This window comes from Tasmannia lanceolata, unplaced genomic scaffold (genome assembly GCF_043159265.1).
Source record: "Tasmannia lanceolata isolate RefF3 unplaced genomic scaffold, GAP_Taslan_0.1 ptg000013l, whole genome shotgun sequence".
Lineage (NCBI taxonomy): Eukaryota > Viridiplantae > Streptophyta > Magnoliopsida > Canellales > Winteraceae > Tasmannia > Tasmannia lanceolata.
Window position 1 is genome coordinate 15,035,313 of NW_027518690.1, and position 68,395 is coordinate 15,103,707.

Below are 68,395 nucleotides of genomic sequence, written 5' to 3' on the forward strand. Positions count from 1 at the left end.
TAACCCAATAACCTTGCATCTAAGCTCTTGTGAGAGAAGAAGAAGAAAACCCTTGGAGAGAAAAACACTCTATTCTTGTAGAGAAAGAGCACTAACTAAAGATAAAAGCCCTCTTTAGTAGACCATAAATATTCTCTATAAGACACTAGTTTTCCCCTCTTAAGTTATAAAAAAGTTTGAATAAATAGCTTGAATCATTTAAGAAGTAATTTCCACTTGTACTTCTGTATTCTCATCATTAAAGGGTCCATTTGGATGTACATAATTTACATGCATAATGAAAGGAAAATTGATCTCTATTCCTTTACTTTCTTTCTTTTTTTTTCTTGATTTGAGAGGAAAGCAAAAAATAGTACAAAAAGTCTTCCAATTGGAAAATTTACAGCCTACCTACACTACCATGTGAATAATAAATGACCACCTAACAATGCTATGGAAAGAAAAATATGTCGTTTTACTTTGATTTTCCTAATTCTTAGGCCAACTAAAATGGACCCTAAGGCCCTGTTTGGATTGCAAGAATTTTCTAAAAAAAATTGGAACTGAACAATGTTTTTAAAAGTACTTTTTTTTTTTTAACCACAAGCGAAAGGAAAACCGAAACACTATTCAATTTTGCTACGACAACCTTCAATTTGATAAAATCCCTCTAAATTAACCATAATCGTATCAATTCCCTCTAAAATTTAGAAAGAACCCCGCCCTCCACGCGGCGACAAATGTTTTTCTTGGAATCAAAATAGGGCCTAAAGCTGAAATTGAGCCCACCCACATGACATTAGCATGCTCGAAGCCAAACCAATTTTGTTAGAAGGAAATAGATCAACGGTCCCAATTTAACAGCCAGTGGTGGCCCCCACAACAAGAAGTATTCCAAATCAGGCTGATGATGTATGGGTAGGCCCAATCAAGAGGGTTTCAATAGTAGCTTATCTTATCCTTTTCGATTTTTTTTGTTTTCTTTAGAACAGAAAAATAAAAATATATAGTAACAAAGTAGGTGAAAAAAAAAAGAAAAAAAAAGAAGGGAAATGATATCAACACAACCATTTTTTATAAGTGCACAAACTCAGCTTGTCTTTTTTTCTTTTTTAATTTGCTTTTCAGAGGTTTTTGGAAACTGTAATGACAGCTCTCTAAATTACAAAAGACAAGATGAGTTGGTGCAAATATCAAAACATGGCTATGCAAATAGATTTTTAAGAGCGTTTTGGGAACTGTAATAACTTTTGACAGCTCTCTAAATAATAAAAGACAACATGAGTTGGTGCAAATACCAAAACATGGCTGTGCTGATATCATTTCCCAAAAAGGAAATTCGAATTTTCGGCATTTGAAGAAGGCATTGATCCCCTTCCCCCGACACGGTGAAGATTTTACTTCATTCGGGGGATTCTTCCTTACCTGACACGTGGCATCAGATAGCCATTCATCAGCTATTTAAATTCTGACACGTGTTACCCCAATCATCCTAAATTGTCCACGTGGAAAGAATTCGCTGGGGATGACGTGGCACGTCGCTTTCGAAGACAGCAGTGGCTAGTGATGGGCTAATAATATCGCCTTACGAGTTTTTGTTTGGATTCAAGTACTTTTTATGATAATGCCCTCGTATTCTACTTTATTTACAAAACTTGCCACTGGATTCTTCTTTAATGACGAAAATAACCTTCTGTTTCAACTTTATTATTTTAAATTGAAATGCTCGACTTAGCCCAGACAAAAAACGGGCATTAGCTTGATCCTGACCATTCATTTGCACTTTAATGTTTTGATAATTGAACGATTCAGATCATGCTAAGATCTTTAGGGTGGGTCAACAGCAAGCTTCAGGTAAAAATTTTCCTCAAATTTAAATGGATATATTTATGTTGGGATTTATGCGAAAATGCCTTCTGCGATGGTCCCTAGCAAATCCCATTTGTAGGTTATTCCTATTCACACTACAATGTTTTGATAATTGCAGTAACTTGTCTTGCATTTTATTATTTAAACAAGTGTCAGAGGCACTCGTTAGCAAAACCCTATCAAAATAAGGGAGTGCAGATATCAGAATATCATTCCCAATGCACCTTAACTGGCACTCGTTAGCAAAACCCTAAAAAAGAAAAGAGTTACTATAGTTCCCAAAAAGCGCTTATAAGCCGATTAAAAAAGACAAGGCTGAGTTTGTGCAATTTTTAAAATATGGTAGTGCCGATAGCAGTAGCCATTTCTTATTCTTTCATTTTTTTATTAAAAATTGATTTTGCACGAGTTTGATTTTTTTTTTCCGATTAAATTGATTAAGAACTTCCTTGTTTTGATATGACACACGTGTCTTTATTTTGTCGTTTTGTTATTTGTTGTTAGGCTTCCCAACAGATCTGCCAACAACCAACTACGAGAGTACGATATGTAAAAAAAAAAAAAAAAAAATTAAAGGAGGGGGGTGCGCATATCAATTTCCATTTATAGTTGTAAAAAACAGTACTTGATGGATAAAGGGCTAGGATCACCCTATGAAGGTGTTTTCAACGGCATTTTGTCAAACTTGTGAGTGTTGGCTAGATCAATGGTCTAAATCACATACACGTGGCACCAGCAAAGCCCGAAAAATATCTGTGACTATGGGAAAGATGACCACTAGCCGTGATTAGAGCTCAACCCCTTGTAGCCATGGGTAAGGTTTATAGTGATACGATGATAGAAGCCCTTAATTATTAGTGGTCCTATAGATAGTTTGTGCTTCCACTTTTTATTATATATTGCTTCTAAGGATAGGTCATATCTTTGATCCCATGGTCTGTATCCCTATTCTTGTGATAGGGTTAGTTTTCTATGCTGACAGTAAAATCATTCACAATTATATTAAACTGGTACCTACATACATGGTTTAAAATACCGGTTTCGGTCCCTAGGAAAACCAAAATTTCGTTCGAAATTTGGTAGGAAATTAAAAGGAGTATTTAATTAATTTCGAAATTTCGGACCTTCCGAAATTTTGGCCAAATTTGGTATTTTGCGAAAAATGGGATTTCGAGAAATTTCGGTTTTGGTCCCCACCGAAATCCAAAATTTAAAACCATGCCTATATAAAAAAAATATTCCAACTTTTGCATCACTTCCTACATTTCATTTTTTGAGCAAACCCACCTTTAATGAAAGATCCAACCTTCTTATTGACTCTTACACTAAGCTATTGAAATGTTGGAAGTAAAAGGTTTTTTCTATATTTTACAGCTTAACCCTTTTCTTGTCACGGTGGAAGAGAAAAAAAATAAAAATAAACCCGAAGTTTCAGGCTTCTTAGTCCATGTTTGACAACCATTAGGGTAAAAGAAAAACTCAAGTCAAAATATAGTATTTGTACTAAGCTAATATTCCATGAAATAAAATTTCATGGTTGCCAAGCATGGCCTATAGGTTTATCAGACCCCAAATACTTAAGCTTTTCTTCACCTTCTAAACTGAAGAAACACCAAAGACCTTCAATCACAAAATGGCCCAAAATCCCACCTTTCACCTTCCTTCCTTGCTCTATTGAAACCCAAAAAATACTGAAAATTCTTCTAAGCTGTTTATCGGTAGATGTTTCAAATTTTACTGTTCTAAGATCAAAAACCAAAAAGGGTTTTAAAGTTTTAAAGGGGTGGATTAATTAAGGATTGAAAGTGAGTATTTTCTTAGAGTCTAAACCAAGGAAGCAGGATTCTTCCCTGGGAGCCTTCGATTCCTGCTTTCAATTCCTGCTCTGACAACCTTGAGCAGGATTCTTCCCTAGGAGCCTTCGATTCCCGCTTTCGATTCCCGCTTTCGATTCCCGTTTCGATTCCCGCTCTGGCGACCTTGGTCTAAACCTTATAAAACCTAGAAATTTCTTGTCATACGACCGTGAAAAAATCCCATATTTCGACCCTCGTATAGGGAAAAAGAGTTTCCTAATAATGGGATTTATAACGATTACTTATATTTTTCCGTTTATTTTTTTACAGTTTCCTTACAACTAAATGCTCATATCACAGGTTTTCCTTTCCATTTCTTTTTCAATTTTGGCGCATCATTTTCATTTCATTTCCCACTCAAGTAACTCAACTGAACATAGCCTAAGGGTGTCAACGAATCTGCATGGGATAGGATCCACCTATGTCTTGGTCTCATCCCGGTTGGATATCAATTGGATCCTTTTCCAAGTGCTTTTCGCATCTTACTTTTTGAATTTGGGTCACAATCCATATAGAAACAGGCCCATAAATGAAGTGTCCTGGGTCTTACTTACGTTGTACGCAATTAGAACTTTCGGTTAAGGGAAGAAGAAAGAAACATTAGAGAGAGTAGGCATAATAAAAATTAAAAGCAAGAAAATGAAAGGTTCATTGTCATTTTAATAATGATTTTTTTTTTAATATTATAAAAAAATACACTCGTATATGAACAAAGCCTAGTGATACTCGTAACACAATGTTTTGATAATTGCACAAACACATCTTGTCTTTTATTTTTTTTAAACAGCTGTCAAATGTTATTACAGTTCCGAAAAAGCTCTCAGAAGCTGATTTAAAAGGAAAAGACAAGCTGAATTTATGCAATTATTAAAACATGATAGTGCCAATGTCGGTAGCCTAAACAAAAATATGAAGGGTATTTTTGGATTTAGGGTGGTTTAATGAAATTTTGTGGAACCGTCTGGGTCAGAAATCAAAATAATATTGGACCTTAGGACATGGATCGAATGGGCACGTTTCCATTAACATTCCTTTGTAGCTTTGAAATTATTATCCAGTTAATCTCTTTTAATTAGCTTGGGCAGCCCACTTTAGTATAAAAGTGTAGTGATAAATAAACTAAAGAGGTCTGTCCCAAGTAAGAAAAGGTGATGAATATATCACTTCCCATTTCATTTACAGGCTTATATTTGAAATTACAATTCTACCCTCAAACATTTTATTATGGAAATTTCATATGCTGTGTGCACGTGAAGTCCAGTACTTTTCAAAAAGTACTGTGGACCCACAACACAAAACAGGCTGTACCCCATAAATCGCATCCATAGGATGATCCTAACCATCCAATCTATGGGCTTTTGTCCCTCTACAAATGGGAGGGTTAGGAGTTAGGACCCCCCATATGTATGTAGATGATCCACATAGTACAACCTTTTATGTCAGGCCCAACAAATGAACGGTTTGGATTGGATCATCCTACAAAGTGGGCCCCACAGTAACCTTTTTAAAAGTACGAAAACAAAGAATAATTAGTTGTTCGCCACCTTTCTTGTTCCCTATGAACCCCTCTCTGAAAAAAGTTCTTGTTCTCTAAACCCTCTTTTTCTGTTAAGAACAAAGCTCTTCAAGAAGCCATGGGGCGCTTTTGATAGTTTAGACAGTAGACAAGGGTATTATCGTCAAAAGAATTCAAAGTCCCCACACAAACTAGAACGTTAGCGTGTAAGAGTTGTCCACTGGGTTTGGATGTGATGTGAAACAAAAAAAAAAAAGCAGTGGCTTCTGTTGAGTGGAGAGGATGCCTTTTTTCCCTCATAATTTATACTTTTGTTTGGTAAAAAATCACTTTTATTTTATTATTATTTATTTTGTTGGTTAGATAATGGCTTTTTCACTAGTAGACATTTCCCACACCATAGTCCCAACTCTCTTTCACAGAATCTTTCTTTCATAGAGCTCATGAATTCTTCTTCTTCTTATTGCTTCATTCATAGTTAAGAGTCAATCTCTAACACCCACATACTTGATTTTTGATTTTCTTACTGTTTGATTTTAGGAACTTAAAGCTTAGTGACTAGATTTTTTGACAGTTTTCTTCTTTTTTTTTGACCCTTTGAGTTGGATATTGATAACTTGAAACTGAAACTTGTTGGATTTGGTTCTTTCTCTTTCTTCTTTTTTGGGTTTGTTGGTGGAGTGTCATAGTATGAATTTCATAATTCTGTTAAAAAGACTAGGATTAAGCTTTTAGAAGTCTTTGAATTTTGGGTTCTTTGTTTGCCTTTTTTTGTGTGTGCTTTTTGTTTGGAAGAATTTGTGTTTGGAGGTCACTGATCCTGTTGATGGGTTCCTCTTATTTTTCTTGGGTTTTCTTTGGGGATTGATTTGAGGTTAGTTAGAGACTTTTAAAGTAGAAGTAAGAATTCACTGTTCCTATTGATGGGTTTCTCTTATTTTTTGTGGGTTTTCTTTTGGGTTTTGATTTGAGGTTAGGTAGAAACTTACAGAGTAGAAGAAATAAGAATTAGGGAGTGCTTTTTTTTTTCTCTAGATAAGTCATATTCTACATGGGTTTTCTGATTTGAGGTCAACCAGGCAGTTCTGGAGGATTTAATGGTGAGCTTATTTTGTTATTGAAAGCTGAGTTTAGAGCCACCTCTCTTTCTACTATTTCTCTTGAATTCTGTTTGAATTCCTAAGCCAACTAGGTTGATGTTTTGGATGCCTTATTTTCATTTATTTCCTTTTGATTTGAATTTGGTGTATCTGGTTTTGATGATATGTTGTTGGATTTTCTCTGAGATACCTATGAATTGGTTTATTGTTGGTGGTGAAGTCATGGAGCAGAGGACTGGTTTCCTTGGTGAAAGAGGGAAATTATGGTTTAAATGGTGGGAAAAATTCTCAGGAAGAGGTTGGAGGATCTACCATTACTATCAGTATATTGGGTCGAAGAAGGTCCGACAGGCGTGGTGTAGGAAGCTTTTGGTTACGTGGGTACTCGGTTCGATTTTGGGATCTCTTTCAATTTTTTGGTACATGAATTCTCAAACAGTTGAGAGGAGGAAAGAAATGCTTGCGAGTATGTGCGATGAACGGGCTAGGATGTTGCAGGACCAGTTTAATGTGAGCATGAATCATGTTCAAGCCTTGTCCATCTTGGTTTCAACCTTTCACCATGGCAAGAACCCTTCCGCAATTGATCAGGTGCTTTAATTATCGTCTGTTTCTTAATCTTTTGCATTTGTTCTTTAATAATTCAAAGCAGGGGAACCTAGGACATCCATACTTTGTGCCATCTATCACTCATAAGGCTCACAATTGGTACCAAGTTCGATCTTTAATTATTGCTTGTTTCTTAGTATTTTGCATTCATTCTTTAATAAATCAAACCGTGGAACCTAGGGCATCCATACTTTATTTGTCATCTATCATTCGTAAGGATGCTACGTGGTACCAAGTTCGATCTCTCTCAATTGACCCTGCTAGGCCACTACATCGCTCATACTTATCCTCTCCATAGACAACTCTTACTTTTTATGTTTAGTTTCCTCCATTTTTGTTTCTAATTTTCATACTTCTTATTGTTTAGTTTCCTCCAATTCCAATTCCAATTCCAATTGCTTGAGATTACTTACTTTATATTATCTATATAAAATAGGTTAATTGCTTTCTAAATTGCCCCCTGAAAAACCATTCTTGATACCAACTTGCCCAATGCACAGATGACTTTTGCGAGGTACACAGAAAGAACTGCGTTTGAGAGGCCGCTAACGAGTGGTGTAGCGTATGCTGTGAAGGTGTTACACTCTGAAAGAGATCAATTTGAGAAGCAACAAGGTTGGACAATTAAAAAGATGGATATCCAAGAACAATCCCCCGTTCGGGAGGATGAGTATGCTACTGAGACCCAGGAGATATCTCCTGTTCAAGAGGAATATGCTCCTGTTATCTTTGCGCAGGATACCATCGCACATGTTGTGTCTCTTGATATGTTGTCTGGAAAGGTGAAACTCCCATTTTTTCTGCATCATTCTTACTCTTTGTTAATTTTCAAACCACTTGTTGTGAGACTTAAGGAATGTTTGGCAACCATGACTTTTTTCCATGGGAGGAGGAGAGACTCGAGAGGGCATGAGTGATTAGAGGGTGAGAAAAGGCTAAAAAACAGGGGAAAAATAAATCATATTTCCAGTAGAGTTTTTTCCTCTTATTTTCAGCCTTTCCTCACCATCTTCTCATGCCCTCTTATATTTCTCTCACTCCTTCCCTCTCTCATCATTGAGTAAACTGATATTCCATGGAAAAAATTCATGATTGCCAAACATGGCCTTAATGTTTTATTCATGAACTTATTCGTGATGTAATTTACGTGGATGTATCAATAGTTTGGATATCTAATTGTGTTGTGTGTAATTTCAAGGGTTATCTTCCCATATATTCTTCAGAACCAATTCACAAGATTTACTGGCCAGCCTTACAGTTTGCATCTGAATTTAATATACCTTTTGTTTGGATGTGTATATATATATATAGAGGAAAGTGAAGCTACACCGCTGGTTTTTACACGTTCATTTTTGCCTCCACAAATCGTAGGGTTGGGATGATCCTATGGAGCTGATTTTTGGTGGACACCCTATCTATGTGAGGGCCAATCAAATGAATTCTTTGGATCACCAAAACAATGTGGGCCCATTGTATTTTAAGCCGGCGGTGTAGCTTCACTTTCCTCATATATATATATATATATATATATATATATATATACGCTAGGCAGCTTTTCTCATGCTAAGAATATCTTTTTGGCTAACCACAATTATTATTTTTCTAACAGTCTACTAACCATGGATAAACCATGAAACCATGGCACTTTGTTTATTTGGTGCTTATAGTTGGGCTTTCCAATGTACCGAGCACAATCCAATTAAATCAGCTCTATTTTCCCTTTCTAATCAGTATTACCAGTGGAACAATGGATCTTTATCCACAATTTAATGACATGCATGTTCCTCCTATTACAAGCTTTGCTGCCTTGGTCTGCCATGTTTATATTGTTTCTTTGAAGAATATTGAGCTTATGATTTTTCATGCCGCAATTTTAAGAAACCATCCTATCTACAGGAAGATCGCGAGAATGTCTTACGAGCCAGAGCTTCTGGAAAGGGAGTCCTCACTGCTCCTTTCAGACTACTGAAATCAAAGCGTCTGGGGGTTATTTTGACATTTGCCGTTTACAAGTCAGAACTTCCATCAAATGCAACACCTAAGGAGCGCATTCAAGCAACTGACGGGTGAGCATGCTGCTAACTAACTGTTAATTGGACTTTCTTTTTCATGTAGGCCACGTCTGATAACCATGATTTTCTTTTTCATGATAAACAAGACCATGTCTGCAACCATGTTTTTTCATGATAAATTAGTTTCTCCAAGTTGTGAGAAAGGACAGTGCGGGTGGGAGAAGGAGAGACTTTAGAGGGCACGAATGAGTAGAGGGTGAGAACTGGCTTAAAAGCAAGGAAAAAGTCTCGCATTTTGCGTGGAGTTGTTTGTTTCTTTGTTTTTCAGGCTTTTCTTGCCCGCTTTTCTTGCCCTCTCCTCATCCCTCTCCCACCCTTCTCACCATTGGGTAAGCGGATATTCCAGGAGGAAAAATTCATGTTACTCAAACCTGCCCTTAGCTTTAAAAATTGTTGTTGTAGGATACCACACATCTAGAATAAATAAAAAGGGCAAACCTCTACATTTGATGCTATAACTCAGTTATGTATAAATCAAGTTCAACTTATGCCGTGCAGGTATCTAGGTGGGGTTTTTGATATAGAATCACTGGTGGAGAAGCTACTTCACCAACTAGCAAGTAAACAAACAATTATTGTGAATGTGTATGATACCACTAATCTTTCAACTCCGATTAGCATGTACGGGTCGAATGTAACAGATAATGGCATATACCATGTCAGCTCTCTTAATTTTGGAGACCCATTTAGGAAGCACGAGATGCATTGCAGGTAAAAAATAAATAAACATCTCTATTATATGCTAATGTTCTCCACACTTTTGAACAAGTCTAGCTGTAATGGTTCGGCCACAAAGAGCTTAGACTGTTGCTTGAATCTTAATCAATCCTTGTACAGATTCAAGCAGAAGCCACCTTTACCGTTTCTGGAAATAACAACATCATTTGGAGTCCTTGTGATTGCATTGCTACTTGGGTATATTTTCTACGCAACAATGAATCGCATTGCAAAAGTGGAGGATGATTACCGTGAGATGATGAAACTCAAAAAACGGGCAGAAGCAGCAGATGTTGCAAAATCTCAGGTAGTTTTTTGTAAATTCACATATACTATCGATAAGTAAGATAATCGACTTTATAATTTGTTTGTAAACTTTCTTTTATATTATCCATCTTCACCTGGACTTTATTCTCATTTTGGTCTACAACAATATTTAATTGAGCTACTCCATCTTTTGTAGTTCTTGGCGACTGTTTCCCATGAGATTAGGACTCCAATGAATGGTGTTTTAGGTGAGTGAAAGATTTGTATCGAACTGCCATTATGATCACTTGACATCTAGGTTCTTAATTTTTGAGGTTATGACGGGTATATATGAACTTATGATTATTTGACTTTAAGTTGTTAATTTTAGAGATTATGACCATGTTTATTATGCAGTGGTGGTATTGATTTGATTATTTGCGACAAAAAGTGAAATTTGTTCAACTTTCAGGTATGTTGCAGATGCTCATGGATACTGATCTGGATATAACACAGCAGGATTATGTCAGAACTGCACAGGCCAGTGGAAAAGCTTTGGTATCACTTATAAATGAGGTTTTGGATCAGGCAAAGATTGAGTCTGGTAAGCTTGAGCTTGAGGCTGTCTGTTTCAATTTGCGGGCTATTTTGGATGATGTTTTGTCACTTTTTTGTGGGAAGTCCCAAGACAAAGGAATAGAGGTAAATAATACTTTTATTGTGCCCAATATTACTTGGAATTTATGAAGTTTAATGTTCTATATTCTGTTTCTGATCACTTAACTTGGTGGATCTTTAATCTATTGGTGGTAGTTGGCGGTGTACATCTCTGACCATGTTCCTGAAATTCTAATTGGCGATCCTGGAAGATTTCGGCAAATCATCACAAATCTCATGGGTAATTCTATCAAAGTAAGTATGTTTTTATTTAAATCAATCTGTATTCATTGTCCCATGTATCTGATGGATTCAGATGCCAATTTGCGTAAGCACTATTAATTTTTCATTGTGCAGTTCACAGAGAAAGGGCATATCTTTGTCACTGTTCATCTTGTTGAGGAGGTTATGAAATCAATAGAAGTCGAAAAAAAAGTATCATCGACAAATACCTTGAGTGGCTTTCCTGTGGCGGATAAACGGCGCAGCTGGGAAAATTTTAAGGCATTCAATCAAGAAGGGCCTTTGTTCCAACAGTCTTTCTCATCCACATCTTCTGATCTCATCAATCTAATTATATCGGTTGAAGATACAGGCGTGGGTATCCCTCGGGAAGCCCAATCTCGTGTTTTCACCCCTTTTATGCAAGTGGGTCCTTCCATTTCCCGTATCCACGGGGGCACCGGTATCGGATTGAGTATCAGCAAATGTTTGGTTGGTCTCATGAATGGAGAGATAGGGTTTGTCAGTGAACCTCAAATTGGTTCCACTTTCACCTTCACGGCCGTCTTTACCAGTGTCTCCACCGATTCAATTGAATACAAAAATCAGCATCAGCCTCAAATAACCAACCAGTCTGAATTGGTCTCATCGGAATTTAAAGGGATGACTGCGCTAGTGGTTGACCCAAGGCATGTTCGTGCTAAAGTAACAAAGTATCATCTCCAAAGGCTTGGAATTCAAGTGGACATAGCTCCCGATCTTAACCAAGCTTCCTGTTGCTTAACCAGTGTCAACATGGTCTTGGTTGACAAGGAAGCTTGGTTTAAGGATACTGATCTATCACTTATTTTTGTTAGCAAGTTGAGTAAGGATGGTCGATCCGACGGTCCAAAACTGTTCATTCTTGCTAATTCTATCAGCTGGACTAAAGTCATTAATGCGAAGTCTCCTGGATATGTACCGACGGTAATCATGAAGCCCCTCAGAGCAAGTATGCTAGCGGCATCTCTGCAACGAGCCATGGGTGTTGGAAACAAAGGGAATTGCCGCAATGGAGGGATCCCTCTTTTGTCTCTGGACACTCTTCTTCATGGAAAGCAGATTTTGGTAGTAGATGACAATATTGTGAATCTTAGGGTAGCTGCTGGTGCTTTGAAAAAGTATGGAGCTCAGGTAGTTTGCACTGAAAGTGGGAAAAAGGCAATCGCAATGCTTAAGCCGCCCCACAACTTTGACGCCTGCTTCATGGATATTCAGATGCCAGAGATGGATGGGTACACATATTTTTTAGAGTGGTAGATGGGTACACATTATATATAAGTTAGTATTCATTATGCAATTTTTTAATGTGCAGACTTCTGATTTTTTTTTCTTTTTCTTTTAGGTTTGAAGCTACTAGAAGGATTCGCGATACGGAACACAATGTCAATGGTCGTCTTCAGCTTGGAGAATTATCAATTGAAGCTTACCGAAATATTGCAAACTGGCACATACCCATATTGGCTATGACGGCGGATGTAATTCAGGCTACACATGTGGAATGTTCGAAATGTGGAATGGATGGATATGTGTCAAAACCATTTGAAGGAGAACAATTGTACAGAGAACTAACACGCTTTTTCAAATTGGCTGCGACAAAGTCTGAGTAGTGCACATGGGGACACTAAACGAAGTCATTATCAGTGTAGCATTCACATGATTTAACTGACTTTTGGTGAGAGTAACCTTTCCCGTTACCCGCTTAAAATTATCAATTCAGATGTTTGTCTCAGAGTTTAACACACTCAGTATTTGATTGTTTGTTGTTTGATATTCTTGCAGGGACACAATTGTTTTGATTGCTACAGTTGGATTTGTTTAGAGTGTGCAACATGCTTGACTAATTGCGTCATTCGCATTTGAAGACGTGGAATGAGCCATTTACTAAAGAACTTCGCATACATTCTGATTCAGTGGCTTTTCTAATCATAGAAGCATTGTTTAGATGGAGGGTTACTGAGGACATGTCTTGTAGATGCTCCTTCCTACATCTTCATCCCTGTAAAATAAGTTCAGGACTCGGGAGAATTCATTTTAGGATAATTGGGAGTGTATAGAGACTGTTGTCAAATTCCTTGTTTTTTTAGAGTGACTGATAAATAAGTATGTTCTGCTATAATGAAAGGGGGAGCACAAATGTAAATGATGAATTTAATAAAGATGATTGATTCCCCGATTTGCTGAGTCTACCCATCAGTCTTTCATATCCAGTTTGTGAGTGATAACAGCATTCCAATGAATGTTTCATTACAGACTTTCTTTGACTTCTTGTCGTGCTGATTTTGGACCTACCTCTGATTAAACGATCATAACTCACTCAATTCAACTCGGAATTCAGTGAAATTTGCACCCACTCGAAGCCGTCGAAGTCTACTTTCCAATGAAAGAAACAGAGGTGAAAATTTTCAAGTATTTTGAGAGTTATGGGCGAAACAATGAGACTCGCACGCTTTCGTCGAGCTGATTTCGGACCTACCTCTGGTTGAACGAGCATAACTCATTCAATTCAACTCGGAATTCAGTGAAATTTGCACCCACTCGAAGCTGTCGAAGTATGCTAATTAGATTATGACAACCGATTGTTGAGTCCTCAATCAATTATTGGAATCAAATTTAGTGCAATTTTTGGTCCAATAATCAGTTTGGGGCTTCACAATCGGTTGTCATAATCTAAAACAAACAGGGCCTAACCGGTCATGAAAATAATTGATTTTTTTAATTTTTTGAACACGCTCAGAATGCATTTAATAGATTGTCCTGATGCAGAACGTTCATGGCATGAGTAACCTGTGTTGGATCTTATGTGGGAATAATTGTTCTAATTGATCTAAGCTCGCCGGGCTAGAATGAAGAATAAGATGTAAGAGTGAAATTACTGAGTTACCTATGGATCAAAGTGATCAGTAATGGATATATCGGTAAACAATGCATCTCATCCCTAATGAGACATGGATGGTTAGTGTAACCCAATTCAACTACACCAGCTAAGTCTGGATAATGTAGTTGTTTAAACAAATTAAGCCAAATAAAGTTGTATTGTGGGTGGAACTCTATGAGGCATTTTTCTATGAATAATGGTTTGGTCTCTGCTGCCATCTAACCTGACCAAAGGATATCTTCCCCACTAGAGATCATGTAGACCAGAGGGGCAATGGAAGATCCGGCCCGATCGATCACCATCATTGTTGATCGAGGTAAGTTTTCTAATCCATCTTGTATTCTAGTAAACTCCGCCTGTGTTTTTCACAGCCTGTCCCAAGCCAGGATAAAGGAAGAGGGTAGGCGTCAGGTTGGCAGTCGGCCGTAAGCTTTGCCACTTTTCTATGAAACGAATCCTATAGAAAATTCGTTGGGGTGTAACCCTCTTAGCGACGCGCTGCATCGGTGCCTGAATGTAGTGTTAAATGAGCAAGGGTCCTTGCAACTTCATGGGCGGGTGCGGGGGTGAGGAGGTTAGTCTTGGGCCGCACTCCCTTAGTGACGCACCACATTGGCCCCCGGGTGTGGTGAAAAATGAGCAAGGGTCCTTGCACTTTACTGGACAAGTGCAAGGGGCGAGAAGCTAGTTCAAGAGAGTAGGATTCGTTTAGCCAGTTGGAATATAGGTCCACTTGTATTCTAGTGATCTTACAGGGTTAGATTGGAAGTCTTTTAAGATCTGAAGGTTTTAACAACCTGCAGTCCAGATCTTTGGTGATTGTGAAATCAACTGCTATTAGAGATAACTAGTGAGTTTTTTATATTGATAGGATGGTGATCAGTGGCCCCACTCCATTCAATTTTCACTAGGTGGTAGAGATTCAACTGGGTTCATCTTGTTATCTATCACCATTGGATGGTAATAAAATCAATTACTTCTCTGATCTAAGGTTTTAACCTTACAATTTACCATGAAGAGTCTTTTTCAAGTCTTCATTTTCTCTTAGTTCCTGATTTTTATGCAGTGTACTTTGCAAAATGAAGTAAATGGTAATCTTTCAAAAAAAAAATGAAGTAAATAGGTCTCTGTCCATGATTTCCTTGTTGATTTAAGCATGTCATGCTTAGCATTTATAGTCCCTGGCAAGAACTGAGGCAGCTCTTTATTACAACAGCGATAGATCAATAGAACAGAGTAGCTGTTTTTTTTTCTTTTGTTATTCTTGGATATTTCTTATCTGTCTTACTCTCTTTTTACTTGCCACCATTTTGCTGGAGAGATGGTAACAGGGACCAAAAAAGACAGATTTCCAATTCAGTCACTGAGAGAATACAACAACAACAACCCATTTTTTTCTCTTGAATTAAGTTTCCTTCTGAATCTCGTGTCTGGATTGATGATGGGCTTGTAATAAATGACTTGATATTTGCCTTTTATTGAAAACTAACAACTCTGTCAGGGAAAATAAATACCAATTTTAAGCCATCTTTCATTACAGGCTAATGATTTGGTTCTACCATGTTTTCATAATTGCACCTACTCAACCTGTCTTTTCTCCTTTAATTGGCTCTTGGGAGCTTTATGGGAACTGTAATAACTACTAACCATTGACAACTATTTAAATAATAAAAGACGATGAGTTAATCACTTAATCCAATTGTCAAAACATGGTACATGCCTGAAATCAATATAAGATTCATTTCATAGAACAGTGGCAAATTTTACAGCGGGCTGCCAACCTTCCTTTATCCTGGCTTGGGACAGGCTGTGAAAAACATAGGCGGAGTTAGTCCGGGAGTCAATATCTTGCCCAAAAATCCAGAGACATTAAATTTATTAGTATCGACACACATAGCCAAGTAATTGAGCATAAAAATTCATGGTGGGTCCCACGTTAGTTGATCTTGACCGTTCAATTGTGGTGGGCCAAAGCCCAAGAAAAACTGAATGGGCAATTGTTTGAGCACGTATATGAATGAGGCCATTTGCAGCCACGCTTAGAGGAACTGGGCCGTCCATCTGGTGGGCCCCACGTTGCAAGGGCCAAAATATGCCGTTCGAACGATATGAGCGTCTCCCTTCTAGTTTCTGATAACGGCAAAAGAAAATTTCAACCATATGCTAATTTTACTTCTTTTTCCCAAAAACTTCACATAGTTTGACTTTTTTTATACAAAAAACGAAATATAGTGCAATCAGATGCAAAAGAAGATGCCATATTTTCTTATATCTATACTATCTATATAAAGCTGGATGTGGTACACTGAGGATGTGCCACATGGCACCCCATTTGCAAACCGCATTCAGCCCCCCCCCCCCCCCCCCCCCCCCCCTTTTTTTTTTTACCCATTCAACCAAGTTTCTAATAATCATTTTATTCGGTTACCGATTTCAAACGTCACAAACATATCACAAATCCAAAACATTTTATTCCAACGGTTAGAATGTAAATAAGGAGTCTTTATATAGATAGAAAGAAATCCAAAACGTATCACAAATATTCCTAAAATCTCTCTTTCACTCATTAGTGTTTCTACTTCGTTGCCCTAAATCTCTCTCCCCGCAACAAATTATCTCCAGGTAATTTATTTATTTTTTCATTTCCCTTTTGTTATTTCATTTGGGCCAAACGTACCAACTAAAAAAACTAAACCAAAATTTTCATTTTCCTCGCCTAATTAATCTCTATTCTACGCCTATTTCCTCCAATCCTTTAACGCCTATTTCCTCCAACCCTTTAACGCCTATTTTTCCTCTATAATAAAAAATAACATCAATAAGGAAATTAATCTACGCCGTGGTGGTGCCACCTATCAGCCCCTCTCCATCCCGTATATTACAAAGCTTTCTAAAATCCTAATTAACGCGCAATGAGGGCCGTCTATGTAATAGATAGATTCCAAAAGCCACTTCCTAAAAATCTGCACGCATCTATGTATACCCTTTTTTTTGTTTTTCCTTTCTCCTCCCCATTTTCCTTTTCGTTAATCACATAAGCCCCATAATTTATAGTAAGTATTTCAGGAGAATAGGAAAGGTCACCATTGACTGCCTTATTTTTAGCAATACAATAAAGCAACGCTTCACGTAGGGAAAATCCAATAGTTTTCTTCTGAAACATCTCTTAGCTTTTTAAAGTTTCCATGTTTCATTATGGTATTCATTAAGCAATTTGTTCATTTTCTTCTTGCACTCCTATATACTTTTAATAAATTTTATTATTAATTTAATTTTTTTGGCTAGCCTATGCATCGCACGGGACTGCAACTAGTTTTTCAAATAACAGATATACAGCTGACGTCAGATGAGATTGGTACAAAAGGACAAAATGCCCTTCTTGTATGAAAATACCAAAATAACCTTGCATTTAAACTTTAGGGATTTTTGCTGATTAGTCCCTAAGAAAAACATATTATCTTAGTAGTCCTACTTTTAGAAAATATTTGCTAAAAGGTCCCTAAAACTTAGGGGTGCAACTCGGGTTGGGCGGGTCGGGTTTTCCAAAACCCTACCCTGCCCGAGAATTATCTCAGGTCGGGTCGGGTCGGGTCTAATTTTTTTACAGGAAAACCCGAGATTCCTAAACCCGACCTTACCCAAGATAGTTTCTCGGTTTGGGTCGGGTCGGGTTGGGTCGGGTCTTCATTTTTTAGTGTAGGATAGCGACTAATTTTAAAGATTGTAGGAAAAAAAAACAAACCTTCACACCAAAATTTTGAAGTTTATGTCAACAAGGGTATAACTTTAAGAAGGACACTATATTTTCACATAACAGACATGATCACCTCAATCAAAACAATTGTATCAATATATTGGAAAATAATTTTCTTTGTTATTCAAGAGATATTTAAGAAAGTCACAATACACCAATATGAGTCGGGTCGGGTTTCGGGTTTTTTTTTTCTTTAAACCCGGCCCTACCCAAGATTGAATCGGGTTTCCAATTTAAAACCTGACCCATGTTATTTTCGGGTCCGGTCGATGCGGGTCGGGTTTTACCCGACCCAACTTGCAACCCTACTAAAACTCATCTACGTCAATTTTCTCCCTTAAAAATTCTAATATGGCAAATTTACCCCCAACTCATCTGATCGGCAAATTTATCCCCCAACCCATTTAATCGGTTTTAGTGTTTTTTTTTTTTTAAATTTCCCTTCCATTATTTTAGGAAAAAACAAAATATTATCTCTTCCATTATTCTCTTCGAAAATCCTTAAACAAAAAATCACTTTAAGAATTAAATAAATTGAAAATCTCTCTAAAATAAATTAAGGGAAATGTTATCAGCACTACTGTATTTTGATGAGGGTACTCCTCACTTTATTCAAAGTGCGGGTATGGTCCGCACCATAGGATGATCCAAACCGTCCATTAGATGGGCCACAGTCTAGATAGGTTGTGCCCAAAAATTATTTCCATAGGTTGATCCTAACCCTCCGATCTATAGAGGGTTAGGATCAACCCTCTAATATTCAGATTGGAGGGTTAGGGTCAACCTATGGAAATGATTTTTGGGGCACAACCTATTTAGGTTGTGGCCCATCTAACGGACGGTTTGGATCATCCTATGGTGTGGGTCATACCGTAGTTTTAATAAAGTGAGGAGTGCCCTCATCAAAATACAGTGGTGCTGATAACATCTCCCTTCAAATAGGGTAGGAATAAAGTAAGAAATCTTAGGAATATTTTTTGTTTCTAACTTTTCCAAGAAACTTTTGTCTTGGTTAGATTGCAAGAAAATAAATCTGATGGAAAATTATTTCTATGGAATTTTTTTTTTCATTCAATGATTTAAGATGGGAATTATGTCTGATTAATTTAGAGTCCCTAACTGAAAATTTGAATAGGGTTGGTTTACCTTATTTGTTTAATGTATAAGAAATAAGAAATTTTAGATTTTTTTCCTTTCCGAACTTTTCCACTAAAATTCCTACAATCCAATGGGGCCTAAGTGGAAGGCATTTTGTAAGAGTAGCACTAATCCATCTTGTATTTAAAGAGCTGCTACAGTTCCCAAAAATCTCTTGCAAACCAATCGATCACGGCCACCTGTTGCAATGGAGTAGGGTCTTAGTTTTGTTTTCGGAATACGAATTAGGGTTTGCCTTCTATTCTTATGAGAAGAAGAAGGGAGAATGTCAAAGGAAAGTCAAAATGGGCTAAAACCTTAACAACTTTGAAAGATTTTACAAGATTTTCGAAGAGAATATTTTGCTTATTTCCTAGTTTTTTCATGAAAATAATGGAAGGAAATAAAAAAAACGCTAAAACCAATTAAATGGGTTGGGGGTAAATCTGCCATATTAGAATTTTTTACAGAGAAAATTGACATAGGTGAGTTTTGGAGACCTTTTAGCAAATATTTTCTAAAAGTAGGACTACTAAGATAATATGCTTTTCTTAGGGACTAATAAGCAATTATTTTGCCATGTAGGGACTAATTGGCAAAAATCCCTAAACTTTAATAACATCTATTAGTTATTAGATCTCGTTCAATTTTTTTATAGATTCCGTTGTTGAACTTCGTCCATGAAGAAAATCCACATACATTTTCTCTTTGCTCTCTTCTCTAATTTACAACCCAACTCAACTAAGCCTTTGTCCCAAACTAGTAGGGGTCAGCTAATGAATCCTTAGAAAATTTTCATGAAGAAGGTGAAAGAATCTATCTGGATCAAATTAATTAAGTCTAATCCTAACACTAGTTGGGTTCATCTACATGGATCATTTTCTTTCATTTTCTCTTATCCAAGGTCATGTCATTGTTATGTTCCCAACCATCAAGTCTTTCCTCACTATTTTTACCCAAGTTGTTTTCGGTCTGCCCGTACCTCTTTTTACTCAATCAACTTGGAACGAGTCACTTCTTCTCACTGGAGCATCCAAAGGTCTACGTTGGATATGCTCAAACCATCTTAAGTGGTGCTCTCTCATCTTCTCAATTGGGGTCACCCCACCTTTTTACGGATGTCTCCATTTTTAATTCTTTCTAACCTAATGTGGCCACACATCCATGTAAACATTCGAATGTCCGCCACACTCATCGTATGCTTCCAAAATTAGGGCTTGAGAGAGGGATGTCTCTATTTTTAATTCTATCTAACCTCGTGTGGCTACACATCCATGTCCGCCGCACTCATCTTATGCTTCCAAAATTAGGGGTTGAAGAATCTCTTTCTCTCTCTCTCTCTCTCTCTCAAAAGAAACATTTTCTCGAATCAATGGAAGGATTTCAGGATTTGATCGAAGGAAACAAGTCCTTGACAATTCGTCCAGCACGCCACTGACCGAGATTAGAGTTTCAAGGCAGTGAATAAATCTTCAATGGTTGGAAATTAGGGTTTCGATGACTCTTCATTAAGGTTTTGTCATTTCTGCCAGGCAATGGAAGAGAAAATCACACATGAATTAGCAGCTGACGGACAGAAACATTTAGAGTAGAACGATGAGCTTTGTAACCCCGCCCTTTGATCTGGGCCCGGGGCTGATCATTCATCCAACGGTGGTGATGATTCTGATTCCTTGCATCGCTTCGAGATGGGCGGAGGCGTTCTAGAAGACGCCCGGTTAAGATACAAGTCTGCATTGGCCTCACTGCGGGCTGTTCTCATTGCCATTCCAAATTCTCTCAAGGTAAAAAAGAAGAACCCATATTTTATTTTTTTCGAATTTTTGGTTTTTTTTTTCTTGTCTTTAGGAGATTTAGAAATGTGGGTTGTTGTTTCTTTTGATGTTATTATTTCTTGGTAGATTGGATTGATCAAAACACCCTTTGTGAATGATCATGAGAGGAGGCCCGGTTTAGTAGCACTGGGTCTACCAATGTTTGTTGAAGTATAAATGATTAAATAACACCAACTCTTACATCTTAATCTTTTGGAGTAATTGGTTGTTTCACAATGTTGGTAGTGGATTACTACTCCCAGCTTATACCTGGAATGTGGATGATTGGAATTGATCTTAGTCACCTGATCGATAGCCTTCAACCTCTGTTATAACAAGAATTGGGCAAAGGTTCAGACCAAGGAAGCAGGATTCTTCCCTGGGAGCCTTCGATTCCCGTTTTGATTCCCGGTTTCGATTCCCGGTCTGGAAACCTTGAGCAGGATTCTTCCCTGAGAGCCTTGGATTCCCACTCAATGAGTAAGAGTCTGTTGATCTGACAGTTAGGATCCTCCAGAAGTTAAGTTCAGGGTCGATCTCACCCTGATGACTCTTTTTCAGTCATGATATATTAACAAATGTACGACAGAAACTTGTATGGAGTACCTGCATTTTAGTCCACATGACTGCATTCCAATAGTCATTTTGGTTTTCCTATAATAGGCAATTATTGTCATTTAAAAGCACCAGTCTATATTTAATTGCCTCTGAATGGTGAATGCTTCTAAATGCATTTACTGTGAGTTCTGATGAATTTTTCATGGATTAATTCTGCTTCGGAAATCATCCTCTATCAATCAGAATACTGTCATTTTTTCTAGGAAGTGCTTCATTATCTTCCCCATTTTTACTATTTTCCCAAAGTTAGTTGAATTGTGTAAATTGGACAAGATACAAAATGCTACTAGGTTCATTGTGTTTTTCATACATTATATTAAAGCCATAATCCAAATGGCTACAGGGAAAACTGCATGAGATGGCTTCTACAGTCGGTGCATTGGAATCAAGAGCAGATCAAGCCGAAGCCTTGAGACTGGAAGAGCATGTTGCCAATTTAAGAAATTGACTGCGTAGACAGTATTCAACTATGTTTAGATGCTGTGCTATTATGATGAATATGCCTCCCTGTTTTATCTTTCACTTTATTTTTTTATGAAAGTTTTTAGAGTCTTGATTTGATCCATAGGAGATATACACATTTGAAGCAGTTACACCTCCAATTGAATCGGGTGGAGAGACCGATTCCATTGATTCGATAGTTTTGTGTACCCTTACACAGTGGGGTGATTGGCCAAGGCATAGATAAATGTTCATCTTTCGAACGATCCATTTGTATCCAACTAAGCTATTTCATAACCAACATATATGTCTGTCTGTATTCATTCTCGTAAGCTCAGTCCCAAGCTCACGCTAGCTTTTGATCAGATAATGTAAGGGATGGCAACCCCATCTTGATTCTAATTCTTCTTATGCTTCTCTCACGATGAATGACCCTGCCGATTCTTTCAAGGATCTTGTTCTGCCTTTAGAGCTTATCCACCTAGAGTAATGATTGATCTGTTTGATGACCCATTCAATGTTGCTTTGCCCACCCCGGAACAAAGTCATTCAAGATGATTATGTTTCGCTTCTTCCTCGGAGAAAGACGATCAAAGTTTTTTTTTCAATCCCGGTCCTTGCGGATCAGATCATCCATGTAGGATACAAAAAGAAACTTCAGATATTTTATATCTTTCTCTTTGAATGAGATCTCAATTTGAGCGGGATGTTTCCGCATCAATCTATGGTACATCGCCCATTATCCATGGCCCATTACACAATCCACACAAGCCATCACTTAACCCTTTTAAATTCTCTTATATCCTATTGTCTACTACCATGGCCCACCATTTAAAGCCTCCTAAATCCACTTCACTTAAATCCTTAAATCTCATTGGTTGCTCCCATGTTCCACCACTTCTCTCACTTAAATCCTTTTAAGTGCCTTTTCTTTTATCCTATAAGCTAGCTCCTTTGGCCCACCGCTTATTCAATACCCCCTCGAATACAAATCTTTCAACCCCTCCAAAAGCCTAGCTTTCAGCTTTTGGAGATCGAAAAGGATACCCCCTTGCATGGAGCAAGCTCCCCCTCCTCTTTTCTATTCCCTTCTCCCTCTCCTCTTCTCTTTCCTCCTCGTGGCTAGGTTAGCCGCCCCCTTTCTCCCTCCATCTCCTCTGCTCCTCTTTATCTTCTTTCCCTCCCTCGCTTCTCCTCTTTCTTTTTCCTAACTACTTCTCCTTTCCTTTATCTCACCTTCATGGTTGGGTTTATAAGTCGTCTCCCACTTTACCACTTTCTCTTCATTCTCTTGATCTTGTTTCTTCACTCTTCTCCCTCTCTATTAACTTGGTTGTGATCAGCCCCTCATTCTCCCACTCTAGCTTTTTCTCTTTGTCCTCTCGGATGTTAACTGCTCTCTATTTTCTTCAATATTTTCCATAATATTTCCCCTTGAAATCGTTTCCATCAACCTTTACCGTTACATGAATCATGCCTGACCGTTGCCACTTTGTTACCCTGCTAGACTCAGAGATTCCCACGATGAAAGTTCTCCACGTTTTTTCTTTTCATGTCGATTTGTGTAGCTATGTTCTTTGATGTGTCTCACTTATGGAGAATTTTATGATGCAAAATAGGGTTTATGCTTCAGTTTGATAGTACATGATACTCCCGAATAGATGGACAGACAAAAGTGATCAATCACAACTTGGGAACATCATTAATGGAACTTAATTTTGCCCATAACATATTTTACACACTATAGTTCCATTCTTCGTTCCTTCAAAATCATTCGTGGCCCTTCCCTTTCGCACCTCTTATCACCCATGTGTTTTGCCTTGGGATGTACAGCGCCAACGCTGACACTTTTGTCCACTACATTGTGAGATGTTAGAGAGCTTGCGACCGAGTATTGAGAGTAAGGAGTGACCATTGATTAGCATCCAAGAGATCACTTTTACAACATGAGGGTTCTAGTGATCACATTCTGTTAGGCTCTCACCTTTTTTTAATCTTGTAAAGTCATATAGTCGTGGTTTTTTTGTTGAAATATTAGATAAGGAGAATGTGAAGGTATGCACACTTTAATTTCTGCTAAACCAGCGTCCTTGCCTTCTGTCCATGTACCAAAGGAAAATCTTAGCATTAGATATGTGCACTCCATTCATATTTATAATCAAAATCTGATCTTTGATGTGGTGTCATTGAGTTAGACCTTCTATTGTGTGGGTCTCTCTCTCTTTGCGCTGCCTTTATCTCCAGCCTCATATCAAGGTGATATTGATGAATGACCGCCATTTAGGGAAAAGCAACCAGAATTCTCTTCTGGATGATGGACTTTATCTATTAGGTCAGAGCTTTTGCAACTTGGCCATTCCAACCTGCCTTGTGAACAAAAACCTTGATGAACTAGGCTTGGGAATCTTTAAAGTGCACCAACCTTTTCTAGGCCTTCAAGTCACTCTCTATTGCACTCTCCATCGGTATCTCTAAGAGAAGGCTCAGACAAGCAGAGCTTTTGCAACTTGGCCATCCAACTTTTGGCTTGTGCACAAAAACCTTGATGAACTAGGCTGGGGAATCTTTAAAGTGCCCCCACCTTTTCTAGGCCTGCAAATCACTCTATTGGTGTCTACATTGGTATCTCAGAAAAAAAAAGGTTCACACAATTGGAGCTTTTGCACCTTAGCCACAAACACCTCACTGAAGTAGGCTTCATAATCTTTTTTAAGTGCACCAACTTGTTCAAGATCTGAAAGTCTATATTGCACACTCCATTGGCTTCTCAAAGAAAATGCTCAGTCAAGTGGTGCACTCGTGTGTTCTGATACACTTTTCTCGCCCCTCTTGTTTTCACTTTAATAAACTGTCCACCCTGTATGTGCTTTGCACGGCCATAATTTCATGTGAAGCTGTATGTCTATCCTTAAGACCACATAGAAGTATTACTATTGCATAAATTAAGAACATTCAGGCTTAAGCTATTATAATTTTATGCTGGATTTTGTCACCAACTCATGGAATATGCCATCATCACAAATCTAGAATGCATACATCAAAACTAATTTTCTAACTATTTACTTCCCTTTTTTTTTTTTTTTTTTTTCAAATCTCAATTCTCTCCATGTCTTACCCATTTGGTAATCTTTGAATGTAGGAACTTGCAAATAAGAACAAATATCTCGAGCGTTTTATAGATCAAATTCGAGAACTTATTAATGACATATCCACATGGAAGAGTCCTTGTTCAGCATGAAAGAGTGCAGGTTGAGATGTCTAACATGAAGCCTACGAAATCAAATATCTTTGAGAAAAATGGGATTGTTCTAAAGCTAGTTGAATTTTAATTCTTGTATTATTTATCAAAGAAATCACAGGTGAGTGCTCATGTGAATAGTTGATATCTCTTTTCCTTTGCTAAAGTTAGTTAAAATTGGCTAACCTAGAATAAAACGTTACAAAAAAAGATCGCCGAGGAGGCCCCACAACTCTAACCATTGGCATCTGTGAAAGATTTCCTTTTTTTTTTTTTGAACGAACATATAAGTTAGTAGCCTAAGACCGGATGAAATAGTCCGAACAAGTACAATTGAATCATACAAGAACCCAGTTTAGCATGATCCTTCCTCTCTCTTGATCTCTGTCCTGTTTCAATAGCTTACAATAAAAAAAAAAGGTCAAGTGTCGATAAGCAGAGCGTCATGGCCTGGTTACTGAGGCAGAAAGTAGGGTTTTACCTAGGAGTGCAGCTTTGGTCGGGCTCAACCCGATCCTGACGGTTTAACCCAGTTTCGGATCGGGTTGGGTTGGCATTTCCTTGGGTTGGGAAAAGCCAGCCTGATTTAATTTCGGGTTGGGTTAGGGTTTAGATTGGGCAACCCAAATCGACCGTCCTCTAATTTTTTAGCCATTTTAAGGTTATTATTATTATTAGAGGAAAGTATTTTAGAGCTCGAGCTCAGATAAGCTTATCTGAGCTTGAGCTCAAAAACTCATGTGGGCCCACATATTTGGGGTGATCCAAAGCATTCATTTGAAAGGCCCTTACGTGGATAGGGTGCCTACAAAAAATCAGGTCCATAGGATTATCCTAACCCTTCCATTTGTGGAGGGAAAAAATGGGTAGATTTGTGGAGAAACTATGTATGTCCATTTTCCCTCTACTTTTGAATGGGTTATGGACTTGATTTTCGGTACACACCCTATCCATGTAAGGGCCTTTCAAATGAATGCTTTGGATCACCCAAAAAATGTGGGCCCATAGGAGTTTTTGATGCTCGAGCTCAGATAAGCTATCCGAGCTCTTTTTTTCTTGGTAGGACTATTTCCCTACGGATGCGTGCAATCACCGGAAACCACGCACATCGGGTAAGCAAGGGGGGATTCGAACGCTCGTCACTGGGGAGCAAACCCATGACTTTACGCCAAAGAGCCACACCTTCGAGCTTGAGCTCAGAAACACTTTACTCTTATTATTATTATTATTAGTATTATTTTGCCAACCGAACCTAGCCCGACTCAACCCGGTCTGATTTGGAAAAATTGGGGTTAGACGGGTTGGGTTTGCATTGTGATATTTAGAGGGGGGTTGCTTTAAGGGTTGACCCTCTTGACCCAAGGCTCAGTTGGGCTAGGGTTGGCCCCAACCCTATCCAAACTGGCCGGAGCACTGGCCGGAGCCCCTGGTTTACCCATTGAATGGGGACTATCCTCACTGTGGTTTTTAATTTTGCCCGAAACCGAAATATTTTGATTTCCATTGTGGCTGAAACTTAAACCGAAACTGAAATTTAAAACCTTGTTCTTCACTTCAGACATGTGGTTCTTGGCTGATGATCCATCTCTCTTAGGCCCCTTTGATGGTGGTTTCATATTAATGTAAGGTGTTGGGCACTCAAAACCACTAGATTCCAGTGATCTCAAGGCCACAATCATTGACTTTTTCCCCCACAGTATGGTTATTTTCGCACTACTGTTGTAGGAATTCTGTCCTGGTGCTATTAAAGTTACACCCATTGTCCTCTTAGTTTCAATAATACACTCCACTCCTTAGGCCCAGTTCGGTTCATATTGTGACAACCGATTGTGGGCCCCAAACCGATTATTGGACTCATTCTGAGTCCAATAATCGTTAATCGGTTTGGGGCCGTTGTCCCAATCTAAAACGAACAGGGTCTTCATTTATAATTTTCTAATCGGGATTTGCTAGGGACCATTGCAGAAGGCATCTCTCGGACTGGCTGTTGCATGAGAGAGCAGCTGCCTCAGATGAATTAAATGAATAAGCCAAAATCTGAGCCTATGAGGGTGCTCTCTCATGCAACAGCCGGGCTGAGAAATGCCTTCTGCGGTGGTCCTGGCAAATCACTTTCTAATCAGCTCAGTAATATTACAATTTTCAAGATGCTCTCAACAACTAATAAGAGCTGTGGTTAATAAAGCATGGAATGTTGCTGTCTAAAGTATAAAGAAGGAAGTGCAGATATCATTTCCCCCAAAAATGTTTGATTTTACTAGCAAATTTAAATAATTTGAAATTTTTGTTTCCAAGTATTTAAAAAAATATATATTTTCAATATATCCCTAACTCTAGTTATGGTAACAATTTTTTTTGGCAAAATTACATTTACACCCCCTCTAGTTTCTGACACATCCACTTCAACCCCTACTGTTTAAAACGTGAGAAAGACGTCCCCTGTAGTTTCGTTGGGTTTTTTTAACTGGACGGTGCAAACGACGCGCGTGAAATGACCCATTTGCCCTCTATTTTAACTCGACTGAAAAGGAAAAAAACAACTGGTTGGGTTTTTTATCTTTGGGTTTTTACTCGACTGAGCTAGGGTTTTCATCGTGTGGAAGACGAACGACGATTTTCCGTCATCTTCAACCTTGGAACCATCGATTCGAGGGTTTCTAAAACATTTGTCTTCTCCAAACGTTTCAGGTTTGGAAGATTTTTGTCTTTTAATGTCATGTTGTTAGTATATTGTAGAAAATGATTGGTAGGTGTTAAAATAGTTTACAAACCCTTTTGTCTCTAAATATTTTATGAAGTTTTAAAGGCTTGATTCCAAAGTTCCCACTGAAAACAAAGTTTCTGTGATTCTTTAATGGAAAATTGTCGGGTTAGGTGTTCTTTCGATGTAAACTGTAATATTAGTTAGGGTTTATGAGTATTTTATTGGTTTTTGTGGAATGTTGATTTTTTTTGTGGAGAAACCCTATGTTGTGGTCCCAATTTGTGAGAAAAAAGATGTCATTTTGCCCCTTTTTTAGGGCTTTTTGTGTTATCTGTCTTGCATATGGTGTTACAGTGGTCCCACTTAGATTGTTGTGGTATCTGTGTTGCATATGTGTTCACATTAAGCATGTTGGGTTCCCCCATTGGAGATTCAGTCTTTTTTGGTTTGAAAGTAGCGTGCATATGTTGTGGTCCCCCCGGAGAATCAATGTATTTTGGATTGAAAATAGGGGTCTACCACTGCAGAGGTGCAAATGTTGTGGTCCCCCCACTGGAAATTCTATGATTTATGCTTTGAAAGTAGGGTCTCCCTCTGCGCAATGAGTGAATGTTGTCGCCCCCCCTTTGCAAAGTCAATGTTTTTTGCTTTCTAATTAGGGGTCTAGCAGTGCAATTGGGTATATATTGTGCTCTCCCACTGTAAGGGAGTGTATGTTGTGCTCCCCATTTGCAAAGTCAATGCTTTTGCTTTAAAATTAGTGTTGTCCCCATGCAAATTAGTATATGTAGTGGTCCCCTACTGGAAATGATTATATGTTGATTTGAAATGATTATATGATGCTTTGAAATGGTCCCCTTCTATCACTGTTGAGTCAAATGTAATGCGTATATGTTGTCCCTTTCAGTGTATTTTAACTTTGTTCTTTACCTTTATATGGCAGTGATGGCCCCTGGGTTTCTCACTTTTGAGGTGCATCATGGTGGGAAATTTGACAGTAAAAAGAGGGGTATAAAGGGGGAACTGTGAAGCACATCGATGACATCGACCCAGATTTGTTATCATTGTTTGAAATGCAAGACATGGTGGGAGAGATAGTTGGTGTTCCTATCCATTTGTTTATGTACCATAGGGTCCTAGGGAGAGGTAAGTATTGTGGCTTCGAAGGATTGATTCCGATAGAGATGTCCTAGAAATGATAGACCTTCATAAAAGGAAGTCTACAATTCAGATATATCTTGATACTCCCCCATCGCCAGCAGGTGAAGTTGATGTCTTGGGAGGGACATCACAAGGACATGTCCTGGGAGGTGATGGAGGTTTGCAACTTTGCATGGGCAAGTTGTGGCCCCCATGCTAACAAGTGGTAGCACCCCCATTCCAACAGGTGGTAGTGAGAGGCATGGTGAAGCTGTCAATGATGAAGAGCACACCCCCATTCCATCAGATAGTAGTGATGAATATGGTGAGGATTTTGAAGACTCTGATTCAGAGGATGAAAATTTTGTTGCCTCTAGGAGGTCAAATTACAGTGAGAGTAGTTGTGGACTAGGTAGTGAGTCTGATTATGTCAATGAATCTGCTGATTTTTTTGGAGAAGGTGAATTTGTGGGAGATGATGTACATGAAAAGGAAGATGGATGGGGCATGTGCAGAGGAGGTTATACTTGATGATCCTCTGAGGTCAAATGCACGTGAAGATGAGGAAGATGAGTATTACCTTAGAAGTTCAATATCTTCTTCAGATGAAGGAGAACCATGATAGAGTTCAATGAGCATGTGGACATGGGGAAGCCATTGTTGGCTGTGGGGATGATTTTCAGCTCCCACAAAGTGTTTAGAGCTGCATTGAAAGAGTATACAATTCAGCATGGGTTTGACTACATGTATGTCAAGAATGAGCCTTCCAGAGTTACTGCAGAATGCAAGAGCAAGTGGTTGGAGAATACATGCATCTCATATGCAATAGGGAGAAGGATTTCAAATAAAAACTTTCAATTCCATTTATAAGTGCCCTAGATCATATAACAATCACCATGTTTCTTCTACTTGGTTGTCGTCAAAATATCTTGAGAATATCAGGGATGATCCCAAATGGAATGTTCATGCAATACAGAAGAGTATTAAGAGAGATTTCAAGGTTGATGTACCTAAGTCAAAGATTTATAGGGCCAAGAGGAAGGCTTTAGAATGCATTGAGGGAGGGTATGTTGAGCAATATGCTAGAATTTGGGACTACTGTGATCTTGTGAGGGTTAAAAACCCAGGTAGTTGTTTGAAGTTGAAGGTCGAGAGGCCTACTTTGGATGTGTTGCCAACTTTTCAGAGGCTATATATCAGTCTCCATGCTAAGAGGTCACGATTCTTGGCCGGTTGTAGGCCTTTTATAGGCTTGGATGGCTGCCATTTAAAAGGTCCATGGGGAGGCAAAATTCTAAGTGCAGTTGGGAAGGATGCAAATAATCAGATGTTCCCAATAGCCTATGCAATAGTGGAGGCTGAATTGAAAGACTCATGGACTTGGTTTCTGACAACACTCCTCAATGACATTGGTCTAATTAAGACTCATGGTTGGACCTTCATTTCTGACAGACAGAAGGTATACATCATTTACTTACAATTTCAAGTGTTTATATGGTAATGTAGTTGTCTTTTAATTCTAGAATTCTATAATTGTACCTATCACCTTGTCATTGCAGGGATTGGCTGAAACTTTTGAAGATATCTTGCCAAATGCAGACCACAGGTTTTGTATCAGGCACATGTATAACAACTTTAAGGCGGAGTTCAAGGGTAAGATTTTGAAGGATACTATGTGGGCAGCAGCATATGTTAGCACTCCGATTGAATTTCAGAGGCACATGACAGAGATGGAGAAGCTTGATAAGCAAGCTCATGCATATCTTAAGAAAATTAATCCTACACTGTGGTCAAGATCAGCATTTAACCCTAGGCAAAAATGCAATCTTCTAGTGAACAACCTGTCGGAGACATTCAATGCCTTTATTCTACCTGCTAGGGACAAGCCCATTCTAACGATGTTGGAAACTATAAGAAGGCTTCTTATGGGGAGATTCCAGAAGCAGAGATAGGATATGGAGAGTTATGGGGGGTCTATCTGCCCCAAAATACAAGAGAAGTTGGAGAAGGCAAAGGTTGCAGCTTGTGATTGCCATGTCGAATGGTTTGGTGGGGATGAGTATGAGGTCCAAAGGTATGGGAAGCAATATGTTGTTAACTTAGGGCAAAAGACTTGTGGATTTACGAGTTGGGACTTGAGTGGTATCCCATGCATGCATGCTGTTGCAGCCATCTTCTACCAGCATGAGACTGTAGAGAAATATGTCTACCCCTGCTACCATAAAGATGCCTTCCAGAGGAGTTACAAAGAACTGATTCACCCCATGCCTAGTATGGAGCAGTGGCCATCTTTAGACATGGACCCGGTCCTCCCACCTCCAATAAGAAGGCCCCCAGGAAGGCCAAAGAAGCTGAGGAGGAGGGATGCAGATGAACCCAGAAGACCTACAAATCCATTCAAGTTAGTAAGAAAGCATGGGTTGAGATGGTATATGCTATGGTAATTGAACATGGTAATTCAACCTGGTAATTCAAAATGGTAGTTCAACATGGTAATTCAACCAGCTCATTCAACCTGATAATTGAACATGGTAATTCACAGTGGTTATTGAAGATGCTGGCAATTGATGTTGATTGCATTCAATCATTATTAATGTTGATTGAATGCCTTTCATGGTTGGTAAGTCAACATGGTAAATGGACCTAGTAATTCAGACCAACCATTAAGAAGTATTCAGACCTCCCAATTAAGAAGTAAAAACTGAAATAAGACCAAGCATCATGATAAGAAATAGATTGAAATCCACTTTCATTTCTTCAACACATTTCCTACATAAATAGAGTTAGATTAGAAGTATTTCAAAACATCATTTCAATACAGACAAATCCATGGGTACTACATTTTCTTTTCACTCACAATCCCATTCCAATAAACTACACCCAAGCACTTTAAAACTCGATGACGAGTTTTTTTGAACAAGGGGAGTATGATGCAGACGGAAATCACCAAGAGTAGTTTGGTTTGCTGGCGTGAAAAAGTTTCTTACTTTTTAAATTGTATTTTCGTCATTTTATTTGAGGTATTTTTTTAGGGCATCAAATCTTATTCTTTTGGCATGATTTGGTGTTTTTAGAAAGGTTTTTTGATTACCTATCTAAAGAGCCCAAGATTACGCGATTTGGCCTTGATTTGGCTAAGTTACAGGCAGTTTTAGGATATGGTAAGTATCTATTACGGGATTACTATTTTCGGTAAGTTTTAGTCAAGTTTTATGTTTTATTTATGTTATTTTAGATGGACAGCTACGATTAGTGGCTTAAGCCTTAAGTTAGATTTTATGGTTTCTTTTATTATAAATAGATGTTATGGATGTAATGTAAGGGATTTTGATTATTGAATGAAATTTGCCTTTAGGCTTTTGAGTTCTTTTGAGAACTTTTGGTTGCTTGGATTAGCACTTGCAGGAGTATTTTCTAGTTTCACTTTGAGAAACTCGACTTCGACGGGATCAAAGTAAATCACATCCCCTTCAACGGTGATCGAAGTATCCTACTCCCTACGACGGTGTTCGAAGTGCCCCTTTTTCATTTATTTTATCAATCTAGCATCCGCTGCTACTCCACAAAGAGCGTCTAGATTTTTGGACTGCATCACAATGGGTGATGGTATTCTGCCTTTTCACCTTTCTAAGCTCTTTTACTATATCTTCTGCTCCCATTCCTGAGCTTTCATGGCCTTGAGTCTCATCTTTCACGCTAACTTCTACATTGTCTGAAGATGTTGGCTCCTTTGTTACAGTTGAATTTTCAGTTTGCTCGGTAGTATCTTCTTTCAGTGACTCCAACTGTTATAAAGTAGATCAGTTTTGGGAGAGAACTATTTAGTTTTCTTTCATAGAAAAGCTAATGGTTGAGATGCTTGTTTTTTGTATAATAGAACATGACATCTAGCTATAACTGAAGATTCTAAAATGGGATGTGTGTAAAAAATACCTATTTATATGCTTTTTCGGTTTCAAGAGCAGTGGAATGTCTCAAATGAAAGATGCAAGGATGGTACTAGACCAGAACACTGGCCAAAATTAACAGCCAATGTCATAAATAGAGACCCATGATTGGGTATTTCAAGACAAGAGAACTGAAAGCCGCTAGCAATGGACACGGGAACTATTGTTTTGTACCTACCTACCTTATGATAATAATCACTACAGAAATGCACCTGAGGTTATCAACAAAAAGGAACCTGAAGCAAGACTGTTATAACAATTTTAGAGCTCCGACAAAATCAAGATAAAATCACCCCTGGAAGAGAATGAGAGTTCACAATTGTTTAAAAAGTTACGCTTCTCACCTGTGATACTTGGATCATTAAAGAGCCTGGAGTATCTAATTATCAGATAAACCATTCAAAAAAAAAAAATCTAAGTAACAGATAAGGGTACTTCTAATTTGTATCCTATTTAACCTTTTTTTCTTGTGATGATTTAGATAAAGTTGATAGAACTCTTATTAGATCCTTCCGTTTTTTAATAGGATGCCACACACCCAATCCTTCTGCCCTTTTAAAAAAGAAAAAAAATCGAGTTGTGTATTTAGTCTCGTATATACTTCGTTCCTACTCAAACAATGCTTTCATTAGCGATGAACAGATAACTAAGCCAACCTTACCAGTTAGGCTGCACCTGAGTTGACTTTAAGGTTGACACCAATATCTTTATTAAAAAACAAAATTTAAAACTACTCATGGAATGTATAATATAGTACCTATTTTTCTTCTTGGTAGGTAATATTATAGCACTATTACTTATGCTTGATTAATTTAATTCAATATTGCTCGTTGGCTTTGTTAAAGTTTTTTCATCATTTTCTATTATTTGACAGATTAAATTTTGAAATTGGCAGTGACAAAGATTTTGGCTTTGTTTAAGTTTTTCATCATTTTCTTTTATTTGACAGATTAAATTTTGAAATTGACGTTGACAAAGATTTTGCTAACTTGATATTATATACGTATCCTTGTATCCTAGTTTTAAAGACTCTTCTCTGTAGGAAACCAAAGCATATTGGATCAATACCATATCCATATCCTAAGATTTTGTGGTATAGAGATCGGCAAATCGTGAGACAGATAGATTGGTTCACCTTGTAGTGGGTAACAAGGGCTGGAGTTTTTTGACGCTATATCCTTATAATTTTGTTCTTCTTCTGTTTCTCTTGTAGGGGACCACCTCGGTCCTTCTATTTTTTCTGATAAATTATTGCCATTTAGAAAAAAGGGGTTTGGAGGATCACTGTACTCGATGTATCCGCATGCTTGTACATCATGGCATATAAGTGATATGTCTTCCTAGACATAGCTAGACTATATAGTTAACAACCATCATTTGGTCTTGGTGCTATAGGACAACTCCCCAATTATCAGGTAAGGGAAATATCATACAAAATAGAGGTGGTGCAGATTTTTTTAACTTCAATTATTGACGGTGAAGATCTTCCAAGAAAATGAAATGCCCCATTATTTAGCTTGATTTGAAATAGAGGATCAAAGTAGTTTTCAGGATGTAAAGTCCTGCATACCACAAACTTAAATAAAGATGCGCAACTTGAAAGAAATCTAACTACTATATATAAAGGCAAAATGATGGGTTAAGTTCTTCCACCCTTTGCCGTTATTTCCGCTTGTGTCCCACTGCCATTGTCCAATTGTATCCCACATGTAAGGGCATTTGTGTCATTTGCCGTTATTTGGGCTTGTATCCCACCTTTTGATCCACACGTCCGCATTACTCTTTTACCAATAATCCCTTTGCTGATATCTAACATATGTCTCTATAAGAAATTATTTGAGGGTAAAATTGTAATCTACAAACGAAAAGTACCGACACGGGTACCTGTCTATGACAATTACGATAAAAAACTACCAAGAAGAAGTAAAGACATATGACAATGACGAAAGAACTACTTTATATTACTCATGCAGGACACTTGCAAAATATTGATGGATTCCGGGCACCTGAAGAGGAACAACAATTATGGAAACCCCTATCGATTGGAGGGCTAGGATCAGCCTATATCGATTGGAGGGCTAGGATCAACCTATGGAAATGGTTTTACGGGCACAACCGATTGATGTTGTGTTCCATCCATGGACGGTTTAGATCAACCTATAACCCTCTATAGATTGGAGGGTTCGGATCAACCTGTGAAAATTACTTTTGGGGCTCAACTTATGTAGGAAGTGGCCCATCCAAAAGAAATTTATTTCTTTTTGTCTTGGATTTACACGTCAGCATTACTCTTTTACCATGAACCCCTTTGCTGATATCTAACATCTATCTCTATGAGAAATTATTTCAGGGAAAAATCGTAATCTACGTACGCAAAGTACCGACACAGGGTACGGGCCATACCGTACATTTTAATAGAGTGAGGAGTGCGATCATCAAACTACGGTGAGTAGTGCCATTATAAAATATGGTAGTGGGAACATTAGCACTATACATAATTTCAAACAGTCGTTGTTACTTGGATGGTCCCACATAGGTCAGGTTCAACCCAAATTTGAGTTGGGTCGGGGTAAGCTTTTTTGCAAATCGGGTTGGGTTGGGTTGGGTTGGGAAAAATCAACCCCAATTGGAAATCGGGTTGGGTCGGGTTGGGCTGTCGGGCGACCCGACCCGACCCGAAACCCGAATTTGGGCTCCATCTGAAGAAGTTCTGTATATGTGTGTTTTTCTTTTTCAACATTGAAATAGTCTCCGCAGTCCACAATGGACGGTTTGGATAATCCTATGGTGCGGGCCATACCGTACTTGAATAAAGTGAGGAGTGTGATCATCAAAATATAGTAGTGAGGATAATATTTCCCTTTGTTAATTGTTAGTCCCTGTTTGGTTTGGATTTTGAGAACCGATTGTGAGTTAAAAACTGATTATTGGTGACTCACTATTGGTTCTCAAAACAACCTGGCTTGAGTTGAGGTGGTCAACAATTGGTACCATATCAAATCGGATCAGCCCGACCCAACCCAACCCAACCCGAATTGGGTCGGGTTGACACGCAAGTTGTACCCCTAACGATGACGAAATAACTACTTTTCCTTATTCACTATGTGCGGGTCAAATTACAGAAATATTGATATTACGAATGCAGGACACCTGTAAAAATATTGACGAATTCTAGGCACCTTAAGAGGAACAACAATCATGGAAACCTCTATAGATTGGAGGGCTAGAATCAGCCTATGGAAATGATTTTACGAGCACAAGCAATTGATGTTGTGTTCCATCACATGGACGGTTTAGATCAACCTATGATGTGGTCTGTACAATTTTAAATGGATAGCATGTGCATCGCACGTGCATTTTTACTAGTCTTACAAACCCATAAGAGTCTTGTCTTGCATTGGCTACAGAAAACTTTGTCGGAGGAGCATACCACACTTGAGGTCATAATCATGAATTATGAATTGCCTCACCCTTACCTATCAGTACAAGTAAAACAATGGATGAAACAGGACTATTTGTCTACCACCAAGCTTAGCACCCTTCTGAAATTATAAGAACAGCATCTCCATAAAACCAGATTTTTGTCAACCAAGTACAGTAGTCCACATATGAAGACATCAGTACAATATGGGTATGGATTGTACTATACCTAAACAATGAAGTGCCAAATATGGGTAATATACAATACAAGGAATTTAAACTACAATTGCCCTTTAATCTCCGAGATATGAGTTGTTTTGGATTTTGAGAAGTGATCGTCAGTCCAAAACTGATTACTGGACTCAAATTTACGTTTAGGCCCTGTTCGTTTGAGATTGTGTCAACCGATTGTGAGCCTCAAACCTATTATCGGCTCAAATTTATATGTAATTTTGAGTTCAATAATAGCATTTTGGACTCACAATCGGTTGGCATAATCTTAAACAAACAGGGCCTTAATTTTGAGTCCAATAATCAGTTTTGGACTCCTAATTACCTCTTAAAATCCGAAACAGAGCCTAAAAGATGATAATCAATCTCCAAACGATTATGGGATCGTTCGTATGTCTTTAGGAGCCTCTTTGGATGCCTCCTTGATTGCAAATAAGATAAATTATTTTGATTTCATCTTATTTACAGAAAGGAAATTAACTGCCTGTTTGGAAGCCACTAACTATACATCATTTCTAAAACTACTATAACCATTCCAATTCAAAAAAAAAAAAAACCTATTATAACCATTATTTACAGATAATTACAATTAAATTCAAAACCATTTGCAGCTAAGATTATATGCAAATATTGTTCTAGAGGCATCCAAAGAAACCCTAAATGGAATTGAAATCTTAAACAAACATAAAGTTGATTTAAAAAAAAAACCTAAATCTTGATTAACTACAAAAAGGCAATCTCAGTTGGGGGGGAGATTGTCGGAGTTTCCACGTGAAAGCATTATAAGGGAATGGGAACCCTCCCAGTTGGGGTTCAACGCAAAATAAAAAATGATAACTCCAACGATGGAAACATCCTCGGAAAAGATCTCGGTAACCCCGATAAGCCTTCGAGTACAGAAAAAATTCCCCGGGGGAAGATCTCGTAGCTCCCACGTTGCACCCGCGTGGATGGGCAAGATTGTCCATGTTGCTTCCACGTGGGGGATTGTTGGGGGTTCCACGTGAAAACAAAGATCCCACAAAAAGTGAGTGTAAGCCCAAGGGTTCCCATGGGTTAAAACATTCACCTTACCTTATTGTTTTGATGCTAGCAAACTAAATTGATTAGCATTTATGGACTGATGTGTTGCTTTGAGGTGTTGTGTTATATAAAGGAATTTCATGTCATAATCGCCATTGCACAACTCATCTCAACACATGGCTTGTGGATCCGCACACATGATGATCAAGAGTTTGCACTCACAGTGAAGACATCACCATTTGGAGGATGTTCAAAGTTAAGAAGCTCAAGTTCAAGATCCCAAAAGTTCCCTATCAAGTGTCAAGAAGAAGCTTGGAGTTGAACATGCTATGGTGAGACCTCATGTACCTTTCAACTTACATTGAAGATTGGATGAGAAGTCATAAGAGCCAAATCAGTTGAAGAAGTTCACTCACAAGCTGAAAAAGTCCAAGAAAGTGCAAAGGAGCTGATACATTCCAGGAAGACTCAATGGTATTCATTTTTAGAATGTATTTAGTCCTCTTGATTTTATGTAGAATGCACTTTCAATAGGTTTTCAAATGGTTTTCATACTTAACTTTTTATATCTTTGAAAACCATACACACACCCAAAAATCTGTTTGAAAACCTTGGACTTAAGCCCAAAAACCATGGCACAAAGCCCCTGAGTTTTTAAAGTTAAAATAGAATTTTATACAGGGCCGGTCTACCGAGGTGTCCCGGGCGACCGCAACAAGCTTGCTGGAAATCCAGCACTTGCATAAAAATAGCGGGCCGGTCGACCGGGAGTTAGTCGGGCGACCGCGGATATGTTTCTGTTTCAACAGAAACAAATCCGTCATGGTTTGGGCGGGCGACCGGGATAGTGTTTTTGAGCCGAAATTTAATTCAAATAGATTGCCCTAGTCGGGCGACCGTCATAGGCCGGTCGACCGTGCCGACCTGAAAAAAGAGCCGTTGGGGCTTACGCAGGTTGACTTTTTCATCCTAGTTTTTTACGGTTTTACCCCCAAATGGTCATATTTCTTAAACGGCTATATACACTATCAAAACCTTTCTAACTAAGGTTTTGAATATTTTGAAAAGATCAAATCCCATCTGTTTTATCTTTAACCTTCAAATCAAAAGCAAATACCTCTTTGAGCTTGTATTTCCATATTCTATCAAGAGGCACTCTATAGGGCTTTTATTTGCTTATTTCTTTTGAGTGATTGTGAGCTTAAAATGTTGTATCAAGCCTATTAAGAGGCTAAGAGAGTTTTTATTTTTATTTTCTTTGTTCTTCATGGAGGGTCTATTCTTCGGCCCGTTAAGAATTGAGAAGACATTGTGAGGGTTTCCGATTCGGCCCGTTAACAAAGGTGAAGCATGTAAGAGGGTGTGTCCCCTCGTAAGGCTTCTTGCAGAAAGGGTTGTCCCCTTTGGAGGTTGGAGAAAGTGGTTGTAAAAGCTTGGAGATTAGGCTTGAAATCTCACCGTTAATGGAGTATCCAAGGGGCTAAACTTGGAAGAGTGGAGTAGGTCTTGTTGATAAACCGAACCACTATAAATCTTGGTGTGCCTCTTCTTCTCTATCTCTCTCCTTCTCTTGCACGTGTGGTGATTGGTAAACTCTAACCCTAACTTATATTTATGCTTTTGATTGAACAAGGGTTAGTAAATGTACTTGATTGAAATATATAAACCCTAGTTGCATTATAATGTCTATTTGAACATGGTTAATAAATGGGCATAATTAGAATGTCCAAACCCTAGCTTTCATTAATATATCTATTTGAACAAGGGTTAGATTATTTAGTGCTTAATTAGTGGATTAACTTTTAATCTTCCCTTAATTAAGCCTAAAATTTCTAATTGATCAATTCACCCCTCCTCTTGGGTTGTCACACTTGCATTTCATTTGGTATGAAAGCTTAGGCTCTTAAAGAGATTTTTAAACTTAAAAATCTACAAGAGAAAAGATCTGTGACAATCAAAATGGATATTGAGAAAGGCCGATCCACCCTAATTCCTTCATTCTTTGATGGAACGAATTATGGAGCTTGGAAAGCACAAATGCAAGCCTATCTCAAGTCCATAGATCATGACATTTTGGATGTCATTAAAGAAAATGTACTGAAGGTGATTTAAAATTATTTTCCTTGAACTCAAAGGCAATGATTTTATTATATTGTGGATTAACTCCAAACATTTTTGACAATATTTCAAACTGCGTCAATGCAAAAGATATTTGGACTACATTAGAAAACACTTTTGAGAAAAATGTTTGTCTATTTTCAAATGATAAAATTTCTAGACAAAAAGAGACTTTAGAAAAATCTTTTGCAAAAAAAAATTCTTTCAAACTTTCAATTTTCAATTTGAAAATTCAAATTGAAAATTTGAAATTGAAAATTGAAAATAAATAAAAGTTTGAAAAGAAACGAGAAATTAAGTCAATTGAGCATATTTTTTTATAAATAAAAATATTGACTTATTTCAAAGATGCAATGCCTTTAAGAAAGAAGTTAAAAGCCTTGAAAACGAAAACATCGAACTTGTTGAAAAATATAAACATGTTTGTGTGGTACCCGGATCCCGCGAGAGGGGTGGGACGCGAATCGCCGCGCCTCTCTCTTGGTCTCTCGTACCCACGCGATTGGCGTGTGCCTTTTAGTATTGAATTTAATTCGTCTTTCCTATGAACTTGGGATCACTAAGGCAATCCGGATTCCACACGAAAGAGACTGACAGAGTCGCCACCTAGATGTGGGATCTAGGACCCGAAATTAATCAGAAATCTAGACTCGCTACCTGGTTACGAGAATGGAAGGTATGGGGAGTTATCCGCCACATGCACCATTCCTGCCCGATAATCGGTCTTCGATTCCAAAAGCTAACTCTTTTAAATTTATTTTAAATGGCTCATTCAACTCTATGTTAATGTGCGAACTAAGTGACATGCATCCTATGATCTAATTCCAATGTGAATCCTAGATGTGTATCTTGATTTATTAATTTGTCTAGATTCATTCTAAGTGAAAGTTCTCCTAGAATTCTAATTTCATGGAAAGCCCTAAATGATTTGATTAAGCATTTACGAGAAAATTAATATCCAAAACACCACAATTTGTTGTGGTGCCGACTCGCGGGTGGTATGCCGTCAGACATCCAAGCTGCCTACGTACCCAAGCCTCACTGGGATCAGAGTCGACGTAGTTCGGTGCACCTAAGCTAAGCTACATATGCCTAACTCAACTAAGACACCGACCTAGACGGGATTGACTGTTTCAACAGTTTTAAGAGAAGTTATTTAATTCAAGTTGAGGATTTTATTATCTTAGGATTTCATCTAAGATGCTATATGATTCTTATCTGAATGCAAGTTGTCCCTTAGACTAATGCAGGTTTGCCTACATCCTAGTTTACTAGGCTTGTCCTAGGGAAAGATCGGGTGACTAGTGTAACTAGACCTATGGTACGATTGCTATACATAGCAAACGTCCGTGATGAGGCTGGACTCCTAACTCTAGGACTCCCTAAAACTTAGGACACGACACAACACCAGTGTTCCTAGATTGGGCTCTAATGGTTCTTACGACGGAAACAGTGATCCAACGGTTCCGAAGGACACAAGACAAATCGATTTAAATTCTTGAGGTTAATGAATTTCAGATTTCAAGGATTTTCAGTTTATGGACACTTGAGGATTACCAATGGCTCTAGGGTTTACCAATTTCGGCCCAGAATAGCATCCAAGGAAGAGAATCGTGCGCTATTTCCTTGCGCAATTTAATACTTAGGTTATAACATCTTATTGCCTGGCATGTCTCAGGATTTCCGTGGACAATAACCTCGGAGCCAACAACATGCTATAGCTTAAGTATTCAAATTGTCAAAGATCGGTTGCAATTGGGATACGATTATGGATGCACTAGCCATTTTTCCAGGGAATTCTAATGATCCTAAGATTTCTGTTTCAATGGATTAAAGAGTTAAGATGTGACAGAATTTAAGATCCTTTAGAGATTTTAAGATGATTTTCAATTAATTTCAATTTTTTAATGGATTTTACCAATTTTTAACCATATGAGTGATTTTACAAGTGAAACTGTTACAAACGAATTCGAAATAATTTGAAATTTTGTTAGCAACAAGATGTGATAGAATGTAGCTTACTGGAATATTTTTACAGATTTTTACATTAAACTCATATCTAATTTTGATTTAATAATTAATTGACCAGATTGCAAAATAACACAGAAACTACTAGCAATAGAAATCTAAATTCATGGAAATTTCTAAAGAAATAATATATGAATAAAAATAGCATGCTGTGAGAATTTCATGAATTTTGGAAACCATTTACTATCAATTTCGGATTTTTTAATTTTCAGACCAGATTATGAATTAAGACTACATCCCATATGCAAACAGATCCAAAACACTTGAATATTTTACAGTAACAAGGAATATGGAATATAAGGCTACTATAAAAATTTTAAGAATTTTAATGGTGATCTGGTGTCAGTAACAATTCTCACAAAATCTGATAATTTTCAAAGAAAAATAAAATAATATACCAAACAAAATCCAACAATTCTCAAAAATTCATGGTAGAATGTGTCGGTATCATATTATTTTTCCACGAAATTTCATTAAGTTTGGAATCTGTTTAGTATATAATTTATTTTTCTTCGTCAAAAAAATATTTTTTGAAGAGTTTTCTATTTTTTAAAACACGATATTCGGAAAAATTCGGAAAAATTCGGAAAAATTTCGAGAACAGTGTACCTACCTGTGGTGAAGATTTCTGCCCAATCCAAGAGTCAAAAAAATCTGAAAAATCCTGTCGTCGCCGATCCGCTCTGCCGTCTTGCGCTTTCTCTGGAGTGATTGGAAGAGATAATGGAAGAAGAATATCTTTTAGAGTGATATGGATGGGAAGGAGAGGGAGTGATTGGAAGAGAATATTAGAGGGAGGGATTGAGGGAGTGATTGGAAGAGATAATGGATGAATAATCTTAGAGGGAGGGATTGAGGGAGTGATTGGAAGAGATAATGGAAGAAGAATATTAGAGGGAGGGATTGAGGAAGTGATTGGAAGAGATCATGGATCAATAATCTTAGAGGGAGGGATTGAGGGAGTGATTGGAAGAGATAATGGAAGAAGAATATCTTTTTTTTTTTTTTTTGTATGGATGGGAAGGAAGATATATATAGGGAGAGATAGTGGAAGAGAGAGGTGTTAGTGGAGAGCCCATCATGTTGTCCTTCTTAGTGGAGAGCTACCATCATTGCTCTTGGTGGAGAGCCCATCATGTTGTCTTTCTTAGTGGAGAGCTACCATCATTACTCTTGGTGGAGAACCCATCATTGCTCTTAGTGAAGAGCTACCATCATTGCTCTTGGTGGAGAGCCCATCATGTTGTCTTTCTTAGTGGAGAGCTACCATCATTACTCTTGGTGGAGAACCCATCATTGCTCTTAGTGGAGAGCCCATCATGTTGTCTTTCTTAGTGGAGAGCTACCATCATTGCTCTGCATAAGAGGCCCCACAAGAGGCCCCACTGAGGCCCCACTATACAAAGAACATATTATGACATCCAAATTAGTTTTCATAAAAATGATCCAAACCGTTCATTTGATGGGCGACAATTGATGATCTTGACCGTTCAAATAGTGGGCTGCGATGTGATTTAATTTGTGCTCCATTAATCAATCATATGGGCTGATCCAAACCATCCAATAGATTAACCACGCCCTATAGATCTTCTTCATTAGATGATCTCAACCGGTCCAAATGGTGGGCCGCAATGTAAATTAGTTGTACCCTTGAAATTATCTCCGTAGAATGATCCACCTTGTCCAATTGATGGGCTACCACCTTAAGATTTTTATTTTTCATAATAATGGGCCCATCCCAGACGAAATACACTATGCCCTCCATGGATATTGGTTTCGTTTATGCCTTTCATCAAAACAATATGCGGACCCCCCTGTTTGATCCAAATCTAAACAAATGCTCAAGGCGGGCCCACCAAACGGGTCCAAATTCTCCCTTGCTCGGATTCTCGTGAATAACCCTTCTCAACACTCAACGGAAAAATGCGAAACATGGCGGAAATGATTGAAAAGATCAAGAAAGCATAAGGGACGGACACGGAAATGGAAAACACTAGAACCCGACAATGACAAACTAATTTCTTTGTTGATTAAAGCGGGGAAAAATGGGGTGTCCACAGTTTGTGAAAATGAAGAACAAATAAATGAAAAACTCTCTTCTAAGAATCAAAGACTAAAAGTAGAAAAAGATAAGCATATTTGCTTAAATTTAAAGTCTTATGATTCTATTTGTTCCTCATCTACCGAACCATATTGTACTCATTGTGGTAGATCTTCACATTACAAATCTGAGTGTAAACTTAGATTTGTAAAATCTAACAAGTTTGTTTGGATAATAAAAGATACACTCCCTCAAACAAACTTGGATGGAACCAAAGGGATTTGGGTTCCAAATAATCCCATCTAAACTAATTTGTGAATGAGTTAGTTTAAGGGCTATGCTAAATTTTCATATCATTCACATTCATTCTAGATACCTCAATTCATTGATTTAGTTTTTGTATCTAAATTATGAGCTTAATTGATATTTCTTGTTATCCATGAATATAGATACTCATAAGTGTGATGTTTTTAACTTGAATGTATCCATATTCATAAGAGCTTAATGATCACATCTTTTACCTGCTATAGTCTAAAAGTAATTAAATGCTATATTTGTTTTTAGACTATATTTTGTGCTTTATTGAATATTCTTTTAAAACCCATTTAAGTGCAAAATTATATCACATTTGCACTTAGCATCCACAATTAGAAAGCCTTGCTTGTCAACCTTGCTAGACATAGATTAGACACATATTATAGGAATCTAGCATCATTATTGGATATCTACCAATTATAATAGTTGACATGTAATACATTGTAATGGGAACACTTATCTCCCTCACATTTTGGCTTTCTATAGATTCATTCACCTTGTGCTTATTGTATTATCGTTTTATAGGTGATTTGTGGATGAAAACATAGTTGTTTGGACCATGAACCCTATGAGTCATGTCATTTGAGTCCAAACTTTGTAGACTATACATGGAGGCTTAAAATATCATATCTTGCTCATGTTTACCCATAAATGATATATTATCACTTGCATGAGCCATAAATGTCTCTCTCAGACATTGTTATCTACAGTCTATTCCTCATCTTTTTGAGTTCTATAGATTTGTGCTTAATAGATATATGTATATATAATTTATAGTTATTTTTCCTTATATGGTATTAGCTGCATGGTTAGATGGTAAACCTTAAAGTTAAAAGCTACTCAATTGGTGCATTTAGCCTTCTTACTACTTAGGAGGGAGATTGTACCTTAATCTTAATTAAAATATCTAATTACTTTGGCTTGTAGCCAACACCTTAACCATGATAAGCCATATATGCCTTATGTGTTATACATATATATATATATATATATATATATATATATATATATTATATGCACATATTTATGGGGAGCATGGTTTGCTAGGTTGTCATCTCTTTTGGTATCATATGACTACCTCTTGCAATCATGCATTTCTAGCCCAAGGGTGGTTTGTCAATCATTCACTTATAAATCCCTTGGTACTTTTGTGGTAGGACAGCCCTTTGGATTCATATTATATATGAGTCTTTAACAAAGAGGGAGCAATACATGTAAATGTATGTCCTCTTCATCTTATCATACGTAGGTTGATATGGGTATCACACTACATGTGATGAGTTCACCCATATGGAGCTTTATTGCTTCATATGTGTGGTTATTTGGGTCTTATCCTATACTTTGTTGATTGAGACTATCTCTCATTTCTCTTAGCAAGCACCCCTAGCCTGAGCTTCAGTGCCACATCATCTTAGATTTTATACTTATCTTGGATGGACTCATATGATATCATCATTTCTAATGATAAGTATCTTGTTCTAGAATTTAAAAAATCTCTAGAACTCTCTTTCACAGGACAGTGCTTGAGTTGATTATCTCATTGCCTATGAAGTAGTCTCTTATCATATGCTCTTAAAGCTAAGAACATCTTTCATCATGATAAGATCCAATGGCTATGTATTTACAGTCATATCTATAGCCATTGTGTATTGTCGTGCCTTGCCCTATAGGTTTTATCAAGGGCCAATGACAATTGTTTGAGGGAGAACTGATTCTTTTGGCTGGCAAAGTATCTTTCTTAATATCTTTGAGTTTGGCATGTCCCAGCTTGCTTATCTGTGAAAGAAAAGATCAATTCAAATAATTAGTTCTTTGCAGCTTGTCTAAGGTACTTGTCTCTGTCTTCATTATGCCAAATGTAATAATATGGTACATGTACATAATTTTTCTCTGTCTAATCCTATCTCTCTCCACAGTGAAGGATGAACAGAGACTAAGGAAATTGATGATTCATGATTAATGGTTGGCATGTGCATTTCTTGAATCCTCTTAAGGATGATTTTTTTATGAGAGAAAAAGATTTAAGACAATTACACAGTCCCTCAAACCATGAAGATTGTTACGGATGCCAAAATTATAGACAAGGATGAAAAGATCAAGCACTGATCAAAGTTCTTCTAAACTTTCATCAGTAGTCTTGTATCTCAATCGTTTCCCTCCTGGAGAGTAATTCCGTAACTCATTTGACAAAGTCGAAAGGCTTTGTGTGAGAGCTCTAACTATATGTAGTGTATTGTAGAGCTCATCTAAACTATTTTGAAAAAGAGTTCCGGAAAGGATGATGCACAGTTCAGTTTTACTTCTTTCGAGAGATTTCCAAATGCCACTTTTATCATCAAGAGAAGTAACAAATCTGCCATTTCCAAGAGGATTTTTAGATCATGTCCAAGGCTTCCTTAACAACCTTCCATGCAAGGTATATGCTTAACATTAATTATATTTTCTTTAAGCATATCCTTTGCAGTTTCATGGGTCATGGAAGTGCTTTATGGTAATTCACTTCATCTATGCCCATTATCAAACATAGATGTGCTTACATTATCATTCCACATGTCTATGTTTGATTGTTCTTATCATGTATGGTTCACTTTAGACATCTCATACACATGATAAGTTCATTGGGAAAGTAATCATGGTACTATACCTTGAGCTTTAATTGTTAAATCTCTTCCATTTCTGGTTCATGTATATAGAATTTTATTTTGTCTTATCTATATATACATGTTTCATTATTTGCCATGGATATGCCATTCACTTTTCTATTTTTGTTTTCATGTGCATTTTTATATCCGACTATATTCATTTCATTTGGTATATCTTTTGTCTGATATTCCTCCATTCACATTTTAAATGTAAAATTCTTTTGAATGGATCATTTATGAATGGTTAAAGGTGTAAAAAGGCAACTTAAATGATCTATGTGCTTGACCTGTTACATTTAGTCTATATGCACATAGTTAGGGAGAGCTTTAATTTTAAATCTCTAGGGTGAGCAACTTGTGCTCAAAAGTTATTTTATAGTTCGGAGCATGTCCATGCTCTAGAATAAACTTGTCTGCTCATTACCCAAGAGTTCCAAGTTCAAACCCATCACCTTTTCAACCATTCTACCTCGTCATGCCCTATCACAGAAGTTTCACCTATGGCCAATGACAAATACATAGGGGGAGAACAAATGGTTATACTTTTATGTTTATATAGATCATTATGATATGCTCACATGATCTATTACCCTCATAGTTGTGCTTAACTTTCAAATCTTTAGCACAAAAAAAATGGCTTATCATGCACTTCACATGATAAGCTTTCTATGTGCTTCAATGTTATATCCTATACTTGGTACATAGCTTACATAAGCTATTATAAACCTTGACACTCAATTTGCACTTCATTTGTAAAATCCTTCCTTTTTGCTATTACCAAAATGGGAGAGTTTTTGAATTGATTAGGCAGTTCATATTTTGTGCACCATATGCTTTACATTCATTTATTATACTTGTGCATATAGTGAGGGGGAGCATGGCTTCATTGTTTATTGTATTTAATGCTTATTTATCTATTTGTTTAATATCTCTTGCCTCCCTAATCAATTTGTTTGTCATCATAAAAAAGGGGGAGAATGTAAGCCCAAGCGTTCCCATGGGTTCAAACATTCACCTTACCTTATTGTTTTGATGCTAGTAAACTAAATTGATTAGCATTTATGGATTAATGTGTTGCTTTGAGGTGTTGTGTTATATACAGGAATTTCATGTCATAATCGCCATTAGACAACTCATCTCAACAGATGGCTTATGGATCCGCACACATCATGATCAAGAGCTTGCACTCACAGTGAAGACATCACCATTTGGAGGATGTTCAAAGTTAAGAAGCTCAAGTTCAAGATCCCACAAGTTTCATATCATTGTAGATTGGAGGAGAAGTCACAAGGGCCAAATCAGTTGAAGAAGTTCACTCACAAGCTGAAGAAGTCCAAGAAAATGCAAAGGAGCTGATACATTCCAAGAAGACTCAATCGTATTCATTTTTAGAATGTATTTAAAGTCCTCTTGATTTTATGTAGAATGCACTTTCAATAGGTTTTCAAATGGTTTTCATACTTAACTTTTTATATCTTTGAAAACCATACACACACCCAAAAATGTGTTTGAAAACCTAGGACGTAAGCCCAAAAACCATTGCCCAAAGCCCCTGAGTTTTAAAAGTTAAAATGGAATTTTATACAGGGCCGATCGACCGAGGTGTCCAGAGCGACCGCAGCAAGCTTGCTGGAAATCCAGCACTTGCATAAAAATAGTGGGCCGGTCGACCGGGGATTACCCGGTCGACCGCAGAAATACGACAAAAAAATGATCAAAATACCCCCATATAGGGTAAAATGACTAGAATACCCCTGGATCATGAAAAATGGCTGAAATGCCCCTATATCAAGTATTTTAGGGCTTATTGGTTTTGTTAGATTTCAACTTCAAATCCAAAGAGCATCCAAACAAAAAAAAATTAGATTTGAAATCCAAATCTATTCGTGGTCATCCAAACGGCATTATTTATAAATTTGTGAATTTTAAAATTCTTGATTTCAAATCCATAGATTTTGGAAATTCAAATTCACCTCCAAATCCAAATCCAAGGCGTATCCAACCGGGCCCTAATAAGTTTGGTACTCTCATTCGATGCAGAAGAGAGATAATGATCACCTCAAGGAAGTGGCAATTTTTATGTCCTGCTACTTCATTTTGTTATGTAGTGTATGGAGAATCATTTATGATTCTCTTGCAAATAACTTTGTTGTTCACCCAAAAAATACTCGTCATTATCAGAATGATTTCAATTTCAAACGAATTTTCAACCATTCTATGAATGATTTTAAATATATGCTTAGCTTCACTTTTAAGATTCATAAGCTATTCCGTGTTACTTGTATGAAATTATCAATAAATGAGACATTAACAAACACTAGACTGGCAAGCCCCAAACATTTGGTGAACAATATAGGAACACATTAAACTTTATTATTATTGGACGGCAATATGTTTCTACAATTTTATCGGATGTTTCCTATGGGTCCCCTTCTACGATGGGGGCCTCATCTGGAGTGGTAGGCTGGGCTTTGTGGCCGATGCTTCCCTTTGCCATTATTTGGCATTTACAGAGAGAGAGAGAGAGAGAGAGAGAGAGAGAGAGAGAGAGAGAGAGAGAGAGAGGAACAACCGAATATTCAAGAATAAAAAGCGCAGCTGGGGCAAGATCACTTTGTATATCAAGACCGACCTTATCCATTGGAGTAGGAGCAGCAAAGTAGCACCGTCCTATAGTGTTGTGGAAATACTACGAAATTGGAAGATGATAGTATTTGAAAAAAAAGCAAAAATCCAAAGCGACACCAAAGTTATTTCCACCTCCTCGTGGATGGATGAAGTTGACCTTTGACGGAGGTTCAAAATGAACCCCGGGAAGAGTGTTCATTGGAGATTGCTATTCCAATGAGGATGAGGCTTGAGTGTTTCTATGGGGCTTGAGATGGTATGTAGAACATGGGTCGGGACCTTTGATCGTCAAAGGGGACTCGTCAAATGTTATAATTTGGCCTACCAGTAAGGCCATTGGTCCATGGAAGATAACGAACATCATTGTTGAATTACGGGATATTGTGAAGTGGGTCCAGCCTAAGTTCCAGCATATGCGACGTTTAGCTAATGGAGGCGCAAACAAATTGGCCAAAGATGGTGTGGTCAGGGATGATGCATTGATCATTCAGCTGGATTACGACACTGGGTTGGAGACGTTAGCAAAATTACATCGTTCTGTGCCTTTGGCGGGATAACTGGTTGCAAGAATTCAGTCCATGTTTGGCATCTCACCAGAAAAAGGTTCTGATGATTAAATCAACTCTGATGCTGGATATTTCTGTGTTGCTTCGGGAGTTTCTGAAGGAGGCTTTAGGTGGTGTTTTAATGGGTTCACGTTTTAACCTTTTGATGTATGTGCTGTATTAGTTGGACACCGAGGGACGCCTCGTTTCCATGGCTGTATTCTAAAAATGGTTCTCCCATTCATAATTTCTTCTAATCGAAGTGCGTTCGTAAGTTAGAGGTAGATTTTGGATTGCTCTCTTGTGGCAAATGAAGGTGTAGATTTGCTAGGAAACAGGGGTTGGGGGTGTCGTCTGTAAGCTAGATATGGAAAAGGCGTATGACAGAGTTGAATGGCAGTGCTTGGATCATCCGATGGGAAAGATGGGTTTTGGTACTAGATGGCGAGGATGATCAGATGTCGCATATCTTTTGCTTGGTTTTGTATTCTTATTAATGGGTCCCTAAAGGCTTCTTTAAGTATTCGAGGGGCCTGCGACAGGGTGATCCGTTATCTCCTTTTCTCCTTGTTATAGTAGCTGAGACTTTGAGCCTTCTCATGGAGAAGGGCAGATTAAAAGGATTGGCAGATGGCTTCAAATTTGGCCAGAATGGAGTAGAGGTGTCTCATTTGCAGTTTGCAGATGATACTTTGTTGTTTAGTTCCCCTCAAATCCCAAAAATTTTAAATCTCAAGGCAATCCTGAGGTGCTATGAATTTATTACAGGTCAAAGATCTAGCTTTTCCAAATCTAGGATGTTCGCTTTAAACATTGACGATACAGAGGCGGGCGGATTAGTCAATCTAGTGGGCTGTCCCTTGGAGAAATTTCCTACGACATACCTTGGTCTTCCGTTGGGTGTAGGGAGACCAAAAGAATTAGCATGGAATCCCATAGTGGCAAGAATAGAAAGAAGGTTAGATACTTGGAAAAGGAACCTGGTTCGAGGGGCGGCAGGATCCTAGTTAGCAAAACTCCGTTTTAAACGTCGTTTTTTTTTCCTTAAAAAACGTATTTTATTAGTGTGTTGTTTAAAACTCCGATTAAAACTTCTACAGCGAATAAAACTTTGTTTTTTAGGCAAACGTTTTTAACACGTTTAAAATGCGTTTTAAACATTTTTAAACACGTTTTTTTTTTACTTACTTTCCAATTTTACCCCCGCCATATTTTGTAAATGACAAAATTCTAAACTCATTTTCTTGTGTTTCCTTTTTTTGAAACAGTACCGTATTAAACTCAATTTTTTGCCGTCTCTTTTTATGCCGAATCACGTTTTGCTAACTGCAGGATTACACTTATAAACACTGTTTCGGCAAATTTTCCCATTTATCAATTATCTTTGTTTAATTGCCCTACGAGTGTTGCAAACCGAATTGAACAGATCCAAAGAAGATTTGTGTGGGGAAGGTCGGATCAGAAGAGGGGCTTTGCCTTAGTAAGTTGGGAAGATGTGTGCAAACCGCTTATAAGGGGAGGTCTGGGCATATGAAAGATAAAACAACCCAATCACTCCCTATTGAAGAAGTGGTTATGGAGGTTTGGAGAGGAGTAGTTGCAGTTATGAACGAAAGTTGTAGTCAGTAAGTATGGTACATAGCCATGTCATTGGATAGCTTCGAATTGCTTTAGAAAACCCGGGGTCACAGTTTGGTGTGACATCATGCGATTGAGACTGCTTCAGTCGAGGTACCGGGTTTAGAGAATACTCTGGAGACAGGATTGGCTTTTGGGATATGTGTTGGTGCTCCTCTACTCCTCTAAAAGAGATGTTCCCTGATTTATTCCTTGTAGGTGCTCACAAGGATGCCATGGTCAAAGATTGCTTTAAGAGATACGGAGATAGGCTGATTTAGAAGCCGGCTTTTAGGAGAAATTTCTTTGATAGATAATTGCCGTCGGTTGATAGACTTCTTCAGTTGCTAGAGGGAACGTACACCAGCTCATCTGGGTTTGACAAGTGATTATGCATCTAGGACTTTGGCTGGATTTTTACTGTCAAATCTTTCTAGAACCAACTGGTTCCTTGTCATGTGCTCCCAATTGAAGCAAGAGTATGGAAAATCCAATCTCCTCCGAGGGTGTGCTTGTTCTGTTGGGTGGCGCTTCGTGGACGGATTCAAACTGTGGACTTTCTCAGGGCCCGCAAGATGCTAATTGTGGACCATTGTGCTTTATGCACAGAGGCGGGAGAATCAGTGGATCATATCTTTATCCATTGTAGAGTTGCCAGGGAGGTGTGGGGTGGTATTTTTTCTAGGTTTGGGATTAATTGGGTATTCCATTCTAACCTTCAAGACTTGCTGGAAGGTTGGCCGTTGGTTCCTTGGAGGAAGAAAGGGAGGGTGCTTTGGTCGCTTTCTTTGTTGGACATCATGTGGGTGTTATGGAAAGAAAGAAATGATAGAGTATTTGAAGGAGTGGCCAAATCTTCCTATTTTCTTTTTATCAAAGTAATAGCATTAACTATTGTTTGGGCTAAATCTATTCCGTTGTTGCGGTTTGTTTCGGCATTTGAATTATGGGGAAGGATGGAGAGTTATATGTAATTGCAAGGAAACCGTCATTCGGTTGTGAAACTATGGCAGCCACCCCCAAATGGTCTGATGAAGCTAAACTTTGACAGTTCTAGTTTTGGCAACCCCGGGCCAGTTGGTATTGGGGTGTGCTAAGGGACTCTTTGGGGAAAGTTATTTGGACTTTTTCTGGGCCAATTGGGCTTGCTGATGCCAGCGAAGCAGAGGTGAGGGCTGTGTATCAAGGTTTAATGTATTTTGAGAGAAATAGTTTGGCTCAAATAATTGTGGAGGGTGACTTGCTTAATGTTATTAGGTGGATTAAAGGTTCTTTGGCTCCCTCGTGGAGATTCGCTCGTTTCTTTGACGAGATTAAAGACAGATCTATTGGTTCCTCTCTCACTTTCTTGCATGTGATGGAGTACATAAGCAGGATTTAGATTTTTTTTTTTTTACCCCCTTGATAGGGCTATTTGGTTCTGTGTACTTTTGTATCTCTAATTAGTTCTCTTTTTGTATTAGTGGGGTGGACTTGCTCGCTCTTCCCTTTTTTTTTAATGAAATTTGTTGCCATTCAAAAAAAAACTATTAATTTTTTTTAAAAAAAGAACACATTTCTACAATGTTTCTAGAGTTGGGATGCCTTACATAGTCTTGACACATTATTGGACTCGAATAAACTAGGAAACAAAGAACACTGACCGGAAAGATACATGGCCAGATGTATGTGACATCATGATTTGTTCCTTATTAACGTTTCTGTTAGAGTTGGACGAAGTAAGAAAGCTCTAGAAGTATCAACGAGGTACAACCCGCTAGCCTTAAGACCACCACCCATCGTCTTCCTTGTCACCAAGCCGGAAAAAACATTGACATGATGGAAGGAAAATGCATTGAGTTAACGTCAAGCTTTTTGAGAGACTACTTGGGTACCACCATATAAATTGTATTTTGTAGTAACCCCTTCTGATGTAGCAGAGTCACTTTCAATTGTGTGTCATATGTGGATTAAGGTCCGAAGTTCTCCTCTATATATGTTTGGGAAAATGACCAAATAGAAGGGGTTTCTACTGACTATGACATTTCAAGAGGGGCGTTTTCTAAATCACCAATCAAGAGTGCATATGACTAAAATGCCCTTGACTCTCTCTCTCTCTCCCCCTATCAAATCACCTTTTTGAAATGATTACATTTAGAGAAAAACAAATCCCAAAACCCACCTTTTTCCCTCTTCTTCTTCTTCCTCCCACCTACCAAAAAAACGTACGTATGAAAAACCAAAAACCTCCATTTTTGAAACCCAAAAACCTCCATTGTTAGATTCCAAAAGCTCCATTCTATTGCTGAAAACCTCATTTTTAGATGTGAAAGCCTTCCTAACCCTTCATTGCATTGCACAACGCCTCCATTTTCAACAAATATTGGAAAAAAACGTTATTGGATTTGGAAATCTTAAAAATCTTCACTAGAAACCACCATTCAATTGCAGAAAGCTTCCATTTAATGGAAAGGTGTGTATTTTTACCCCTCTCCCCTCTCTTTCCATTATAAGGCATGTTTATAAACTTGAATGAAAGTTTTCCACGTTAAACTACTGTCTTCCATTGCAGAAAGCCTTCAATCACTATTTAATCTTATTTAAATTACTTTAAACACTTTATAATCATTGTTATTTTTCTGTAAACCACTACTTTCTTAAGTTTAACCAGTATTTCACTACCATAAACCGGTACTGAAGTGGGTGTTTATAAGTGGTTTATATAGCTTCTTTGGTTAAGAATCCTCCGTAGTGGTTTATAATCGTAATTAGTGGTTTATTAAGGCTTACCAGTGGTTTAGAGTGTTTATAATTGGTTTATAAGGATTTATAAATGATTTATATAGGGTGAGCAGTAGTTTATAGTGTTTATAAGTGGTTTATATAGGCTTATAAGTGGTTTAGAGTGTTTACAACTGGTTTATATAGGGTAAACAGTGGTTTATATAAGCCTATCAGTGATTTAGAATGTTTATAAGTGGTTTATGTAGGCTTATCAGTGGTTTAGAGTGTTTATCATTGGTTTATACAGGGTAAGAAGTAGTTTATAGTGTTTATAAGTGGTTTATATAAGCTTATCAGTGGTTTAGAGTATTTACAACTGGTTTATATAGGGTAAACAGTGGCTTATATAAGCCTATCAGTGGTTTGGACTGTTTATAAGTGGTTTATGTAGGCTTATTAGTGGTTTAGAGTATTTATACATGGTTTATACAGGGTAAGAAGTAGTTTATAGTGTTTGTAAGTGGTTTATATAGGTTTATCAGTGGTTTAGAGTTTTTACAACTGGTTTATATAGGGTAAACAGTGGTTTATATAAGCCAATCAGTGGTTTAGACTGTTTATAAGTGGTTTATGTAGGCTTATCAGTGGTTTAGAGTGTTTATACATGATTTATACAGGGTAAGAAGTGGTTTATATAGACTTACCAGTGGTTTTAGAGTGGCTTATCAGTGGTTTATAGTGTTTATATAACCCTATCAGTGGTTTAGAGTGTTTATAAGTGGTTTATATAGACTTACTAGTGGTTTTAGAGTGTTTATAAGTTGTTTATTTAGGATTACCAATGGTTCAGAGTGTTTATAAGTGGTTTATATTGGCTTAACAGTGGTTTATAGAATTTATAAGTGGTTTATATAGGGTAAGCAATGGTTCATATTTCCTTGTCATGACTTAGTAGTGGTCTAGAGTGTTTAAAAGTGGCCTGAATTGTCTTAGTAGTGGTTTATGTTGTTTTATGGAGATTTAGTAGTGGTTGAAGTTGTGCATAATTCTAAAATGGCTGCTTTACTTGTTAATTGGAATGATTTTTTTTCAATTGGTTATTTTGACAATGGTTTAATTTTGTGTAAACAGAAGAACGGTAGAACGAAGAGCTTCTTTTATCTTACACGTCGACGGCTTTGTAAAGGATGCGGTATCATTTGAATACATCGGCGGGAAGAAGTTGCCCGTAATTGTGGGTCGAAAAAAATTGTGAAAAAATTTAAAGCAATTAGGGGTTTAAACCAAACTTTAGGGCTCTAAACCATACAATTCTAAGAAATTAGGGGTTCAAACAAAACTTTACGACTTTAAACCATATATTTCTAAAAAACATAACCAAACTTTAGGGCTTTAAACCATATATTTCAAAAAAAAATTAGGGTTTTAGTTGCTGATTTTCCAAACTGAAAGAGAGAGAGTACCAACCCTAACTTATTGGTTTGAGTCTAAACTGATTTGGGAAAATTATAGAGTTTTCTAAACTTATTTTCCAAAATATACGGTTTTCTCAACTAATTTGGGAAAATATAGGGTTTTCTAAACTAAATTTCTAAACCAAACTTGGAGGTTTAAACCAATAATCTGTGAAAAATTTGGGGAAAATTAGGGGTTTAAACCAAACTTTAAGGCTTTAAACCATAGATTTCTAAAAAAATTAGGGGTTTAAACAACTGAAAGGGAGAGACTACCAACCTGTGAGAGGAGGTTCACTCAGAATAAGAGGATACCGGAGAGAGGTGCACGAACCTGAGGGGCATTGTGACCCTCTAATGGACGGTTGGGATCATCCCATGAGAGAAAGAGGGCATTGTGGCCCTCTAATGGATGGTTGGGATCATCCCATGAGAGAGAGGGGCATTGTGACCCTCTAATAGATGGTTGGGATCATCCCATGAGAGAGAGGGGGGCATTGTGGCCCTTTAATGGACGGTTGGGATCATCCCATGAGAGAGAGGGGGGCATTGGGGCCCTCTAATGGACGGTTGGGATCATCCCACGAGAGAGAGAGAGAGAGAGAGAGAGAGAGAGAGAGAGAGAGAGAGAGAGAGGGGCATTGTGGCCCTCTAATGGACTGTTGGGATCATCCCATGAGAGAGAAAGAGAGAGGAATTGTGGCCCTCTAATAGACAGTTGGGATCATCCCATGAGAGAGAGGGGGGCATTGTGGCCCTTTAACGGACGGTTGGGATCATCCCATGAGAGAGAGGGGGGCATTGGGGCCCTCTAATGGACGGTTGGGATCATCCCACGAGAGATAGAGAGAGAGAGAGAGAGAGAGAGAGAGAGAGAGCCCTCTAATGGACTGTTGGGATCATCCCATGAGAGAGAAAGAGAGAGGAATTGTGACCCTCTAATTGATGGTTGGGATCATCCCATGAGAGAGAGAGAGAGAGGGGTGACGGTATTTTAAAAATGAGGGTATTTTTGTCCTAAACCCTTGCAAACCAGTCACCATCACTATAGATTTGTTATTTCCAAGTCTCCCTTCTTCATATGTCATAGTCAGTAGAAAGTCCTTTCATTTGGTCATTTTCCCTATATGTTTTTACTTCTCACAGTGTTGTTGACTTGATTTGTCCTTCTCCGAGGAGATGCTTCTACCTCCTTTGCTGCTACGACAAGAAACACTTCTACCCCTCTATTACTTGATCCTTTTTTTTGAACGGTAGCAAACTTCATTCAGAGAAAAAATGGAAGACTGAGGGAGTCAACCCAAAAAGAACAGAGAAATCCAAAAACGAAAAGGGAAAAGAAGAAAAAAATGCAGCATGAGCCCCAAATCAAGGAGGCAGAAAACCAGACATCTTCGAACCCTGCCTTTCAACTGATTCCCCTAGGTAGACGATCTGCAATACTGTTGGCTGATCTTCTAACATGCATGAAAATGATTGACGAACCATCGATTCTATCACGCGTCTCATGAAAGAAACTAGCGAATCTCCAAGGGGGAACCGAAGATCCTCTAAGCCAACGGATGGCATTGAGGGAATCACTCTCCACTATCACATGGTCGAGGCAATCCTTTTCCAGACGAATAATCCCCTGATGAATGGTTCGAACCTCTGCCTCAGTGGCATCCGCTATCCTAATAGGCCCTGAAAATGTCCACATCACTTCACCCCTGGAGTCCCTGAGTACGCCTCCTACGCCAGCTGGTCCAAGATTTCCTAGATTTGAACCAACGAAAGTTAATTTCAACAACCCAAGAGATGGGGGCTGTCATTCTGCACGATAGAGGGCCGACGCTCACAAATCTCCTTCCAGCCCTCCCATAATTCAAAGGCTGAAACGAAGCGGAATAAAGGGAGGCTTTTCACCCAAGCTACAGTGAAGCAATAACTTTGATGAACAAAAAAGAATGCGACTTTGCTACACCTTCAAATACTCTAGCGTTCCTTTCTTTCCAAAGAACCCACATGGTAGCTAGAAGAAACAAAACACATAGAACTTTCCCTTTTTTCTTCTAGGGAACCAATGACCAACCTTCGAGTAACTCTGAAATCTTGGAAGGGAAAACCCAAGATATTCCAAACCTGGACAGAATGCTACTTCACACCTGCCTGGCTACTCTGGCTACTTCCCCCGCCACTATGCACAAAGCACAACGATCAACTATCATCATCTCACGCTATTTGAAAAAAAATCCATGGTCTATATCCGGCCTCGAATGGCAGCCCAACTAAAAATGCAAACTGAGGAGCTTGGATCTTCCACACTTATGCTTCAATTGGGAGCACAGGACAAGGTACTATTTGGCTTCCACCCTCTTGATCTTGAATATGATAGAAGCATATTGTTCAATAATAGAAGTTGTGATCTCCTGTATAACTTCTCTATAGTTTTTCTCACCTCTACAAAATCATAAACCTATTGAAAGGAGGTAGAACCTCCCTGTCAAGATTAAACTTTATTTTTCAAATGTGCCTATGCCGCCTGCCGATTATGACAAAGTAGTTTGTCCTGTCCAACATATTAGTTCTGATCTGAACTCTAGGATGGTCTACTTTACGACTTTCCTGTTTACAGTTCTTATTAGAAGTGCTTGCTCAATTTCTAGATGCCATCTCTTCATCATTTATAGAATAAACCAATTAACATAGAAGCAACTATTCTAATACCCGTTGAATGGTTGTCATTCTTACAGGAAGAAATAAACTATTTAAGTCGCCATTCATCCCACAAACATCATCAATGGCATCTCTAATCTAAATAAAATCTAGTAAAGCTGATACACAACATTTCTAGCATTTGGAGGATCATTCCATGCCACGAAAACCAAGGGAACAACCCTTTTTTCACTGATTCATCAAAAAAGGAAAAATACAGTATTTTTTTTATTTCCTCAAAAATGACATGAACACCCTTGAACTGTAGTTAAAAATTCTGATCTTACCGATAAATCGAGGCTCTTTAGATGTCTCTTTAGCTATATATATCACACATAATCTGTGGGGCTGCTGATGTCAGCATCACAACCAGGCAACACTTAGAAGCATGCTTTTTAGCCATAAAGCCTTCAATTGATAGCTCTTTATGTATTAAGTATGTATCTGGGTTTATTGAGGAATATATTTAACTTATTGAGGAATATTGATTGTTCCTTAAGTTGACCTGTTGGCAAATTTTTGGTAGTGTCATGGACATGATTGATGTTATGGCATGAGATGCCTGGCTCGTAGTTTTTTCTATGTTTTTATATTTTTCTATATGCTTTTGTTGTTTGTTATATTGCGGCCCTCTTTGGCTTCGTTTTTTTTTTTGTTGAAAGATGACAAATTTTATTGATATTGAAGTAACACTGGGACCAGAAGTCCCGTCATGTATTACAAAATATCATATCGTAAGAGGGCCAAATATACCCAGACCCAAAAAGGAAAACATGAAACCATAACAAGAACAAGTACATATCTCTTTCTTTCCTCCGTATGTCCACCATAACAAGAACAAGTACATATCTCTTTCTTTCCTCCTTATGTCCATCGGGGACACCTAGACACCACAGGAACTCAGGGCTGTTCCAAGACGGGGCTGCACAACTAGGAAGCGCACTTCTCCAGTTCCTCCAAAGTTTGTTGGACGTGGACAACCGGTGAACCCATGAAGGTGGCGTCCGGGTTTCTCTCCAAGGAACCAGGATTTTTTCGGATAAAGATCTTTTCTTCTATGTGTCTAATAGCCACCTCCCTACCGAGCTCCCAAGTACGTTTCCTCTTAGCTCTTTCCTCACTCGAGCAATTTGAAGAAAGGGTGATTGAACAAAGGCAAGTGAGATTCTTCCACAGGGACAAAAGCCACAAACACTGTAGAAAAAGAAAGGGTAATCTTTAGCATCTTGCTTAAAAATGTCCCAAAATTTCCTAAGTACATCTCCTGAGATCTCTTTACTGGTTGGATCATTGATGAACGCCCTTTCTTCGTCATAAACCATCGTTCGCATCCTATCAAAGAGAAAGCTTCTTTATAAAAAAGTCCTTGTTTTCTCGATAAATGTCCCACACGCACTACGGGTTGAGATACCATAGGTATTGCGTAACATACCCCACCATCGAAAAGTCAAAAACCAATTACAAAATAAGAGAAACTCGTAAGACCCAATCCTTAGCAAAAAAAGGGGGAGCCTCCCCCCATAAAGTGATAGGGGGGCCAACAGGAAATTATCCACGGGCACAAACTACCCAGGATAGGGGAAAGAGCTTATCCACCCGTCCAATTTTCCTCAATTTTTGCTTAAGGGCAAGAAGGGCATACTTCCTAATGCCAAACCCAGCAGATGTCAAATATTCCTGACTCAGGGCCTTTTTCTCCAGACCCCACCCACCTACCGACAGTCCAGTCATGTGCAGCGCACCATTAATTGATTGGACATAGCCAACATTTGAATTGGGCAGTGGAGCCAATGGTTTGCCGGCAGGCTTATCCAATGGCATCGGAGAACCGGAAGTTATCTGCCCCGACAACTTACAAAAAACAATAGCGATTTCAAGGGGAGAATTTAAGGCCACCGGCCATCCCTCATGACCGGGGAGATCCAGACTAACCGATGACTCCAATGGAACCTCTTGAATTTCAAATCCAACAGGATAATACTGATCAAGCATCCAGATATTAATAGAAGGACCTGATATACGCCAATGGGAGGTTAGGATATTGTCTGACACAAAATTCACACAATGTTAGTAGTTACCTTCCATTTTTGTCTCCAAGACCTTACTGAACAAACTCCCTAAAGCTTCCACCGCTGAAGTGCCCAGGCATGCAGCGGGATGCCGTAAAAATTGACCCAGATAGCTTCCTCACCTAGGTATAATCCTTATGCCATGTTGAAAGAGACAAGAGATGATCCCCCAAGGCTTTGGGTCCCTTGGTTAGGATCTTATTGGCCTGCTTTTCCTATTCAAATATAAAAAGAAGCTCATTCTTAGCCAGTGAAATGGGAAAGTGTAACGATGGAGTTTACCAGTGCTTCTAAGCCCAAAGCCACATATCCCCTAGGGTTTCTTTGATATCATTCCTTTTCCCCATCAGACATGACTTTAAAGAATCCATTCGAATACCCACCTCACCGCCGAAGATAGATAGGGAGGAGATCCCCCTTCCAAATGAAGTAGAACATCCCCGCTATCAGGCCACATCTCACCCTTGCTATCCAGGGAAGATGGAGGACTGACACAGGTCGCTAGAGATTGGTGTCTTTGCCAACACCAACGACACTTATCCCTCCATTTGAAGTTCACGTATCACAAGAAGAGCAAGACCAGTCTTCCTGTCGCCTATCCACCCCCTTCTTAGATTTCCATATTCGGTTTACCCCCTTCACATGTGGAATCGGTCTGGATGTGTCATGAAATGAAGCAGAGAGAGGGACTGATTTCTTCCGTTTATGTTGGCAGTGACGGCATCTGCTTCTCCACCTAAATTTACAATAGTTAAAGAGGGAGCAAGACCAGTCCCCCGACATCTAGACCCCTTTCGTGGGTGAGAAAAATGTATTTTCTTTTTCTTTTTTTAAATCTCACCTGTTCAAAAAACATGTATTTGGGGTTTGATTCAAAGTGATGACAGAAGAAATCAAGATCGAGAGATTTGACTCTTATAGTAAGATGAAATAAAGAAGCAACTATGATTCTGAGGGGAATGGGTTGACTAGTTATACAACTATAATCATCTCATTAAACCCCTAAATCCAAATTTACATAAAAGAGACAAATGCATTAATATAGCTAAGTGATGGAAATTAAGAAGACCATTATTACTCTCATATAATGTTAAAATATTTGTCAAGAAAACGACACTGATAAGCGAAAATTTTATCAATATTAGCAAAAATGACCGAGGAGGTTACTACGACAAAAACAGGAATAGAACAAAGACAAACAAATAATTAGATCATGGGCATAGAAAGTCAAACTGCTCCAAACTGTCCCTGAATACTCCATCTCTGGCTAGCCTATCCACCACTCTATTCGCAGATGTCTTCACAGGATAGGCTTTAATGGATCCTCCTCCGATCCTATCCTGGATTTCATCAAAAAATGTTGCGACCCTCCATGGGATAGAGTGTGAGCCATTGATCCATCTTATCACATTCATCGAGCTCCTTCTATCTCCACCTTCACATTTTTGAGGAAGAGGAAAATATTAAGCATAGACCATTGCGCCCTATGCTTAGGGGCGGGGGGAACGGTGGACCACATATTGTTGAATTGCAAGGTTAGCAAGAGAGGTATGGAGTAAACATCTATCAAGATTTGGAGTTGAGTGGGCCTTTCTAGCATAATTAGCAGAATTGATAGAAAATTGGGAAATGGCTCCATGTAAGGGTAACAGAAAAGTCCTGTGGAAGATATCTTCTTATGCATCCTTTTGGGTCATATGGAAAGAAAGAAATACACTGTTATACAAAGGCTTCTCAAAGAGACCTCTCTCCCTGTTCAGCAAGATGATAGCAATCACAATCTCCTGGGTAAGAACCATCCCAAGTTGATTTGCTTTGCAATTTCGAAGAAACCCCGTAACTCGGTTTAGAAATCATTGGTTTTGGGTTGATTGGATTTTTGGTTAAAAACCCAACCCAATGGAAAAAAGAAAGAAAGGAAAGTACCCCATATCTCTTCAGTCCTAGGAAAAATTTCGTACTCAAATCAGTGAGTAGAAATCCGTCCCAAACAGGGATGTGAAAGTATTGTATGTGTATGATTTATAGTATGGTCGGAAGGTGATATGTAATGGAGTAAGGGAAGAACCCAAAGTGGTCCATGCATGGGAGCCTCCCGCCCAAGGCGTATTGAAACTTAACTTTGATAGATCTAGCATGGGAAACCCGGGCTCATATGGAATCGAGGGAGTATTGAGGGATGGCAAAGGAAATGTTATTTGGGCCTATTCATGTTCTATAGGACTCACGGATGAAAACGAGGCGGAAGTGCGAGCTATTCACCATTGTATTATCCATTGCTAAGATCATGAACTTATCTTCTTCTACTTCAAAGTATTTTGAACAGGAGTTTATTTCCATTGGGTATATTTCTATAAAAGATTATCTTGTTATTGTAATTGTATGATTATGTTAATGAAATAATATGCACAAATCATTGGATACATAGTCGAAATATGGGAGGTGGGTTTCACATAATGGTTTTGTAACCGCTATTTTATATAGTTTGTTTTGGCCACATACTCTGTCACCCCCGAAACCCAAATGTGTTCAATTTTCAAGATGTGATTATCATAGATCAATGGTTACTGCCATTGTCCAGAATAAATCACACACACACGCGCGCGTGTGTGTGTGTGTGATATTTGCATAATGCCGAAACCCGGATGTGTTCAAATTTCAAGGCGTGATTATCATAGATCAATGGTTACTGCCATTATCCAGAATAAACCATACGTATACACAATCAATCAGAGCCAAATCCATAATTGTGTGTACAGGCTACTGATATTTGCATTATCATATTTTGATAATGAGATATGGTAGTGGGAAATATCATTGGCCTATGTGTGTGTGCACGCGCGCGCGAAATCACACAGTAAGTACTATCAATGATAAATAGTTTAGAAATTACAGTTGAAAAGAACGATATTTAAACATGATGTCTAAAACAATATGATGGAGTAATAAATCTTGGAAAAATCAAACAAAGGTTCAGTAAGACAAATTTTATAACGAAAACCAAGTCATCCAGAAATGGACACTTAATTCGAAAAGAGGTTCACATATTTTTCCAAAAGTTCATATATTTTCAAAACTTCACATATTTTTACTGATAATTCTGTTGAGGTCCACATATACCTCGACTGAGGTCCACTTACCGCAAATGAGGCCCACTTATCTTCGCTGATCAGGCGAGGCTACATATCCTCTCTGATAACTTTGATGTGGCAACTATACCGCGTTATTCAAATAATAGACCAGATTCAAATATGTTATTTCCATCACAAAATTGTTCTCCAAGATCTGAAAGACAATATTCAAATAAGCCCATGTCATGTAAGTTAAGAAGCACATGCAATAGCTTTTGTAGAATCCCATTTAAAGTATGTTGTGAAGAAACATGGATTCATTACTTATATGTGCTTCAAAATTCAGAAAAACAACACATGGATTTGTTGCTTACAAGTGCTTCAGAATTCATAAAACATGGTTTCGTTAATTACAAGTGCGTCGAAATTCATAAGATTTGTTGCTTAAAAGTGCTTCAGAATTTTGGAAAATATAGATTTATTACTTACAAAGAGCTTCAGGATTCAGAAAACATGGACCATGAAGGTGCCATTTTGAAACTTCTCCTGGCATGATTAGTGGCATCTATAACCTCCCTATTGTCATGCCAACTTTATAAATGGAAATGCTTATGATAGATTGGCAAGCATCAAGATTAATCTAAATTAAGAATGAAGTTGTTACGATAAATCCTCCCTCTAGAATAGTTTGTCTTGTAAAAATGGTGCTAAGGTAGGTGCTCACCAAATCGACTATGCTTGATAATTAGGAGTCAGTAATGATTAGGAGGGGTGATGGTGCTTGACTCTTTATATTTCCAACATGACACAAGGAAGATTATATTATATATAATCCTATTTGTTGGCGGTTGCGTTTCTTCGAGTTGGGCACTTTCTTTTGCTAGCATGATAAAGAAACATTAATTTTATAGCTGTAGAACATTATGTTTTTTATTTCTTTCCTTCAAGTATTTTTCTACTATAATGCAAAGAAAGCTTTCTTTATCTCTTTGTTGAGGGGGGTTATGTTTCTAAGATAAAAAAACTGATGTGTTTTCTAATTTGGGATTGACAGGTTTTGTATCACGACTTGATAGGCATGGCACATGCAAAATGGATTAACACACCCATTGCCTAGTCATGGCACGTGCAAAATGGCATCTAACACGCCCATTGTCTGAGACATTGAACAAGGATTGAATTTGTTAAAATTTATTCTCTAAATAGCAAATGAGTTGTTGTCAGTTGCTGCTAAATTCAACATGTACAATTGTTAGCAAATGATTTTATTCTCCTTCACAGTCAGAAATTTTCTCAAGGCACTCAACGGAGCCTTTGTTGGAGATGTAATTACATTGATGCTCTGAAGCTGAGACAATGAGATGCCGTTTTAACTTTTAGCTATATCATAAATTCCCAAACAACAATCATTCTCTCCCTAATCCATGAATTTTGTGACAGACAAAAAAGTTGAGTTCTCTCAAGCCGCATCCTCTCTAATAAGGCAAGACACATAACTGTACCGTGCAGGTTTTTTTTTTGTCCTTGTGCCTTCTTACCTTCCTTAATGAAGGATATACCCTGTGAGGCAGAGTTGATGCTGTGTAACCCTAGTTGTACAGCCTCCTGTTCAAAGGGGTAGCACTGCCAAAACTCCCATTTATGCTTTTGTTGGAAAGATGGGGATTGCTTGTGCCAGGCCTTGATCCAAACAGAAATATGTCTTGATGATATAACTGTTATGCCTGTTCTTCAATTTACATCCAAGAGTGGTACCTAAACAGGAAGAATCAAGTCTCATTGTAAGAATAAATATGGTTTAGCAGAGAAGTCCCCTCCATAATTATAAGAAAGATGTAGGAAATATTTAAGTGGTTCCCACCTTTTTACCATTCAAAGTTGAAATTATTTGGGCCTCACGAGCATATGAATCATGCAAGTTTTTCAAAAGATCAAGAGTCGTAGAAACATATTAACTAGAAAAACTTTGACTATTCAAGTTGAGTTGATCCTAGGAATGAACATGGAAAAAAGATCTTGATTCTAAAGAAAAGAAAAGAGAACCTTGGATTTGAATTACATTTAAAATTAGAAAAAAAATCAGGTATTTAGTGTACACGTGGCATGTGTATGGTAATTATCTTTGTTACAAAATGTTATGTGGGCCCTATTGTGGATGGGCCATGTTTCTCGACTAGGGACTTGCTAGCCAATTTTGTGGAAAGCCATTTCGCGGCTGTCTTTTGCATGTGAGAACAGCCACATCAGGTGAATTAAATGCACAAGATAAAATCTGAGGGAGACCTCAGATAAGCTATCTGAGCTAGCCACTACAAATAGGTTTGAGTCATCCAACCCTTTCATTCCATAAAACCTAACATGGATAGAGTGTTTCCCAAGCCATCTCCATAGGATCATCGTAAACATTCGATCTATGCAGGCACAAAATGGACCCATTTTATGGCCGTCCATTTTAAACCTCTAGAAATCAAGGGTTAGCGTTATCCTATGGACATGATTTCTTAGGAACACCGCATCTATGTTAGGTCCTAGGGGTGCAACTCGGGTCAGGTTGGGTCGGGTTGAGGCCAACCAGACCCAACCCGAGGAACCCATTTTTCTGACCCAACCCGAGTTCCAAGCCGGCGGGGTTCAACCCGACCCAACCCGAGGAACACTTTCCTCAAGCAGACCCAACCCGATTTTCAGTCGGGTTATAAATTCCCAACCCAAAAAATGTTCAACCCAACCAGCCCAAAAATCAGGTTGAACCCAACCCGAGTTGCACCCCTAAATAGGTCCTATAGAATCAATAACTAACATAACCCAAACAGCATAAGCACCTACCCTATTTATACCCACTAGCTCAGATAAGCTATCTGAGGTCTCCCTCAATGATCCGATCCGTTAATTTTCTAGGCCTTGCTATAGGTAGTGTTTCTTATACAATGGATGCGCTTATGTTTTTGAGGGCAAAAATATTATATTAGCGGCTAAAAGTACAAATGAGGGTCACTCGCTCTCTGATCCAAACCATTTATTTTCTAGGCCGAGCTATAGGTGGGCTATGGAACGAAATCCACGGCCATTAATCGATTCTAGGTAGGGGTGCAACTCGGTCGGGTATGCAACAATCCAAAGCGTGCTAGATAGAAAGGCCCTACAAAATTAACCATAATCATTTAATTAAACCCTACAAAATTATTATATATTTGTTTTTGCTTCCCTCTCACTACTCTTTCAATGGAATTCGAATTAATCCAACACTACCCTGAGAGAGACTCACGAGTTTTCTTCCAATTAAACCATACTGCTTTGTTTGGTTACGTTTTTTTGAGTAAAATAGCAGGGAATGTAATTCTCCTAATTACCCGAGGGGTGTTTGGTAGGGATTTAACAGAAATTGGAATTTTGACCACCGGTTATGTCGGGTGACATGGAACCCTCGAAATTCACCGGACGAATTTCTTCAAATCGAAGGAAAAATGGGAGAATTTCTAGGTAATTTTTTTCGTAATTTTCAAACTTTATAACCATTTCTGGGTAATTTTTCATTTAAAACTTTATAACTTCTGCTATTTTACTTTTCTTTTTTTTGTAATGATTACTTTTTTTTTTGCTTATTTTTGCTTTTGCTAGCAACCTTTGCCATGTGCGCATCTTTGCACAAGGATGGCCACATGCCGAGAAGTGGCATAGGAGAAGTTTGCTAGCAAATTCCTATAAAAAAAAAAGAAGGAAATGTTATCAACACTACTGTTTTCTTATGAGGGCACTCTCACTTTATTAAAAAAACGGTATGGCCCACACCATAGGATGATCCAAACCGTCCATTAGTGGGCCATAGCCTAAATAGGTTATGCTCCAAAAATCATTTCCATAGGATGATCCTAACCCTCCAATCTGATTGTTAGAGGGTTGATCCTAACCCTCTATAGATCGGAGAGTTAGAATCAACCAATGGAAATAATTTTGGGGCATAACCTATTTAGGCTATGGCCCATCTAATGGACGGTTTGGATAATCCTATGGTGCGGGCCATACCGTACTTTTTATAAAGTGAGGAGTGCCCTCATCAAAAAACAGTAGTGCTAATAACATTCTCCAAAAAAATCTTAAAAAATACGGTAAAAAAACTCATGCAAATCTCCTACCCCCAACCAAACAACGTCGGGGAGATTTGCTCACAATCTCCCTGTTGACTGATTTCCTTTTGATTTCCCTTTGACTTCTTCTTCTCTAAATCCCCCCAACATCTACCAGCATCCAAACAGAGCATACTGTTAGGCCTAAAATCGGTAACAGATACGGCAGTGATGTAAGAGCCGAGCTGGAGGACCCGAGGAGCCGAAGTGAAGGAGTTGAGTCCTGCACAAGGAGCAAACGAGGTCAGAAGACCAACCCGGAGTCGTTACTCCGGACAGGCCCTTCCACACTCAAGTCAGTATGAGCAGGAGTGCAGAGCGAGTTTTTAAGAGTAGTGGGTGAGAAGTTATTACCCTTTGGTTTGAGCTCTGAAAGCCCTTTTATAGAGGGAAACCTGGGGTGGTTGGATTACCTACCCCAGGACAGGTGTCGACCTGTTATAGGTTTGAGTTTACCTACTCTGAGGTAATTACCACAATACCCCTGGGCTGATGCTGGATTTGTGGTGGGCCATCCTGGGGCCACGTGTCGACAGCTAATAGGCTGCTGTTTTTCATACCCCATCAGTTGCCCTCCAGTTCTCCAAGTCATTGTAGTGATTTGGGGAAGTGTGGTGAGTTATGTTTCTGAACGGGGGGAGTCTGTCAGGCGAAGCCGTTTGTCCGGCCCGCGGAATCAGTCTGGAAATTTCGTCTGGCGCCTGGGAATCAGTCCGGAAATTTTGTCTGGAGCCTGGGAATCAGTTCGGAAATTCTGTCTATCCGGCCAGGAAATCAGTCCGGAAATTTCGTCTGTCCGGCCTGGGAATCAGTCCGGAATTCTGTCTGTCCGGCCAGGAAATCCGTCTGGAAATTTTGTCTGTCCGGCCTGGGAATCAGTCCAAAAATTTCATCTGTCCGGCCTGGGAATTAGTCCAGAAATTCTGTCTGTCCGGCCAGGAAATCAGTCCGGAAATTTTGTCTGTCCGGCCTGAGAATTAGTTCGAAAATGTTGTCTGTCCGGCCTGGGAATCAGTCCAGAAATTTCGTCTGTCCGGCCTAGGAATCGGTCCAGAAATTCTGTCTGGCAAAGCCGGACAGATTTTTGTCGCGTAGCGGATGCGCCATATTTTGTCCAGC

General features: G+C 38.3%; 4 protein-coding genes across 8 annotated transcripts; all 4 read left to right on the top strand.

Annotated features, from left to right (window-relative positions):
• Window positions 1-5,575: 5,575 nt before the first annotated feature.
• HK3 (histidine kinase 3) lies at window positions 5,576-13,058 on the top strand. 5 transcript variants are annotated; one of them, XM_077394261.1, is made up of 12 exons: window positions 5,576-5,697; window positions 6,541-6,911; window positions 7,430-7,711; window positions 8,826-8,995; window positions 9,500-9,712; window positions 9,839-10,025; window positions 10,182-10,233; window positions 10,437-10,666; window positions 10,778-10,876; window positions 10,979-12,138; window positions 12,228-12,557; window positions 12,665-13,058. In XM_077394261.1, exons 1-11 carry the CDS (start codon window positions 5,664-5,666, stop codon window positions 12,490-12,492), a joined length of 3,063 nt encoding a protein of 1,020 aa, XP_077250376.1. In that variant the 5' UTR covers window positions 5,576-5,663; the 3' UTR covers window positions 12,493-12,557; window positions 12,665-13,058. The 5 variants fall into 5 exon arrangements, with proteins under 5 accessions (XP_077250376.1, XP_077250378.1, XP_077250374.1 ...); XM_077394262.1 differs by lacking the exon at window positions 5,576-5,697 and adding an exon at window positions 5,717-6,320; XM_077394259.1 differs by lacking the exon at window positions 5,576-5,697 and having other exon boundaries at window positions 5,716-6,911.
• A 6,927-nt stretch (window positions 13,059-19,985) lies between these two features.
• LOC143891002 (mediator of RNA polymerase II transcription subunit 30-like) lies at window positions 19,986-24,932 on the top strand. Its single transcript, XM_077395663.1, has 3 exons — window positions 19,986-20,548; window positions 23,501-23,579; window positions 24,664-24,932. The coding sequence occupies exons 1-3, from the start codon at window positions 20,340-20,342 to the stop codon at window positions 24,760-24,762; spliced, it is 387 nt and encodes a 128-aa protein (XP_077251778.1). The 5' UTR covers window positions 19,986-20,339; the 3' UTR covers window positions 24,763-24,932.
• Window positions 24,933-29,224: 4,292 nt separating this feature from the next.
• On the top strand, window positions 29,225-30,558 carry LOC143891003 (uncharacterized). The gene is made up of 3 exons (XM_077395664.1): window positions 29,225-29,403; window positions 29,549-30,065; window positions 30,166-30,558. Exons 1-3 carry the CDS (start codon window positions 29,225-29,227, stop codon window positions 30,556-30,558), a joined length of 1,089 nt encoding a protein of 362 aa, XP_077251779.1.
• Window positions 30,559-30,561: 3 nt separating this feature from the next.
• On the top strand, window positions 30,562-31,050 carry LOC143891004 (uncharacterized). Its single transcript, XM_077395665.1, has one exon. It carries the CDS (start codon window positions 30,562-30,564, stop codon window positions 31,048-31,050), a length of 489 nt encoding a protein of 162 aa, XP_077251780.1.
• Window positions 31,051-68,395: the final 37,345 nt, after the last annotated feature.

Bases quoted from the DNA above. Each gene is read 5' to 3' on its own strand.
- LOC143891002 (XM_077395663.1), top strand. From the start codon at position 20,340: ATGGGCGGAGGCGTTCTAGAAGACGCCCGGTTAAGATACAAGTCTGCA. The intron at 20,549-23,500 runs GTAGATTGGATT...ACATTCTGTTAG, and splicing joins TTTGATGTTATTATTTCTTG to GCTCTCACCTTTTTTTAATC. The intron at 23,580-24,663 runs GTATGCACACTT...CTTTGAATGTAG, and splicing joins TAGATAAGGAGAATGTGAAG to GAACTTGCAAATAAGAACAA.
- HK3 (XM_077394259.1), top strand. From the start codon at position 6,417: ATGTTTTGGATGCCTTATTTTCATTTATTTCCTTTTGATTTGAATTTG. The intron at 10,877-10,978 runs GTAAGTATGTTT...TTCATTGTGCAG, and splicing joins TCATGGGTAATTCTATCAAA to TTCACAGAGAAAGGGCATAT. The intron at 12,139-12,227 runs GTAGATGGGTAC...TTTTTCTTTTAG, and splicing joins TACACATATTTTTTAGAGTG to GTTTGAAGCTACTAGAAGGA.
- LOC143891003 (XM_077395664.1), top strand. From the start codon at position 29,225: ATGATAGAGTTCAATGAGCATGTGGACATGGGGAAGCCATTGTTGGCT. The intron at 29,404-29,548 runs GTTGGAGAATAC...TGAGAATATCAG, and splicing joins GCAGAATGCAAGAGCAAGTG to GGATGATCCCAAATGGAATG. The intron at 30,066-30,165 runs GTATACATCATT...TTGTCATTGCAG, and splicing joins TCATTTCTGACAGACAGAAG to GGATTGGCTGAAACTTTTGA.
- LOC143891004 (XM_077395665.1), top strand. From the start codon at position 30,562: ATGGAGAGTTATGGGGGGTCTATCTGCCCCAAAATACAAGAGAAGTTG.